The sequence below is a fragment of the Trichosurus vulpecula genome, chromosome 3 (genome assembly GCF_011100635.1).
Source record: "Trichosurus vulpecula isolate mTriVul1 chromosome 3, mTriVul1.pri, whole genome shotgun sequence".
Classification (NCBI taxonomy): Eukaryota; Metazoa; Chordata; class Mammalia; order Diprotodontia; family Phalangeridae; genus Trichosurus; species Trichosurus vulpecula.
This window is the reverse complement of record NC_050575.1, coordinates 435,887,456-435,949,690: the sequence shown is the minus strand read 5'-3', so window position 1 is coordinate 435,949,690 and position 62,235 is coordinate 435,887,456. Positions and strand designations below refer to the sequence as shown.

The 62,235-nt window shown below is 52.0% G+C and overlaps 2 protein-coding genes across 3 annotated transcripts; one reads left to right on the top strand and one right to left on the bottom strand.

Moving 5' to 3' along the window:
- Nucleotides 1–4,872: 4,872 nt before the first annotated feature.
- On the top strand, nt 4,873–15,974 carry C3H20orf27 (chromosome 3 C20orf27 homolog; the record flags this gene model as incomplete). The annotated part of the gene is given in 3 exon segments (XM_036749750.1): nt 4,873–5,011; nt 13,306–13,428; nt 14,929–15,974. Coding segments are annotated over 3 exon segments (363 nt in total), but the record flags the coding sequence as incomplete, so codon positions are not given.
- Nucleotides 15,975–16,903: 929 nt separating this feature from the next.
- On the bottom strand, nt 16,904–59,560 carry HSPA12B (heat shock protein family A (Hsp70) member 12B). 2 transcript variants are annotated; one of them, XM_036753135.1, is made up of 13 exons: nt 54,172–54,302; nt 53,412–53,473; nt 43,796–43,893; nt 42,867–42,991; nt 38,148–38,334; nt 37,769–37,873; nt 36,399–36,515; nt 30,557–30,731; nt 26,402–26,488; nt 23,675–23,779; nt 22,201–22,459; nt 21,545–21,648; nt 16,904–20,007 (listed from the first exon to the last, which is right to left on the bottom strand). In XM_036753135.1, exons 2-13 carry the CDS (start codon nt 53,452–53,454, stop codon nt 19,367–19,369), a joined length of 2,046 nt encoding a protein of 681 aa, XP_036609030.1. In that variant the 5' UTR covers nt 53,455–53,473; nt 54,172–54,302; the 3' UTR covers nt 16,904–19,366. The 2 variants fall into 2 exon arrangements, with proteins under 2 accessions (XP_036609030.1, XP_036609031.1); XM_036753136.1 differs by lacking the exon at nt 54,172–54,302 and adding an exon at nt 59,393–59,560 and having other exon boundaries at nt 16,906–20,007.
- Nucleotides 59,561–62,235: the final 2,675 nt, after the last annotated feature.

Below are 62,235 nucleotides of genomic sequence, written 5' to 3'. Positions count from 1 at the left end.
ATCTGTCTCGTCCCTCTCTCTCTCTCTCTCTCTCTCTCTCTCTCTCTCTCTCTCTGTCTCTCCCTCTCTCTCTCTCTGTCTGTCTGTCTCTCTCTCTCTCTCTCTCTGTCTCTCTCTCTGTCTGTCTCTCTCTCTCTCTCTCTCTCTCTCCCTCTCTCTCTGTCTCTCTCTCTCTCTCTGTCTGTCTCTCTCTCTCTCTTTCTGGCACAGTGTCAGCATTTGGGAAAGTGGTTGCATTTTTCTCACGATTAGATGTTAAATTGTTTTCCTTCTGAGAAATTTTCCCAGAAGAGCAGCTTGGGACGCAGTGGGTATTGGGCTGTGGTGTGTGTGTGTACACGTGCATCTCCCCACATGTGTCTCTGGTGGCTGTGACTGACCCATGACCCGGTGACAAAGCCCCTGGCTAGGCCTCGGTTCTTCTCACGCTAACAGCAGCTCCCGGCTCACGTGGCGTTACCGTTTCACAACAGGCATGTCCGGCTTTGCTGTCCCCTTTCACCGATGAGGAAGCTGAGGCCTGGCTGGGTGAAGGAGACCTGCGCAGGCCACACCTTGACCAGGAGGAGGATCTGGGCCTTGAAGCCTGTGATTTCTGGCTCCTGACGTTCTTTCCCTTGAGCTCCTCATCTGGGCTGGGAGCAGGCCTCGTAGTGGCAGAGGAATCGGGGAACGCCCTGTGGCCTTGGCCTTGGGGGCTGGGTTCTGGTCCTCCCTCAGACGCTTTGTAGCCAATGTTTGATTCTGAGTGAGTCATGTCAGGCCTTGCCTGTTCAACGGTGTTTGGACTTAGTGGCCTCGAAGGACCTGCCAGCCCAGCGTCTGTGATCTGTGAGACTGTGTGGACCTTCTGCCTGAGCCCGGGACCTCACGGCCTGGCCCAGAGCTCTGACCGCCAGCTGCCTGGTCTCAGTATTGGTGAAGGTCTTGGTCGTGTTGGGTGCTCAGGGAGGCCTTCCGAGGGTGACCCGGGGCTTGAGGCAGGAGTGGTAGGAGGCTTCCTGGGGCTGAGCGGTCAGGAGCCTGGGTCTGCAGCCGGAAGGCTTTGGGCAGGGGAGAGGTTTCTCGGGGCTCAGGGTGGCTCCTGGGGAAGGTGATAGGAGCATGGTGGGGTGGGGTGGTAGGTAGTGAAGTGACTGAGGAGTCTTCCAGTGCCTGGGGGTGGGGTGGGTGGAATAATGAGAACCTGGATGGGGCTGCCTTCTCCAGCTCTTCCTCCTCGCACTTCAAGTTGAGAGGGGGTTGGCTGGGAGAGGTTTAGAGCTAGCTGCCTGATTTCAGTTTAATGTAACAATCATTATTAAACACCTACCGTGTGCACCAGATCAATAAACAAGCACTTATTAAGTGCCTGCTGTGTGTGAGACACTAGGAATTCAAAGGCATGTATGGGCATAAGCGCCTCCCTTTACCAATGCAGATTGGCACCTTCTCTGCAATTTACAGTCCCAGAGAGTCATCTAGAGCATTGACTAGCCCAGGGTCACACAGCCAGGATGTGCCCAAGGTGGGTCTTAAAGCCAGGCTAGTGACTAGCCCAGGGTGACATGGCCAGGATGCCTTCTTGGATTTGATGCCAGCTCTCTAGCCACAAAATGATAATAGCCCCTGGCCCTCAAGGTGTGTGCTTCCTTCTCCGACTTTCCCTCCTGAAACAGGCCGGTGTGTTTGGTGTGTGTGTTTGTGTGCCATTCATGTGTGTGCGGATGCATCCAAGGGTGTCACCATCCTTCCTCCTCACCAGCTGGCCTTCAGAAGCGGCTGGGCTCTGGGACCCGAGGATCCAACCCTTCTCCCCTCCCTGGTGGGTGGGTGTATCCCCTCCTGCATCCTCACCCGACACCCCCTGGCAGCATCAACATTTCTCCTTTTCCTAAAATGAGCCCTTTGGGGAAGACACATGGCGGCCTCGGGGTACACGCTGGCCGGGCTTGAGTCGGGCCCTGGACTTTAATGCCCGTAGATGCCGGATTTGTACCCCTGGAAGTCTTGGGGAGTTTGGTCCCAACCTTCAATTTCAGTGTTGGGAGGAATCTAGCTCCACTGACGATCTGCATGTCTTGTTTCAGTGAGTCGTAGCCGGGGGCCGGGGCACTGTTCCAGTAGCCGGGCTGGCCCGTGCTGGGCTAAGAACTTTACAGTGGGGGCCGTTATCACATGACCCCATGGCATAGAATCTCCATGTGTCCCATCTTGCTATCACTTTATTCTGTCTGTCTGTCTGTCTGCTCCACTGACCTGCCTCCTGGCACAGCTGGGGGCATGGAGTGCTGGACCTGGAGTCGGGAAGACCTGAGTTCAGACCCCACATGCTTGCCTGCCTCAGTTTCCTCATTTGTGAAACAAGGAGGACAGTAGCACCTATCTCAAATGAGACGACATTCTGTAACCCTTAAGACGCTGTGTAAATGCCGGCCGTTAGAGTTACTGGCTAGCTGTCCACCTCTCTGCTGCTGTTATGCAATCTTACATTTTACAGTTGAGGAAACTGAGGCACACGGGTTAAGTGGCTGGCCTAGAGTCACACCAGGGTCACATTCGCGCTCAGGTCTTCTTGAGTCCAGGTCTGGTGCTTTAGGCATTGCGGCCTCACCTGTCTGCCTGCCGTCCTTTATAAAGAAGAGTCTAGAAGGGAGGGAACAAAAGCAGAACCAGCCAGCCTTTTAACCCTGTCTGACAGCATATGCAGTATTCTCTGTCCGTCACCCCCCACCTCTGCCAAGAAGGGAGGGTTTTTGCCCCCCGCTTTCCTTCCTTCCAGCTTCCCCAGGAGGTGTCTTGGACGAGTTCTTGTTCTCTCGGTCAGACAGATGAGGACCCTGCAGTTCAGGTCACTGATGGCCTGGCCCCCAGTCTCCTAGTTAGCAAGGCATCCTGACCTTGAACTCTGAGCTTCTTGGACCCAGCCCCCCTGACTGCAGGCTATGGAATGTGGAAGTGTTTCTTCTGGGGCCTGGAACAGCAGGGGGCAGGGGGTTCAGGGAATGCCCTTGGTGCCCTGCCACCTCCCTGCCTCAGTGCAGCCCTCTCACCTTTCCTGGGCTTTGCATGAGTGGAAAGAGGGGGTGAAGTGAAGTGAAGGCGATGCCAGGACTGAAGGAGGGGGTGCCACAGGGGGCCGCGCTGGGCATGCAGGGAATGGAGGAAGGCTGCAGGGTGGGAGAAAGGGGGGCAGGAGGTTGTTTGGGTTCCTAGGAGTCCGAAGGGAAGGGGTGTGGATAAGGGGGCGCCTGGCATCAGGGCTGGGGCATGAGGGGGTGCCTGGATGGGTGGATGGACTCAGGTTCTGGCAATAGCAGAGAGGCAGGTGACATGGTTAGTCCTGGTTCTGAGGAGTCGCCCTGCATCACACCTATGACTGCCTATGTGAGGTGTCCTGCATGGGGGCTGGAGCTGAGATGAGGTGGCCGGCTGATCTGGGCACTGGGGCCCTTGCTTGTCTTCAGAGGCATTGGATTTAATCCAGAGGCCCTGGGTTTGAATCATGGCTCCTCCACTCACCACCTGGATCCCTTCCAGCTCCAGATCTGTGGATATGTGAATCCCATTCTGTTTGATTCACTAAGCATTCATTAAATATCCCCGCTGGAGATCAGAGAGAAGTGTGCCCTCCCTCAGGGAGCTTCGTTACCTGGCAGCGCCCATCCCCAGGCCTTTCCTTAGAGGAGCCCACACTCATGGAGAGAGAAAAGCACACTGAGGCCCTGCCCTGGGGCCTTCCTCATTGCTGTGACAGGCCAGGGTCCTAGGCCCAGCTCTGCTGCTCTGGGGGACGTCCTTTCTGCTGCCTTGGTTTCCTCCTCTGTACGGTGGGTGCAGAAATCCCAGCCCTGCTTGCTGCCCAAAGAAGGGTGCTTGCGAAGGTCAGTGGACATGCTCTCTGTGCTTTGGGGGAGGTGGAAGAGCCAGCCCCTGCCCTCAGGGGGTGCATCGTTTAGCTAGGGAGAGAAGGCTGATGGACGGATAGAGCCCCCATTTCTTGAGGAAACTAAGGCTGGCCTTGTTCACAAGAACCCCGTGACATAATCTGCAAGAACAGAGCAAGTAACATGGCCCCCATTTCACAGAATGGGAAACTGAGGCTCCAGAGAGGGTGAGGAGCCTGGCCGTGCCCTCCAAGCTGTCAATGACTAAGCCAGGCCCAGGCTTTGGTCACCGTGCCCTGCTGCCTCTCTCAGAAGAGGGAAAGACCAGAGCACCGCGGCAGGAGGATTGTTCTGGAAACCGCTTGGGGCTGGGCAGGGCTAGGTCTGCAGCAGTCCAGGTGGATGGCAGTGAGGGCGTGTGCTGGTCCTCGGGCAGCTAGGGCAGAGGCAGGGATGGGGGGGTGAGGGTGGGGGCAGGACTGTGGATGACTGAGGTGGAGAGCAGGCATCGTGTGGCCCAGCCGATGGGCTTGGCAGGAGCAGTCCAGGGACGCTTCCAGAGGCGGTCTAGTTAGGGAGACTGAGCATGTGTGTTGGCCAAACAGGAAACCAGCCAACTGACTGAGTGATGGTAGTGTGTGCGCGTGTGTGCATGTGCGTGTGCTCCTGTGTCTATGTGTGCATGTGCATGTGTGCCTGCGTGTGTGCCTGTGTGTGTGCATGTGTGTGCCTGTGCGTGTGCCTGTGTGTGTGCATGTGTGTGCCTGTGTGTGTGTGCCTGTGTGTGCGCACGTGCATGTGTGTGCACCTGTGTGTTTTCCTGTGTCTTTGTGTTCCTGTGTCTACGTGTGTCTGTGTGTGTGCATGTGCGTGCACACGTGTTCCTGCCAGCCCGTCTGCCCGCCGAGGTACAGTGAGTAACAGGAGCCGAAGCCCCCGGGCCCTGCCTGCCTCCCCTCTCTGCTCAGGTCCCCTCCTCACCGCTCCGTCCTCTCCTCTCCTACAGATCGGTTTCCTGAAGATCATGCACAAGTATGAGATCACGTTCACGCTTCCTCCACTGCCCAGACTGGGGAGGGACGTGTGCGCCGTCCCCATCCCCAACCTGCACCTCAAAGTCCTGAGTATGACTCCTGTTTCTGAAGGTGAGTCCTGCCTGGGGCCCGGGAGGAACAAAGCACCTCGCCTTGGGCCTGGTCCTGTGTCTGATGAGGGGAGGTGGCTGCCGTGGGAGCCCCTGGGCCCCAGTGAGTCCAGCCCTCAGGGAACCCCTGGTTTGATGGGACACTGAGTTCCTATGCCTGGGAGCCGGTACCTGGTCTGATGGGCCTATGGCCCCGTGCCTCCGGAGGCCGTGTTCTGGGTGACCCCTGCCCCTGACCTCAGGGAACGTCCCAGGTACACTTCTCTATGGTAGTGCTCTGCCTAAAGATTCAGGGTGCCCCCCTTCCCCGCCAGTGGTACCGCATTCACCCGCCGGTCTCCTTCAGTCCCAAGAGGTCACCCCGACACCCAGGGGATGTCTCACTGGGGGGGCCTGCTCTCCTCATCACAAACTGCATCCTGCTTTCCTGCCCCCAAGGGGCTCTCCTCTTTGTGTGGGGCCTTCAGAAAGGTCAGAAAGACCCAGGTCATACCCTGCTTCCGACACCAGCAGTGACCTTAGGGGGTCACTTCACATCTCTGATTGTCATAGAGAGAATGAGGGACTGAACTCAGGAAGCTAAGGGCCCTGCTTCCAGCCCAGAAATTTAGGTCTTGAGACGATTTGTCCCAGATAACCCAAAGGTAGGACTCGAACCCAAGTCCTCTAGACCCCAAATCCAGTGCTGTTTGTACTGAATGCAGGAGACCCCCACTCATTTCCAGCCCCTCAGAATCTCACGGTCAGATGGCATGGGGGGAGAGGAGTACGTGGAGGGTGGGCCCCATGTTGTTTGGGTGAGGCAGGCTCTCGGAATGGGGGCCGGCCAACGCCTTTGCCCTCCTCCACGGCCTTTCTGCCCGCCTCCAGGCAGGTGACATTAAACTTGGGGCGGCGGAGGTATGAGTAACTCTGGAAGGAACCTCACCCCGCCAGCCACCTTGGGGCTCGTGGGCTCACACTCTGCGGGAGACTTTGATGAGAAGCTGCCCCTGTGGGCATGAGGGACCTCTCACCCCTTGGCTGTGCCAGCAGGCTCTGCCACTGGCCCACAGGCCTGATGAAACACCCATCCCCCCGCCATGGAAACCAACAAGTCCTAGCCTGGGCTTCCAGCCTCCTCTGGGCCCCTGACAGCCTGCCCCTGTCCCTGCCTCCGGCTCACCAGGCCAAGTCTTCTTTCCAGGACTCCCTTGGAATCCAGCTGTCTCCCCAAGGCTGATTGCTCCCAGTTTTCTACCTTCCTCCTGGGGTGCTGGGATTCTGACCCTGAAGGGCCCTCCCTTAGGATCCTCTGCACAGCCGGGTGGCCCCGCGGGTAAATGTCGGATCTGAGTGCGAATGCTCTGTTTGTAACGTCAGCCTCAGTCCCCTTAGCACCTGCTTCCTTCATAGGCTCATCGTGAGGATCAGGTGGGCTCATTCATCTGAGCGCCTTGCCGACCTCAGAGGGTCAGCTCTGCGCCTCAGTGCTTTCTTGGCCTCGAGGTGATCCGGCCTCCCCTGGAGGTGGACACGGAGGCAGAGCCTCTGGGGTCCGAGAGCATCTGGTAGCTGTGGAATCTCGGTGCCCGGGGCCTTGTCTGGGAAATGAAGGCATTGCCCCTCCACGTCATTTCATGAGGGCGATGCCCGGTGGACCAGGAGCGAGGAGGGCGTTCTATCTGGGGTCAGAGGACCTGCGTTCAAATCTTGGCCTCGCCATTTATTTGCTTGTGTGACCTTGGGTCAGTCACCTCACTGGATTACAGACTCAGCCCCAGGACCTCATATGGTGTGTAATCCAACCTCCTGATTTCACTGGTGAGGTGAACTGAGGCACAGAGCACAGCGAGATCTTGCCCACGGGCCTCAGCCAGGATTAGAACCCGGGGTCTCCAGACTCCCTTTCTTTCCATGGCCCAGGCCTTCTCTTCCCCTCCATCTGTGGATCTCAGTTTCCTCATCTGTAGAGGAGAGGGGGTGGGGGTCCCGTGTTTTCCAGCTCTCGATCTCTGCTGGAGGATGGGTGGAGGTGGAGCCTCTGTGTGTGGAGGGGCCTCTCCACCCCTGGAGCACGGGAGCGTTGGTGCCCTGATGGATGAGCCCTTGGCAGAGAGGCTGGCAAGCTCGTGTCTGCCGCTGTTGCCTGTGGAGGGGCCGCGTGGCAGAGGAGCCCTGGCCACTTCCAGCAGACCCTCCCCGCCCTTTGTGGCTAGAGCTGCGGCTGAGGTTGGTCGCCCCTGCCTCCTCTACTTCCGCATCCTCTTTGTGACTGGGCCTTGGGGCTCCCTTTGGGCAGGAGCTGTGTCCCCATCTGATCGGGGACAGCTCCAGGACAGTCGGGCCAGGGGACGCCTAAGGGCAGCATCTGTGTCTCACCATCAGAGCAGGGGCTTGCATGCCTGTGCCCCTAGGGATGCTCAGGTCAGGGGGAGGCAGCAGGAGGGGGCCGATGGAGCTGGTTGTGAAAAAGCATCATTGGGTTTGAAGATGACAGTGGTGGCTGAGCCTCAGGCTGAGCTGTGGGAGCAGGGAGGGAGGCTGGAGGAGGAGAGAGATGTTCCTTGTACCCTGGCCAAGAATCTGCACTCATCACTGGAATGGATTTCATCCCCTCATCGCTTCGGTGCCCCTGTGAAGTCATCCAGCCTGGGGCTGTAACTGAAGCTTACATCTCTCATCTATGGTGTCTCGGGGCAGCTGAGCCCCTCTGCCTAATGGCATTGTGTGGCATTGGGGGCATGGGAGCAGAAGGGCTGCTTTTCCCCACCCCCTCTCCCAGCCATAAGTCAGGGTCTGGAGTGCAAAGCTCAGAGGAAGGGGCTGGTCTGGAGCACTGCCCAGTCACATTCTAGCCAGGTGAGCTGCCGGGCTCCTGTGGTGGCCTGGGGCAGGGACCTTAGGGAGCTCTTGTCTTGATGTGGGAAAAGCGCCAGGTGCCAGGTCCCTTGGCCTGATGGGAGAGACAAGGCTCTTGCCCTCCCAATGCTGCCCTGGCAAGATCATATTTATATGAGACCTCCAACGTTTTCCCATCACATGCCCACCCTGGCGTGGAGCCCCCCTCCGCGACGTCGCCCACCCCAGTGTGGAGCCCCCCTCCGCGATGTCGCCTGCCCAGCGTGGAGCCCCCCTCCATGACATCTCTGTCTGGGCATCCAGCCTCTGCTTGAACACTTAGTTGTTGGGGAGCTCGCTATCACCCAGGACAGTCTGTTCTAGTTTTAGACAGCTCCAACTGTTTTTTTCCTTTGATTTTTGTTGATATCTTTTAAAAATCTATCATTTTCATTTCCCTACAGTTCCTCTCTTTTCTCCTCCAGAGAGCCATTGCCTGTAATAGAAAAGAGAGAAGGTAAAAAGAAAAATCAGTTCAGCAAAGCTGAGCCGGGCCATCCCTGCTGGTTCCACGCCCAGAGCCCCAGCCCTGCGGAGAGGGGAAGGTGTCTTCCTCCCGTCTTGTTCCCGGCTCCACGCTGCCCTGTGGTGGCTGGCCTGTGCTTGTCCAAGGGCGTTCCCTGGGCCGGGGCAGGGGAGGGGCAGCTCGTTTCCAGGTTCTGCTGACTCCTCCTGCATCCCTGCATCCGTTCAGACAGGTCTTCCTGCGCTTCTCTGTTGTGTGCATTTGTCTTTTCCTCCACGTTGTGTTTGCGTTAATATTCCGGGGCAGCTCCGCGGACTCAAGGCTCTTCGGGATTGGGTTCAGATCTGCCTCCTTCATCGTTGACCAGGCTCTGGCCTTCGGAGCCGGGCAGAGCACACAAGTGTAATCCTTGAAGCAGATGCCCGGCACTCTAGACCTGCTGTACCCGCTGTGCTCCAGGACTGGTTTGGAATCATAAAAGAGCTGGGTGCAAATCTCACTTCTGCTGTGTGACCCTGGGCAAGTCACTTCACCCTGTTTGCCTCAGTTTCCCCATCTGTCAAATGAGCTGGAGAAGGAAATGGCAAACCCCACTGGTATTTTTGCCAAGAAAGCCCCAAATGGGAGGCAGGGACCAGAGCCAGGATTAGAACCCAGGGTCTCTGGACTGTCTTTCTTTTCATGGCCTGGCCCTTCTCTCTCCCTCAATCTGTCTGGACCTCAGTAAAGTCACTTGACAACACTGAGTCACCATTTGCTCATCTGTAAAATGGGGGTGACCCTCTCAGCCCCATCATAGCATGGCTGCGAGATGCTTGTAAAGCAGTTCACAAAGCATTTTATGTATTAGCTGCTATGGCTGTTTTTATGACTTATGCCAATGAAATCCCAGGTCCAGGCCCTAAGCCGTATAAAATAAAAGCATTTGCAGTCTTAGAGTGCCTGGAGCAGAAAGGAGGATCCCTGCCAGCCGCGTGCGACTTAGAAAACCACCAACGCACATTTTGGGCGCTCTGTTGTACTTTGATTTATCTTGTTAAACATTTCCCAGTTACATCGTAATCTGGTTCGGGAGTTTTGCTGGCCTAGATCATGCAGCTAGAAGGTGTCAGAGGAGTGATTCGAACACAGGTTTGCGGCCCCAAGGCTGCTGCTCTGTTTGGTCTCTTGTGGTTGTCGTCTTAGTGGGGCCAGTAGGGTCTTGTTGGGGCGAGTGCCTGGGGCAGATCTTGGTGCGCCCCCCCCCCCGCCCCCCATCCTGTACAGCTCTTCTCATCAACATTTCCCAGCCTCCTAGCCGCTACCCGTGTGGCTGACCCAGCCCCTTTTCTGAGCGGGCCTTTCCTGGAAGTCCCCGAGGCCGCTTTTTGTGCCCCACGGGCTGTGGAAAGGATGCCCACCTTCTGTGCCTCCACAGCTGCTTGTTTCAGAGACCCGGGGGAGGTAATGGTACCATCTTCCTAGGATGTGGCTTTTGGTTCAGACCCTGTTTTCACCAACGCCCAGTGTGGAGAGCATCCCTCCATGTCTCCCAGCTCTGGCAGGAGTCAAGGCCACAAGCACATTTGGGGAATGGGAAGGAAGTCTAGTGACTGGGCCAGGGTCATGTGGCCAGGATTTGTCAGAGGTGGACCTAGAACCCAGATCTTTCAGAGACCGAGGCTGGTGGTCTTCTATTACCCCAGTGATTCTTAAACTTTTGGTCTCAGGACCCCTTTACACTCCTGACAATGACTGAGGACCCCAAAGAGCTTTTGTGTATGTGGGTTCTGTCAGCATTTTTTTGTTTTTCAGTCATTCTTGTCACGTCCAACTCTTCATGGCTGCATTTGGGGTTTCCTTGGCAAAGATACTGGAATGGTTTGCCATTTCCTTCTCCAGCTTGTTTTAACAGATGAGGAAACTGAGGCAGAGAGGTGAAGTGACTTGCCTAGGGTCACACAACTAGTAAGTGTCTGAGGCAGGATTTGAACTCAGGAAGAGAAGTCTCCCTGACTCCAGACCTGGCACTCTATCCACTGTGCTCATCAGCGTTTACCGTGTTAGAAATTAAAACTGGTAAACCTTGACACTCATTCATTAAAAATAGCAACATATTTTTGTGAAAAGTAACTATCTTCCAAAACAAAAATTCAGGAGAGTGGCATCGTCTTAGAAATTTTTGCAAATCCCCTTTCCTGCGTGGCTTAACAGAAGAAGTTGGGGTCTCCTGTCTGCTCCTGCATTGTCCATTCTGATGTGATTGGTTGCTTTGGTTGAAGTGTATCAGGAAAATCTGGCCTCATATAGACGTATGTTTTAGTAGGCAGATGATGAGTTAGTATTATTAGGAAAATTGTTTTGGCCTCACAGATCCCCTGACAGGGTGTTAGGGACCTCCAGAGGTCCTTGAACCCCACTTGCAGAACTGCTGGCCCGAACTGCTGTGCTGCCCCTCCGTCGGGAGAATATCGAGGTTAAAGATTAAAGAGCTGGTTGGTGTCGGGTTGGCTGGAGAATCGCTGAAAGCCCAACTCGTCCTTTTCCCCCGAAACTTTCCAGCCTGCTTCCTTCCAGTCTGAGCCTGACTCATTGTTCCCCTGTGGTACCTGCCTTAACTGGAACCCTACTAGAGCCCCCGATAACTCTGTCAAAACATGGAATGAGCTAGTTTGCCTGGCTTCTTAGTGAACCCACGTTGGGTCTGGTTGATCGCCATTTTGCTTAGGTCTAGCAGATCCCCTGTTTAGGCATATATCTTGAATTTGGATGGGGAGAGATACTGTGCCCATTGGGAGGCAGGTTCCAGAATCCCTTACTTTTTTCCTTTTGGAAATATGGCCTTCAGCTTTGGGGAGACTCTGGTCTTATGGGGAGATATCCCCTTGTCTTGGGAAGTCCTTAGTCTAGTGGGGAGATATTCTGTGTTCCTGAGAAGCCCTTGGTCTGCTAGACAGACATCCTCTGTTGTTGGGAAACCCCTAGTCTGATGGGGGAGACACCTCTTGTTTTTGGGGTGTCTCTGTGGTCCAATGAGAAGACATCTCCTGCCCTTGGGGCACCTTTGGTCTGGGTAGGAGATATCTCCTATTCTTGGGGAGCCCCTGGTCTAATGGGGAGACCCTCCATGGTCTCATTGAGGGTTGTACAAGGCAGATGAGCCTGTGCTGGAGGGCGGCTCCCTCCAGTGGTCTTCTGCAGCCCCTTTTCCTCGCCTTCCAGATCACACAGCAGAGCTGGACTGGCTCTGAAATATTCATTGCTCATGGAGCCTGTGGTCTGAGATCTGCCTTTTCTCCTCTCTGGTCATGCCTGCTGCAAACTGAGCTGTTTACTGATAGGTCTCCAGAGCCCCCAGGGCCATTATCTCATTCACCCTTCCCCTCCCAACCCAAGTGAGGTGAGACTGGGGCCTAAGGACAGGAGAAGCAGTCTTGTTCTCTTGGCTGTCTGCCGCACTCTGGGTGTGTAGCATGTCAGCATGTCCTCTTCCCCAACCCAGTCCTTAATGGGAATTGGAATAAGAGGGGCCTTACGGGTCTTACAGATCACCTGATCCATATCCCTCACTGTATAGAGGGTGACACTGAGCTCCCAGAGAGGGGGAGGGATTTTTTACCCAAGTTCACACCGCTGGGATTCAAACCCGGGTCCTCGGATCACCAGTGCTGAGGTGTCCTGTGCAGGAAGTCCAGTCTCCCTGGCTCCCACTGAGCAGTCCCAGGTGGGCCCCCCTGCTTCCGAGCTCCTCATGACTTTGGTCCTCCCTTTGCTAACATCTCCACTGGCGTTTTCTTCCTGTCTCCTTGGACCCCAGGCTCCAGGCACTAAGAGCATTGTCGGGCCTTTAAAACACTTTTTTATCATGACCTTAATCCTCACCAAGCACAGATATGCCAGTATGAGAATGGAAAGGATCATACATGAGACCAGCATGCCATTACATGCAGTTTATTATTATAAAGGTATATTGAATTTAACGTTGTGCTCACAAAATGACCGTTTTTGCCCCCTTAAACTTCATTTTGCTTTCTTCTCTGGGTTTTTTGGTGTGATTTAAATTGTGTTTCCTTCCTTCCTTCCTTCCTTCCTTCCTTCCTTCCTTCCTTCCTTCCTTCCTTCCTTCCTTCCTTCCTTCTTTCCTGAGAATGTACAAACCAGACTAAGTGGTGGGTGATGCTTTTTCAAGACCAGCAGGTTCCTTTCCCGGGTGCTCTGAATTCTCCAATTTCTTCCAGACTCCTCCAGTCCTTTTTTGTCTGGCTGTCCCAGTTCTTCCTCCCATAACGACCCCAGGCTTAAACGTGGCCTTTTCTCCTGAATGCATCCAATCACGTATGGGCCGTTCTCTCCCTGCTCCTTCCCCTCCTTTGGGATATCCTCTCAAGCTCCCGCTGGGTGATGCCTTAGCTGATTCCGTATCTTAAGGCCCTGGGCTTCAGTCCCAGTAGATGGTGCTCCTCACTAGCTGTGTGAGCCTGGGCAAATCTCTGACTTCCCCGGGCCCCAGTTTCTGTATGTGTAAAATGAAAGGAACTGGTTTTGGTGTTCAAGGTCTCCTTCGGTTTTGAATCCTATCTCCCTCCACTCTGGGCCAACTAAAAAATATAAACAGATAGGCTCATGGAATCCTAGATATGCAACTGGAAAGGGCCTGAGACGTCTTTGAGCCCAAAGCCCCCCATTTTACAGTTGGGCAAACTGAGTCCAGAGAAGCTGAGGTTGCAGCTTGCCCAGGGTCACGGAGAATAAGGATTTGAACCTGGTTCTTCTAGTTCCCATCAACACTCGATGACATTTAAAGGCTCTAAATGTATGGTCTGTGAGCTCGTGACCCCCAAATCAGAGCTCACCTGAGCACTTGGGTGCCTCCCCAGAGTTTGAAACATTTTCCAGTTCTTTACATAGGGTACTGATGGAAGCTCATGCCCCCCCGGGGACCCCTTGGGGCCTCTGTCTCTTTTCCATAGGCTTCTGCGTGAAGTGTGAATACATCGCCCACAAGGAAGGTGTCCTCAAGGAAGAGCTGGTGCTAGCCTCTGAGACCAGTGACAATACCACCATTCGAGTGGTGCTTCAGGCCAGAGTCATGGGTGAGGAAGGGGTCGTCCAGCACCACGGACAGAGCCCCTGCTGGGAGTGGGAGGAGTCCTGAGAAGCGGCTCCCTTCTGTCAAGCTCCAGGCTCTGTCTTTAGAAGGGCCCCTTGGTTGGAAGAGATCGCTCCTGCCCTCCAGGAGCCTCTGGTCTAATAGGAGAGAGGGTGGCCCACTACGAAGCCCTTACAGAATCTGGAGCTGACCCCAGGAGAGGGTGTTTGGAGGGGGGTGTTTAGAGGTGGCGCCTTGTCTGAGAGGGGGGCCAGACCGAGGTTCAGAAGGGGTGCAGAGCTGGGTGGGGCAGCTTGGGGAGGGCGCTGGGAGGATCCTGAGTCCCACCAGAGAAGAGCCATTCAGAGTGGGGTCAGAGACAGCCTGCCTCTCCAGGGAAACCATTAAACTGAGGCACCTGAAAACACACCGACTTTGGGTCAGGACTGTCATGCCTCAGTTTTTTTACTGCTGTACGAGACCTTGGCAAGCAGACGGTTCGCTCTCCCACCAGCCTCAGTTTCTTTGTCACTAAAAGGAAGGGACTTGATTATAGCGAAGGCTAGAGCAAATCAAGCGGCTTCCCCTCTGAGGGGCTCCCGGCTGTGAGCTGTGGGCTGTGGGCTGCTTGCTCTCTGCCTTTGTACCAACTCCCCTGCACCCTCTGCCGGCTGCCGCGGGTAGTGACTGCTAGTCATCAGCAGCTCCTGGGTTGGAGGGGATTTTTCTATTCCCAGAAAGCTTGGAGGAGGAGGGGCTGGGGGGGGGGTGGGTTGTTTCCCCAGCTTCATCTCTCTCCATCCATCCTTCCCTTCCCCTTCATTTCCTGTTGAGCTGTGTGGGGGTGGGGTGGCCTCTGGGAAATCACATTATCTCCCCCTGGGGCAGTGAAGAGAAGGCTGGGTTTGAGGTGACCTAGAGCAGCCTCTCTGGCCTGGCCCAGGTGGCCCTGAGGGTCCCTTGTCGCCTCTGACCCGGGCTTTGCTTTAGAGAGATCCTGACAGATGGTGGTGACTGAGGATTAACCAGGAGCACCAATTACAGGAGGATTTTAGGGAAGGTGTCGGGGCCTTGGAGAATAGGCTGGGCACAAACCCCTGTACTTCTGTGTAAGGCCTGGGGGTCCACAGCTGGCGGAGACCTCAGGGCAGGCGTGAGAAGTGGCACAGCTGAGATTTGAACCCAGGGCCTCAGACCCCAAATCTAGCTTGCTTCCTTCCAGAGTTGGTTGAATAGATGGCCTGGCCTTCTGTGCAGGATGAAAACATAGAGATGATTAAAGCTGGACCGAGACTTAGGAAGGGGCAGAGGCAAAGTGTGGACAGTGTAAAGGGTAGAATAGTTCAGAGTCAGGAGGTATGGGTGCCTTTCTCAGCTCATGGGGATGTTGCTTAATCTCCGAGCCCCTCCTCCATTTGCTTATCTGTAAAAGGGGTGCTGATTGCCAGTTCCTCTAGCACAGCTGGGCAGAGGCTGGAACTAACCTCTGTCCTCTTGTTTTCAGACCGGCACCATGGCACCCCAATGCTCTTGGATGGTGTGCGCTGCGTGGGCGCGGAGCTAGAATACGACTCGGAACAGAGCGACTGGCGTGGCTTTGACTAAGGACCCCCATCCTGCCTCCCTCTGCTCCTCAGCTCTTCCCCTGTCCCCACCTTCCCCGATGGAGCAGCTGCTTGGGGGGATCTCCTTTCTGCCCCTGGACTGGATGATTTGCTACTTGGAAGGGGGAGAGAGGACCAGGAAGGACCTGGGGCCCAGGTGGAGAGGAACCTCTGGTGTCTCCCTTCCCTGAGCCAGGAGGGTCCTGGGGTAGGGGCCCCCCCATCCCTTCAGCCTTAAATTCCAGCCAGATTTGTCTCAGTCTGTGTTGCCTGCTGCCCCTTGCAGGGCCCAGTGTCTGGGGTGGGTGGGTGGATGGATGGGCGGCGGCGCTGGGGGTAGGGTCTTTTATCTGGGCTGCCTCCCTCCATCTTGTATCGGCACCCCCTGCTTTCTCCCTTCTGTTCTGATTCAGTGACTGGATGGAATCCTGCCTCCAGAAGGTGGGTCTAGCTTTTTTATACAGGGAGGCCTTAGTTGAGGGGAGAAGGGCAAGAGAGGCCTCTTCTGTGTGCCTCAGTCTCCCTGACCTTTATGGTGTGGGGAAAGGAAGGGATTTTGGGGTAGGCAGGGTCTAGTGTGTCAGGGAAGACTAGGGTGCCTCTGTCCTCCTAGCTGAGGGTTTCTCCCCCTGTGCAGTCAGCCTTTCCCATGGCCCCGATTCCTAAGCCATAGAGCAGGAGAGATGCCCACCTTCCAGGCTTGCACCCGTCTTTGTTGTTGCTGTTGCCGTAGTCTGCTGCTTTAGCCGTTCAACCCGCCCCCCAAAACTGGCCAGGGTGGGGGTGGGGTTGCGGAAGGAGGCTGGGCACCGGAGGGAGGGGCCTGCTCCAACCCCCTGCGTGCCCACGTGCGTGCCTGTCCTGTGTTTGTTGGTTTGATTTTTTAAGTGATGTTGGGATGAAGGCCCAAAGAAATTAAAAGAGAAAAAACAAGTTTCTGTGGCAACCAGACTGAATACCTGGCTTTTGTTTGAGGGGAAGAGATGGGGCAGAGGTCCTGACTCCTAGTGAGTGACCCCAGGAATCATGTGACCTCTATGGGTCTGAGTAAGAATCCACTTCTGCTTTTAGACCTCTGGAGACAGGTGGCAGGCCATTCGAGGCGCTTTGAGATGGCATGAACCAAAAATTCCACCAGAATTGGATTGTGGGGGAGAGCTGGAGGTGGCCGCTGGGCCCTGGGTTCCAATCCTCACTCCCACTGAGTTTGGGCAGATCCCACAAACTGCTTATCTGCAAATGGAGAGTTTGGGCCATAGCGTAAGCATGGTGTCATGAAGTCTGCTTCAAACCCTAGATGTAGGACTCTGCCTCAGTTTATCCACCCATCAGAAAGTGGCAGGGCAGACCTGATGGTGGCCTTGGCTCCCTTCTGGCTGTGGATCCATGATTCTGGGACCCCTGTGTGCCTAAGACAGCTCTGATTCTGCGGTTGGCACTGATGGCTGGAGGGGTTCACTTTTCTGTCTCCTCCTTCTAACTTTTGTCTGAAATCCTTGGTCCCTAGAGTTAAGAGTCTGTCTCTAGCGTATCCTCGCAGCTGGCTCTCAGGCCACGTCCCCCATCCCCTTCTCATTGCGCTCTCCACAAAACCATCTTGCGATTAGGGTCACCTTCCCAGGGGATTTCAGCCACCTTGCTGCTGGTGTGAGGTAGAGGTTTGTGGGAATGGTTGTCTGAGGTAGCAGGATGGAAGAAGCTTGGATGACCTAACCATCCCACCAGCAGCTGTCTCCTTATCCCCAAGGAAGCCCCATTATCCTCCCCAGGATGCCCCCTCCCCCATAATCCTAGGCCAGGGCTTCTGCCTGTGGAGCTCAATCCCAGGGCTCGTCCAGCCCCCCATGCTCCCCTCATCTCCCTGCCAGGCCATGACCTTGGGCATAAATGCTTTATTGAGAACGTGGCTTTCTGACAGCAACCCCAGAGCCCCCTCCCCAGTTAGTGAACCACCCAGCCCTGCCCGGTGCTGGGGGTGGGTCTTCATTCCTCTTGGAGAGGGGCGAGGAATCTGCTTAGACCCTAGAAGAGGTTCCTCGTGAACTTTTCACTGCAGAGAAATGACCAATTTCCCTGAGGCCTGCTAGAGTGACCTGAGCTACCGGAGAGATGAACCCCAGGGTCCATTACCCTGCTGACAGTGACCCTAGTAACACTACCCCAGACAGTAACATATTGACTGGTCACAATACTCCGCCAAGCTGCTGTTAGTAACCTTGCCCGTCTAGTAACATGACCCTACGACGGCCTCTTCCCTGCCACTAAACGTCTCCAGCTAATACTTGACTCCTGAGAATTACTCGGCCTAGCAACATCCGTCCCTGCTCGGCGGAGCCCTGATCCCATCGCTGCGGCTCACATCCATCCTCGCCATAGGTCGGCCAAAGGTCCACCCAACATGCGGGAGGCACCGCTTCTCCTTCCCATAGGCTCCGTGACTGCCCCATCATACACCCCCTTCACAAACGTCCCCAGTTCCTTGCCGGAGGTCGTCCAGGAGGTCATCGTTGCAAACACGGCACACCCCCCACTCCCCACCCCCTCCATCACCGGAAGCACGCGTCTGTCAGAAAGTTGGGTCTCAGCGCGGATTGTGGAAAGCACCGGGCAGCGTCCGAAACAATGTGGTGTGTTGTTTTCCTCCGGTTCCATGTGTTGTCCATCCTCCGTGATGTGCTAACGTCCCGAATCGCAGACTGGCTGTACAACTACGTGTCATAGTCTGGACAACATACATGTTTCATCCATTTGGTTTTCCCCATATAGATTGTTAGACTAACCTCTTGAGGAATCATTGTTCTTACTAAGGGATTGCTGTCATATCCAGGGGTCAGAAATATTACCCCTCAGTATCTCACCCTGCTAGTAACTCTCCCCCTTAGTTAGATGCCTGCCAGTAACCTGATTACCTTAGTAAAATACTTTTGACTAGTAATATGACCCTGTTAGTGAGAACTGAATGTAGTACCCCAGTCTTCACTTGTCAAGTGCTGCCATTTTATAATATTTCCAGCCCCTACCCTGTGAGAGCACCACGCAGGGGCTTTATTGATCTCAGCCCCTTTCTGTGTCATTGGCCTGCGTCCATCGGTCCCCTGTAAGCCGGGCTTCTGTCGTCCCCCCTGGGGTGGCAGGACCCCCTTGGAGTCGGTGAGGTCTCCATTCCAGCCTCAGCAGGGGGTGCTGCCTGGTAACTCAGAGAAGTCAGTAAGACAGGTGCTGTGTGGAGTTCTTTGTTCCCCAGGTCCTTGTGGGTCCAGGGACACAGGGCTTAGCCATCCCCCCAGAGCTAGGCTCATCGACTCTCCCTTTGTTCCATTTTCCTCTCTCAGCTGTCATCCATGGCAGGATAGGGTCCGGACTGGTTTAAATATAAAAATAGAATCTGCACCTGCGCCTCTTCGTCCAGTAAGACAAAGCAAAGCATACAGAGCTATATAAGAAGGGGCCCCTCGGGGAGCAGAGCAGGGTTTGAATCTCATCTCTATCCCTCGCTTACTGGGTGACCCACAGGCATGTAGCTTAACCTTGCTAGGCCTCAGTCCTCTGTGGTTCAGATGGGCTAGATGGTCTCCGAAGACCCTTCTAGCGCCAGCATTCTGTGAGTCTGTGGACAGGGTGGGGCATTGGGATGCTGGGGACCTCCCCCTCCCATTCAGTTCTTCCATGGGCAGCAAGGTTGACTCTTGACAGCTTGGCCTACCCAGGTGTGAATTCCAGGGTTCCTGGCCTGATTCTGGGGAGGACCTTCACCCACCAAACAAATCCTTGCCTCCTCCTTCGCTGGGCACCCTCCAGCACACAGTGAGGTACGTTAGTACATCACTAGGCAGTAGGCCTGTCAGCAGGACTGCCTGCGCAAACTCCCTGGGGTGGGGTGGTGGGGAGAGCGGTCTCAGCCCATCAGGAGGTGAGTGAGGACCTCAAGTTGGCCAGTAGCTCTCTAGCTTGGTCTTGGGTCCTTGTACTGTACTTCAGTAAGTCTTTCAAGGTCCCCCTTTCCATCCCCAGCCCCAGCACAGTGCAGTGGAATGAAGGTAGAAATTGGGGCAATAGAAGGGATTTTGGAAAGGAGTGGAGTCCAAGCCTAAAGAAGGGAATGGAAGGACGTAGGCTGGACAGGAGGTGAGTGAAATGAGCAGGTGGGGAGAGAAAGGAGGAAGAGGAGAGGAGAGAAGGTGGAAATCTGGAGGATGGGGCTGAGAAACAAGACTGGAGAAGGGATGGGGATTGTTGGAGGGCATGTGGGGGACAGGGCAGAGGTCTGGGCGGGAGGGGGAGCAGAGGGAAGCAGGAGCTGGAGAACGGGCCCACATCGGGGTCTCCAGGCCCCTGCCCTCAATTGGAGAGGAAGTCGATAGTGGCTCGCACAGTCCGGGAGGTGCTGACGTCCACAGCAGTGACCTTGATCTCCGTGTCCCCAAACTGCATGGAAGCCCGGATCTCCCGGCGCGTGGGAGTCGCCCCTGGAGGGGCAGGGGCCAGCTCGAGGCTGATGGCCCCACACTTGCGCACTCCGGGGTCGGTGATGTACTGTACGTCCTCGGCAGCGCTGCAGTAGATGTTAATGAGGATGCGGTGCTGGCCTGGCCTGGCGGGGCAGTAGCTGCGCTGAACCACCTCTCCCAGGGCCACAGACTGGTCGGCTGCCACAAAACGCTCAAAGACGTCAGTGCACCAGCTCTTGCCATCCTTGACCAGCAGCTTCTCGGGGGGGTGGCGGCCAGCCACGAACTTGTTCAGGACCCCAACGCCGTAGGTGAGCGGGGAGCGGCGAACTCGGACCACGCCAGGGTCCAGGCCGAAGAGCACGGCGCCCTTCAGGATGGTCAAGCCCACGTCCTGAGGGATGATGACCCGCAGGCCTCGGCCACTGAAGGCCTCCTGCACTGCGTGTTGGAGCACGGCTGATTCGGCAAAGCCCCCCACAAGGAACAAAAACTTCACCCCCTGCACCTCTGGGCGGGCCAGTAGCTCATCTGGGGGGAGAAGGAAAGCTCAGACCCTGAGCTCCGGCCCTTCCCCCACCTTTCCTCCCGCTTTGGCCAGGCAGCACAAAGCAGCTGCTGGCCTTCCAGAGCCTGGGCTTGGCGGCTTGGGGATCACCCTCTGCTTTGCACTGTTTGGACACTTTGGGAAAAGTTAGCCCTGGGTTCTAGATTCTCCAGGCCTCCTTCCGCTGGTGTGGGCTCAAACAGAGGTGACTCCTTAGTTGGTCAAGGCAAAGACACTTCGAAAAAGGCTAAGGCAGAATGTGGAATGGTAGTAAAGGAGTAAGGTAGAATGTCAGAGTTGGGTGGGAGGGCCTTAGAACAGGGAATGTCACAGCTGGGAGGACCCTTAGAATAGGGAATGCCAGAGTTGGGAGGGAGCTTAGAACAAGGAATGTCAGAGCTGGGAGGGGCCTTAGAACAAGGAATGTCAGAGCTGGGAGGGGCCTTAGAACAGGGAATGTCAGAGCTGGGAGGGAGCTTAGAACAGGGGATGTCAGGGCTAGGAGGGAGCTTAGAACAGGGAATGTCAGAGCTGGGAGGGAGCTTAGAACAAGGAATGTCAGAGCTGGGAGGGAGCTTAGAACAGGGGATGTCAGAGCTGGGAGGGAGCTTAGAACAGGGGATGTCAGGGCTGGGAGGGGCCTTAGAACAGGGAATGTCAGAGCTGGGAGGGGCCTTAGAACAGGGAATGTCAGGGCTAGGAGGGAGCTGAGAACAGGAAATGTCAGAGCTGGGAGGGAGCTTAGAACAGGGGATGTCAGGGCTGGGAGGGGCCTTAGAACAGGGGACGTCAGGGCTGGGAGGGAGCTTAGAACAGGGAATGTCAGGGCTAGGAGGGAGCTGAGAACAGGGAATGTCAGAGCTGGGAGGGAGCTTAGAACAGGGGATGTCAGAGCTGGGAGGGAGCTTAGGACAGGGGATGTCAGAGCTGGGAGGGAGCTTAGGACAAAAAATGTCAGACTTTAGAAGATGCTTTAAAATATAGCAGCTCTGAGCTGAAAGGAGCATTAGAACATAGAATCTTAGGACACCGAAGGACCACACCTGGATTGTGAGCTCCTTGAGAGCAAGGGCTGTTTTTGCCTTTCTTTAGTGCTCAGCACACAGTAGGTGCTTAATAAATGCTAGCTGAGAACCGACTTAGGTCATAGAATGTATGATCAGGAAAGAACCTTAGACTATAAAAGGTCAGCTCTGGCAGGGGCCTTAGAACACAGCATGTTAAAGCTGGAAGGACCTTAGTGCACAGAATGCACAAAACATCTGAGAACATAAAGAAGAGACCTTGGTCTCAGTTACGCCCATCTAGTCCAGCCTTGGCCATTTTACTAATCTGAAAACTGTCCCAGAGAGCAGGCAAGGGACTTAGCCAAGGTCACCCAGCTCTGGGAGCCAGGTTTCCGCATTTCTAAGCTAGTACTATTTTTCACACCACAGTTTTCTTTTGTTTGAGGCCAGAAAAAACAAACAAGCCAATCCCCCTCTGGTTCAAGGTTGTGAGGCCCCTGTCCCCCCTCCTCACCAATGTGCTTGATGATCTGGCTGACAGTGGGCTGGAAGAGCTCGTTCATGGCTTCGCAGGACATTCTCAGCATCCCCTGGGAGGACCACTTCACAAAGTTCACGCTGCAGGGAAAGGATGATGCCAGGGTGAGGTGGGGTAGGGCCATTCCCAGTCTGAGCAATTCCAGGAGACAGAGGGAGAGCCCTTCCAGAGCCTGACCTCTGGACACCCAAGACAGATGTCACTGAGCTGCCCCTCCCTCTGCTGCTGAAGCAGATGACTTTTAGGGGAGTGTGATGGGGGAGCGTGCATGGGGAGAGAATCAATTCCCAGACCAGCGAGCCCAGTCTCCCTCAGTCTGCCTGCCTGTCATTTAGGATCACAGAAGCAGAGGTCTGGAGCTGACTGGGAGCGTAGAGGCCATCTAGCCCAACTTCGTCTTACAGAAATATAAACTGAGGCTCCCAGAGATTATGTGATTTACCCAAGGTCACAGGTGGCAGACCTGGTATTTGAACCCAGTTCCTGATTAAATCCAATGTCCAACCTGGTACTCCTTCCCTCTTCTCTCTCTACCTTCTTCCCAAGATTCCTGAGCTCCTCTCCAGCTCTTCCTCCTGTCCCCTGCCTTCAGCTGTGCCCAGGGTGAGGAAGTAAATGGACCCCCGCCCCACCTGCTCTTGCGCAAGGCCGTCTCCACGTTGTGACCCCTCTGCTTGCGGTAGAAGTCGATGAAGGAGAAGGGCAGGGAGATGTTGAGAGGACTGGCACGGTGGGGCCCGGCCGTGCGCTTGCGGGCCTCAAAGGCGATGGTCAGGTCCACCCATGCTGCCGGACGCTTGGTTTTGAAGGTGGTGATGAAGTCATCACTGAAGATCCTGCCCAGCAGCTGTTCGAAAGCCAGGTCCACCCCAACTGCCCCATAGGGACCCCCTGAGGAGGAAAGAATTGGGGGAGACTCGATTCCAGGGGCCCCAGGGAAAGGGAGACTGAGGCACTGTGTACAGGAGCCTGTGGTCAGAGAAGGAGGCACAGCCCCTACCTCATGCCTCTTCCCAAGAACCCTTCCCTAAGCTCAGGTCTGATGGTGCCGTTCCCCTACTCAGCACTCCACCGGGTGCCTAACCCCTTTGTGCGGCCAGCTCCGACGCCTGGGATGCCCTTCTCTTTACCCTGCAGACTCCTTTGAGACCTAGCTCAGACGCCTTCTCCGTACAACTCTTCCTGATCCCCCAGACGCTTGTGTACTGCCTCCCTAAATGGTGTCGTATGTGTATGTGCGCGTGCAGATGTGCGTATACGTGCACAGGGGGAGGGGCTGGATCCGTGATTTCATCGGTAGAGGTGTCCCTCTTTTTGTTGTGCTTCAGTGGTGTCTGACTCTTCTTGGCAGAGATACTGGAGTCTTTGCCATTTCCTTCTCCAGCTCATTTTACAGATGAAGAAACTGAGGCAAACAGGGTTAAGTGACCTACCCAGGGTCACACGGCTAGGAAGTCTGAGACCAGATCTGAACTCGGAAAGATGAGACCCCCGATTCCAAGCCCAGAGCTCTGTGCTTTATGGCACCCCTAGCTGCCTCATTCCTCACTCCTGCCTGTCTGTGCGCGCGCGCACACACACACACAGACGCACACACACGCACACACGCATATACAATGCAACACCATTTGGGAAGGCAGGACACTAGCACATACGAATATATAATATACAATTTAAATACACTGATTATGTTAGCATATGATATCTAATAACAGTCGCTACCCTGGATAGAATGTCAGCGCCCCGAGCGCAGGGACTGCTCCGCTTTTGTCTTTGTGCTGCCAGCTTCTAGCCCAATGCCTGGGAGGCAGTAGGGGCTTAACAAAGGCCAGCTGACTGACCTCGTTTGATCTATGGGAAGAGACATACATAGACCCCATCCTGAAGGAGTTCCTGGTCTTATCGGGTAAACAAACGCTCAGGGATGGGGGAATCACCGGGGCAGGCAGGGAGGGCGGGGGATTTGGGTGGGGTGGCAACATCTGGTCTGTTTGCTGAGGACGCAGTTGCAGTACATAGTTTGGCCACGAGAGGGCAGTGTGACCAAAGTACCCGGTAATGCTAGGGAGACTGTGGATGAGTGAGGAGGGGGTGTCTGGCTCTAACCTGAAGCTTTGTAGAGTTCCTTGAGGGTTCCCAAGGGCTGCTCTATCTGGTGCACAGTCAGGTCCACGGTACCGCCCCCGCAATCGGCCACAATGTAGCGGTCACCTGCAGGAAAGGCGTGTCAGAACAGGATGGATGCGAGCACACACGTGCGCTGGCACCCCAGAACCCGCACCTGTGTACAGGCCTTGCTAGAGACACATGCATGTGTATTCACACACAAACATCGGCACCATGTTACTTCTCTGCTCACCCTGATCCCCCCTACCAAATGAAACCAAATCATAGCAATCAACCCTAGGTCAGACCTGGGAGGGACCTTTTAGAGTCTAGAATAATGGAGCTAAGAGGAACCTTAGAATACAGAATGTCAGAGCTGGGAGGGGGGACCTTTTAGAGCCTAGAATGATGGAGCTAAGAGGAACTTTAGAACACAGAATGTCAGAGCTGGGGGGTACCTTTTAGAGCCTAGAATGATGGAGCTAAGAGGAACCTTAGAACACAGAATGTCAGACCTGGGAGGGGGGACCTTTTAGAGCCTAGAATGATGGAGCTAAGAGGAACTTTAGAACACAGAATGTCAGAGCTGGGGGGGACCTTTTAGAGCCTAGAATGATGGAGCTAAGAGGAACCTTAGAACACAGAATGTCAGACCTGGGAGGGGGGACCTTTTAGAGCCTAGAATGATGGAGCTAAGAGGAACCTTAGAACACAGAATGTCAGACCTGGGAGGGGGGACCTTTTGGAGTCTAGAATGATAGAGCTAAGAGGAACCTTAGAACACAGAATGTCAGACCTGGGAGGGGGGACCTTTTAGAGCCTAGAATGATGGAGCTAAGAGGAACCTTAGAACACAGAATGTCAGAGCTGGGGGGGACCTTTTAGAGCCTAGAATGATGGAGCTAAGAGGAACCTTAGAACACAGAATGTCAGACCTGGGAGGGACCTAGCAGAGGTTCCCTTTTTTGGTCTACCACCTCCTTTAAAAAATTCCTCAGCGTCACCCTGGAAATCTACTTTCTTTAACCCTTTAACAGTTTTTTTTTTTAAATTCATGTTATTTCAAAAAGATATAAAGTATACATTTTTAAAAGTGACACATCTTAAATTTAGCAATTTATTGTAAATTTCTGTTTTTTTTCCTGCATTGAAATTTTGATGATGCAATATTGCGTCATGTAACTGGATAGTATCATATTGTAAACAAGTCATTACATGCACATATTCCAGCCAATATGTAACACGCGCTCCTGCCAACGCTTGCTTGTTAAGACCTGTTGGCGAACTTGACCACTGAGCAGTTATAACTTGCATTTCGTATGTTTACTTGGAAAATAACGTAATAACCACAATTTTAAGTCGATTAGACAGCATGTACGAATGGTTTTCCGAAATTTTCTTCTCTTCTTTCCTTATGGTTCACTGCCCCCCCAAATGCGCCCAGGGCTAGTACTGCCCCTCCGGATCATCCCATCATCCCCCAGGGAGCGGTACTGCCCGCTTTGGGAACCTGTGCCTTAGAATGAAAGAGCTAAGAGGGACAGAATTAGGGAAACTGGCAGAGCTGGGAGGGACCTTGGAGATAAGAATAACAGCTAACATTTACATGGTGGTTTCCTGTTTTCAAGATGACAGAGGTACACAGGGACACAACCCTCCTTCATCCCACCCCTGCCCCATGTACAGGCCCATACAATTAGAGACAGTGTCTGGTTCTCACTCTCTTGTCCCCACTTCCTTCCCTCATCGCAACCATATTCATCAATGGGGGTCCCTCTGAGATGCTGGTCTCTATCTCTGTTCCCTAGAGTCTCCCCCGGTTCTTTACCTACCCCCTCTTCTAAGACCCCCACTCCCATCCTAAAACAGGGTTCTGCAATATAAACATCTCTCCTGCCTCCCCCTCCTCATCCTCGGTTCCCTCCTGTCCTGCCTGGGTCCAAGTTCTGGTCCTTCTGACCTGTGGAAAGGTACAGTGCCCTCCCCCCATCCCATCTATGTCTTGGGATCCCAGGTCTCTGGGTTCTCCTATCTCCGTGGTGGTTGAGCCTGTGAATTCTGAGATCTTCTAGGATCTGAATTCTGAGTGAATCCTGCCTCTTCCTCCCACAGAATGGATGCAGATGTATGGTCCTAGCTGTTCCTTTCTGAGTGTTCTTGGTCCCTAGGGCAGGTGACCCCCAGTGAGCTAGGGGTAGGGGGTTGTTCAGTGAGGGATAGGGAAGATGGGGATGGAAGTTTTCTTAGAGACGGATGAAAGGGACGTAAGGGAGGAGATGAAGGTGTGAGGGTGAGGGTTCCTTTGGGGAGGGTATATCCATCTGTATATTTTCCTCACGTGGTCAGTACTTTGGATAAATGTTTGCAGAACTATACTGAACTAAAAAGCTAGTGTCTATTATAGCCAACAGTCTGTGCCCACATACCAGGGTGTGTTTGCCTGTGTTTTTGACAGGCCTACCGGCAGCTTTCTAAAGGCAGGGTGTGAGGTGAGGACTGAGCCCCATGGTGCCTGGCGCTCTGGCCCTGTGTGTGTATGGGGGGTAGAGTAGTTGATACAGAACAGAAATGCCCTCCACACTTGGTGTCCCCCTCCTGCTTCCATTCACATCTGCCCAGAGCAGACCAGCCCTTGTCCTTCACCCACTGGGACCTCCTCGCCCTCCCTTGAGCCCTGTGGCCTGTCTGTCCCTCCCACGGACCATTCCCCACCCGGCCGCCTCCTACCTGCTTGCATCTCTGCCCAGAGATCTCCAACACCTGACTCCACCAGGAAGGTGCGGCTGTGGCGTGATCTTCGGAGCTGTTCCCTGGCTGGCATGAAGAGAGGACAAAGTGAAAGGGGAGCCCTAGGGGCCAGGCCTGGCTTCATCCCACTCCCAGATCCCATCCTTGAGAGACCAGGTCATTTATTTCAGCAAAATCTGTGAGTGTCCTTGTCCATATGGCTTAGGGAGCAATTGTCTCCCTCCTTCTGTGGGAACTGGCATTTTCCAAAGACAGGCTGACAAGACCAATGTTTAAGTTAAAAGAATGACACACCAGTGGTGGAATTTTGGACTCTGGGGACATGCGGCTCACTGACCTAGAGCTTGATGGGTCCTCAGAGTCAGTGCGTCATTTCACAGATGAGGAAACTGAGGCCCAGAGACACTCAGTGATTTGCCCATAGTCATGTGATCTATAGGAAGAGATTCTGAGGGGCAGGGGCCCTTCCTGGTGCCCACCTATCTGATCTTTGTGTTTTCTGATCTCATGGGCTTGGTTCAAAATCTCGTCACTAAATGCTGCTTCCCCACCCTGCCCCCTCCACCTCCTCTCCTCCCGGCCCAGCCCTATCTCTTTGGAGTGTCCATTCCTGCAGCCCCCAGGGACACGAAGGACTGTAACACAAAGGGCTTGGATCTGATGGCCTGCAAACTCCCTCCCAGCTCCGAGTCTATGACCCTCTTTCTCTCCTGGCTCCCAGCCTGGGCTTCCTCTCAGGTGAATGAACTCCCCATGCTTCCTCCTCGGAGGGGAAGGAGGAAGCCTGTGAAGACAGCCACCTTCCAGCTCCACAGATGCTGCTGGCCCTAGTGTCTGGTAAGCAGCAAGAGTCCAGTGGCCCCCTTTCTATTCCTGAGATATTTCTCTGGCCTGGATGGGGACACGGTTAATGCCCCAAAGTCGCCATCTGCCCTAGCGGCCCAACTTTAGAGCTGCTCTAAGGAAAGTGCTCTATAAAGATGAATTTTATATGATACGTACATATGTGTATATATGTGTATGTATGTAAGCAAATAGGTGGATGGATGGATGGGGGGTAGCTAGGTGGTACAGTGGACAGAATGCCAGCCTGGAGTCAGGAAGACTCATCTTCCTGAGGTCAAATCTGGCCTCAGACAACTCCTTAGCTGTGTGACCCTGAGCAAGTCACTTAACCCTGTTTGCCTCAGTTTCCTCATTTGTAAATTGAACTGGAAAAGGGAATGGCAAACCACATCAAGCATCTTTGCCAAGAGCACCCCGAATGGGATCAGGAAGAGTCAGACAGAACTGAAGAAGACTGAACAACAGCAAGATGGAGAACTTGCTAGACAGATTGTCTGGACCCGTGACTTTGTCGGTCCAGGGAGCGCCCATTCAGGAAACTCCCCAAACAAACAAGATGTATACGGGACAAACTGGATGTCATCAACAGAGGGAAAGCACCCTCACTGAGAAGGGCTCAGCAAAGACTTCTGGGAGAAAGTCCGTCTGGGGTCGAGACTTGAAGGCAGCCAAGGAAGGGAGGAGGCAGAGATGAAGAGGGAGAGCATTCCGGGCACGAGGGATGGCCAGCGTCGGGAGATGGGTGTCTTGTTGGAGGAACATCCAAGAGTTGGTGTCCCTGGCTTATCAAGCATGGTGGGGTGGGAGGTATAGGAACAAGGTCGGATGGTTGAGGGCTTTGTTAGCATGAAATAAAACATGCGGGAAACCAAAGGGCTGTGAAAAGAATAACGTCCTCTTTGTCCAGGTTCCCACACCCCCGAAACCTACCTACGGATCCTAGTGAAGAACCCTCGCTCTAGCGTTGCCTGGGGCCCTGAGAGATTAAGGTCACACAAGTCAGTCTGGGTTAGAATTTGGATCTGAACTCAGGTCTCCTTGACTTGAAGGCTGGTTCTCTAGTCACCATTCCACGATGCCTCGGCTCATAGTTTTATGAATAAACCATCAACTGGGTGGTCAGTGCCCAGTATGGCCAGCAGGTGGGGCAGGGGAGCCGAGCACACCAGAACAATTCCAGCATCTCAGGGCTTAGACCCCAAAAGTTTAGGGTAAGGACTTTGGAGATTCTCTCCAAGTCTTTTGATTTTATAGAAAAGGAGCTGGAGTCCATGGAGGTGGAATAATTTGCCTGGGTCCTACAGGTTGTTGGGGAGCAGAGGCGGGACCTGAAACCAGTTATCCAGACCTTCGCCCCCATCATGCCTGAGCTGGGCATCATGGGAAAGGGTTAAAAAACCAAACTAAACACGTCTGATTAGGATCTCTGGTGGGGAAGCTTTGCTCAGACAGTTTTAGATACCTCCGGAAATGGTCCCTGCCCTCTCCTCCCTGGGGAGATCTGGGCCCCACACCCAGAATCCAAACAGGTGTTCCTGCTATCGATGGAGTTGGGATGAGTGAGGATCCTCCGCCTCCCCTTCTCTCAGTCAGCTCAGTCCAGCCCCAGGAGGCCAGCCCATTTGGCTGCTCCAGGAAAAGGGTCAACAGGGTGAGGTTCCTCAGTCCCCCTTCCCCACTTGAGTTCTCCATGACACAAACTCTGATGGCCTGAGTCATCTGCTAGGGAAGAGAGCGCTAGCCTTGGGGTCAAGCCTGGCTTCCCAGCCCAGCCACCCACTGGCTCTGGGCCCACTGAGACTACTCGATAACGTCAGTGATAACAGCTAGCATGGGTATAGAGCTTTAAGGGTTCCAGAGCCCTTTGTATAGACTCCCTGGAGCCTTACCACAACCCTCTGAGGCAGGTGCTAGAGACGTCACCCCATTTAACAGATGAGGAAACCGAGGCTCAGAGAGATCGGGGGGCTTGCCTGGTAGCACTCATTGCATCTCCGTGTCCCCTGCTGCTAAGTGAGGATAGTAATAACCTGGTTCCCTACCTCCCAAAGTTCTGAGGGGGCAGAGAACATTCATAAAGAGCTGTTGTGGTTCAGTTGTTTCAGACTCTCTGTGACTGGCCCCATTTGGGATTTTCTTGGCAAAGAGACTGAAATGGTTTGGCTTTTCCTTCTCCAGCTCGTTTTACTGATGATGGAACTGAGGCAAGCAGGGTTACGTGACTTGCCCAGGGTCACACAGTTAGTAAGTTTCTGAGGCAGGATTTGAACTCGAGAAGATGAGTCTGACTCCAGGCCCAGCACTCTGTACCCACTGTACCCCCTAGCTGCTCCTTTATACAGAGACGTGGGATCACAAATAGTTCTGGATGCGGAGTCAGAGAATCTGGGTTCAAATCCTGGTTCTGTCCCCCTGGGCAACTCACCTTGCTTCCCGTTTTCTGCATTAACTGAGCTTCAGTTTCTGCAGACTAGATGACTCGTAAGGCATCTTTGGTTCTGTGATGATGCTCTAGAAATGGCCATTGCCAAGCCTAAGGAAGCCTCCCTCATGCTAGGCTTTACCCTTGAAATCATCTTATCCTTAGTCACCAAATTCTGTATTCAGACTTCTCCACACGAAATCCCCTTTTCCTCCTCTGCCACCCAGTCCAGTCCATGTGATGAGGGCTTGGTCCCCTTCTCTCTAGAGGATGTGGCAGTTGGTGATATGAACCCCCTGACTCTGGGCTCTCCCGGCTCCAATCCAAGTGACTACCTTTGCACACTCGCCTCCGATCAAAAACCTTCAAGCGTTTGGGAATTCTATCACCCATGGAGTGTCCTAATGCTTAGAGAACTATGTGCAACCTTCTTACCATCCTGATCCTGGCATTCTAGGCCTTAAACAATTAGGCCCCAAACCATCAAAACTGGAATGAAGGTATGAAGGATAGGTTCATGGAAGGGCGGCCCAGCTTTGTCCCAGAATCCTTTCATAACTAACACCCACCCCCATGATGCTCCAGGCGCTGTCATCATGACCAATTTTATATTATCTCCAATTTATATTATCCGGTTTGATGTTGGGATTGTGTTTTCCCAGGATTGCAGAATCTCAGTGTTGGAAGGGTCCTTAGAAGCCGTCAAGTCCAACCACCTCATTTCACAGACAAGGAAACAAACAAACCAGCGCTTTTTATCCCAGTCATTGGTACCCGGCTGAGGACAGATCCCCAGCATCAGAACCTTTGTTTTTCCCCTGGTCACTCTTTCTGGCCCGACCTATCAGGGCCTGTCCCCTCCCTACCTTGGCGGAAGCTGGAGTCAATGGACCGCCGCTCGCCCAGGAAGCCATTGGACACCGGCCGGCAGCTCAGGTCGATGAGTTGGTGGAGACGGAGTTTTCGACAGTAGATGGAAGCGGCTTCGGGCTCTAGGGCTATGAGGAGCTGCTCAGGATCCTCTGGGGACACCAAGCCCGCCTGGAAGAAGCATTAAAATTGATTAGGCCCGACAACCTACAAAAGCCAGCAGCGGCAGTCAGGGTACCAGGTCAAAACAGAGATAGCTAAGGAGGGAGGCCGCATGATGCTTAAGGACGCTGTTAATAGGGAACCAGTAGCCATCCCCATTTAAGACCTAGCAGTTAAGGTTGGCAAAATGCTTCGTATATGTTATCTTGTTTGATCTCTCCTCTCTCTGAGCCAAAGGATAAAGCTAGAACCATAGAGAAAATGAGATAGGAAAACAGTTATCATTGGCCAAGCATTAACTCCTAGGACCTCCTGATCCCTGCCCCCAGGGCATGGCTTGGGCAAGATGGCATTCAAGCCCTGGTTCATCTTTCTTTAAATTGTTCTTATTGCTATCTTTTATTCATATATTACCTTTATTTCTGAATCTATCCTTGCCCCCTCACCTAGGCAGAGGCCATCCATTGTAACAACGAAGAAAAAAAAAACAAAATAAAAATATAGTTCAGTGAGACCAACCCACTGATCCGTAGAGTCTGACAATACTCGATACCTAGATGTTCTCCCCTGGGGTAGGAAGGGAAGTACTAGCCCCCCTTTTCCAATGAGCACACTCTCCCTATACCTAGCACCTGCCTTCCCACACTGCTCTGCTCTGGAGATGTTTGATAATCTAGAGAGGAGAAAGAATCTTAGAATGTCAGAGCTGGTAAGGGACCTTTGAGATGCTCTGCTTCAACCTCCTGGGTTCAAATCCAGCCTCAGACACTTACTAGCTGTATGACCCTGGGCAAGTCACTTCACCCCATTCGCCTCAGTTTCCTCATCTGTAAAATGAGCCGGAGAAGGAAATGACAAACCAGTATCCTTGCCAAGAAAACCCCAAATGGGATTGTAAGAGTCAGACGTGACTGAAAATTGACTGAGGCCAACTCTTCATTTTACAGAGGAAGCTAGGCCCCGGAGAGAGAAAGAGATTGACCAAGGTCATACCGACAGTGATTCTGACCTAGGTCTCCAGACGCCTGGAGCAGGACTCTTGCATCAGACTGAGCACGATTACACAAGCTAATTAAGAGCCAGAGTTGGAACGTTTTTGGGTTGGGGCTGGGGTCTCTCAAGGCTGATGTTGGTGCTGAGAGGTTGTCTTGTCTTCTCCATCAGGGTAAAGTCCCCTTCTTCTCCGTCATATGGAGGGTTTCCTGAGGGCAGGGGCGTATCACCATCATTAGGCCAGGGGCTGTCCTCCTGGATGACTATGGGCCATTTTTTTGCCTCTGCTCAGAGGGACAAATCCCTTCTCCCTTCTTCCCACCAGTGACTTGTTCTCCACCCCTGGATCTCTTGGCTCTGAGGGGCAAGCTTTCGCTTTCTCTTTGACCAGGCCTCCAAATCACTTCCTGGTAAGGTGCTCCACTCCCTGCCATCACACTGCCCCCCCCCACCTCCACCCCGCCCCCCCCCCCCAGCTTTCCAGCTCCCTTTACAGCTTCCCTACTAGAAGAGAAGCTTTTTGAGGGGAGGGACTGTCTTGTTTGCTTATATTTGTATCCCCTTCACTATGCCTGGCACATATTGCTGTCTGTCTAGCATCTATCATAATTCTATTTGTCTGTCATCTATCATCTGTCTCTGTTTTCTTCTTTTTTAAATTCAGAGGCTGTCTCCACCCCCACACCCCAAGCAGGGCAGGGGCTGCATTTTCTTCTCAGAACAGGGAGTCTGATAGCAGAGACTGTCTCTTCCATCCAAAGGAAAAGTCCCTGAAGACAGGAGCACTATCTCTGCCAACAAATTGGGGGCCTTCCAGAGGCAAGGTCAGAGGCAGAGGGATGGCTGCAAAGGCCTCCTCTGGTCCTTCCAGCAGGAGGATCTCTGACTTTCTTTGGAATTCACAACTTCTGATGCTTCTGGGAAAGTTCTCCACTCTGAGGGATCCCCTGAGTGCCTTTTGAGGCGGGGAGAGTGTGTGTGGGGGTGGAGGGCGGCTCACTCTGATTAGATCTTCAGCAGAGACTTTCCTCCTGCGGTCCTGGCCCCTTCCGAGCTGAGGCTTCCTTGGAACAATGTGGGAGGAAAAGCCACCAAGGGGCTGAGTCTGCGAGTGTCGGGGGCTGGGAGGCGGGGGTGTTTGTTCTGGCCTGGCTACAGGCGATGTTCTCATCCCTTGGATGGACCCGATGCAGAAGCTCTGGGGGAGTACTGAGCCGGAGGCCCTGGGGCTGCGCCTCCCCTCTGGCAGAAGCCTTAACCCTTTCTGGCTCCCAGCGCTTTCCCCTTACTTCAGTATCAATCAGACATGACCCTGCTCCTGGCAGTTAGGGCCTTTTAGTTCAGACAGATTAATGGGGGTAGAGGGGGTGGGGGGGAGAGGGGTGGGCAGTCACCGCAGTACTAGCCCTGCAGGGCCTGACTGGTGCTCACACCTCTAGTGTCCTGAGCCCCCCATTCCACCTCTCACCTCCTCATTCAGGTACAGGCTATTTCCCTGGCCTAGAATGCCTCTGCCTCTTGGAATAACTTGTTGGAATGCTTGATGGTTATGTAGTAAAAAGCATATTGGCTCTAGAACCAAGACTTGGGTTGAAATCTCACTCGAGATGCTCACCACCTGTGCATCACTGGGTAAGTCACTAAAACTTATTTGAACCTCAGTTTCTCCATTTGGAGAATGAGAATGTTGGACTCGATGGTCCCTGAGGTCCCTCCCAGCTGTAGAGCTATGGACCTCTGGATGACGGACTGAAGGACCCATCCTCCAGGGACTTCTCCAAACCCTTCCTGACCTTGCTTCTCTCCTTAGTCTGGGCCCCCATTGGGTCCCTATGGTTATTCCACTCTGATGACGGCAGATGACCCGAGGTCTGGCCTCCCATGGGCTAGCCCCCCAGGATCTCTTTGTCCCAGAGTTTGGGGCATGGGCCACAAAGCCCTCTGCTGTCTCTCTGTCCTTTTTCTGTGTCTCCCTGCCCATGTGTGCATCTCTCGGAGATCACCCTTCATTTATTCTTTACACATTCAGTATGTTCGGAGTTGTTTGTGTGCTGTCTCCCTGACCAGATTGTGAGTTCCTGGAGGGCAAGGCCTGTTTTCTGCCTTTCTCTGTGTCCCCAGTGCTCAGCACATTGCCTAGCACCTAGTAGGTGCTTAATAAATGCCTGTGGACTAGGAATGACCAGCTGACTACTTTTCTCCCAGAGGAGTCTGTAGATTTTAATTTGGCTCCTCATCCTGCATCCTCCTAATCAGAATGGCACAATGTTAACACGGTTCTGGCCCCGGGGTCTGGGTTCCAATCTTGACTTGCTAGCTTGCTTACCCTGGGAAAATCATTTTTCTTCTTGTCTTCAGTTACCTCCTTTGTTAAATGAAGGTTCTAGAGTTTTAGACTCTCTAAGGTCTGTTCCAGCCCTAATTCCTAGTCATTCACTCAGTCTCAATAAACATTTATTATTGGGGATACAAAAAGAGGCAAGAAACAGCCTACTCTTAAGTAGTTTACAATCTAATTCACCCATCTATCCATCCATCCATCCATCCATGTTTTCATTCGGTAAGCATTTATTAAGTGCTGACTGTGTACAATGGGTGTTTTGGGATAGCACCCTCCATTCTTAATGCTCTTCTCTGGACCTTCTCTACCCCATTAGGTGTCCCCTATGAACATATTGATCACACCTGTAGCAAGCTTCTTACAGCCTGCTCAAGACAGGAAGTGAGAGCAAGAGAGAAGGGAGCTCCCCTTACCTGTTTGGGGAAGGTAAAACTGGGAAATGGTAGCAGTTTGTTTCGGGAGACCTGTACCTTGACCCATGCCTTCCCTCTGAGGTGACATCCCCTACCCCTCCAAATGCTGCTTTCCTCTAGACCTCGGTTTTTGCTAACCATCACCCTCCTGGCTGGCCATCACCATCTTTGACGGCCATCACCATCTCTGCTGGCCATCACCATTTTTGATGGCCATCACCATTTCTACTGGCCATCACCATCTTGGCCAGCCATCACCATCCTGGCCAGTCATCACCCTCTTGGCTGGTCATCACTCTCTCAGTCAGCCATCACCATCTTTGATGGTCATTACCATTTTGGCTAGCTATCACCATTTTTGATGGCCATCACAATCTCTATTGGCCATCACCATCTCTGCCAGCCATCACCATCTTGGCCAGCCATCACCATCCTGGCCAGTCATCACCCTCTTGGCTGGTCATCACTCTCTCAATCAGCCATCACCATCTTTGATGGTCATTACCATCTTGGCTAGCCATCACCATTTTTGATGGCCATCACAATCTCTATTGGCCATCACCATCTCTGCCAGCCATCACCATCTTGGCCAGCCATCACCATCCTGGCCAGCCATCACTCTCTTGGTTGGCCATCACCCTCTCGGTCAGCCATCACCATCTTTGATGATCATTACCATCTTGGCTGGCCATCATCATTTTTGATGTCCACTGCCATCTCTGCCGGCCATCATTATCTCAGCCCATCGTAACCATCTCTGCCGGCCATCATCATCTTTGATGGCCATCACCCTCTCAGTCAGCCATCACCATCTTCGATGGTCATTACCATCTTGGCCAGCCATCACCATTTTTGATGGCCATCGCCATCTCTGCCGGCCACCACCATCTCAACTGGCCATCATCATCTCAGCCAGCCATCACCATCTTTGATGGCCATTACCATCTTGGCCAGCCATCACCATCTTGGCTGGCTATCACCATCTCTGCCGGCCATCATCATCTCTGCCGGCCATCACCGTCTCGGCTGGCTGTTACCTTTTGGCTGGCCATTACCTTCTCAGCCAGTCATCACCATCTTTGCCAAGGACTTAGCTGGTTAGAATCACAGAATGAGAGGATGCTGGAATGTCTGAGCTGGACAGGTCATCCAGTTCAACCACTTCAGAGGCTGAGCTAGAGGCTGTGCAGTACCCAGGCCTCATTTGCTCCAGGAAGTGATGGCCCCGGGTCATACAGGAGAGCTGAGATTCAAACCCAGGTCTTCTCATTCCCAATCCAGCTCTTTCTACTGTGCCTTATTGCATAGGGGGAAGGACCTGAGGCCCAGAGGGAGTGACTCACCCAAGGTCTTACAGCTAATAGAATTGTAGAGTATGATTTCTTCCTCTAGTTACAGACCAAAAAGCCTATGAGACCCAAGGCAATCCTAGAGATCACCCAACTCCTTCATTTTACAAATGAGGAAACTGAGGCCTGTGATTTGGCCCCAGTCAGACAAGGAGAACAGAGCCAGCATTTGAACTGAGGTCTTGTCTTCAAATCCAGACCTCTTCCCATGCTAGTACAATCTCACAGGGATTTCAGACACTCTGATGGGCAGGAGGGGAGAGGGGGATGATTCCTGCCCTCCTTCATATCTTGTATAGGCTGCTGCCTCTGATAGCTAGCGTTTGCAAAGTGACTTACAAATGTGACCATAGTATCGTCACAACAGTCCTAGGAGGTAGGTGCTGTCATTATCCCCAATTTACAAATGGGAAACTGAGGCAGGCAGAGGTTAAGTGATTGATCCAGGGTCATACAACTAGTGAATGAGGCAGGATTAGCAATCAAGTCTTCCCAACTCTGCTTGGTCTCCAGATAGGGCGGGCCCTCTGGGCCCTCTGTCTGTGTGGACTGGCTCTCCACTCCCTGCTCCGTCACTCACCAGGTATGCAGCTTCCCTCATGAACTGCTTGGCTGGCTGCTTCCAGATGGCAGGAACGGTGAGTACCCAGCGGATGGCATTCCTTTCCGGCAGGGATGGGCACTGTTCCCTGAGCTCCTAGATTTCAGCCAGGGGGGTTGGGGGAGGGATGGAAAGGAAGGAAATTAGAATCATTGCATGTAGAGCAGAGGTCAAGCTTAGCCTCTCCATTGTGAGGGGAGGGGAGGGGGAAGGGACTGCTTAAGGGTGTGCTGGTAGTGAGAGGCAGAGCTAGGGTTCAAATCCAGGCCCTGGGAGGCTGTGCCCAGCATGCCTTCCATGTCCCTCCTGCCCCAGTGCCTGCTTTAGAGCCGAAGAACCAAGCTCACATTCCCTTGGAGAGGGAGGGCCCCGGCCGCCCAGACTGTGGCAGCCAGACTCCAGGAAGGACTTTCCGAGCTTGGTCAAGAGACGTGCAACAATAGGGCAGATTCTGAGCTCTCAGGCTCCTGTGCAGGTCCTAGGCATGTTTTGGACAGCGTCGATCCATCTGTGTGCATCTATGTGTGCTCACCTGCATAAACCTTCAGCCTGCATTTGTGTGTGTATAAGTGTGTGCATGTGTATATAAGTGTGCGCGTGTGTATAGGTGTGTGTATGTGTGCACGCACATGTGTGTGTGTGCGTGCGTGTGTGTGTGTGTGTGTGTGTGTGTGTGTGTGTGTGTAGAACTGCCCATCTCTGGTGAAAATGAAGAGCCCTGGATTCATGGGACCTTCCACTTCGTACCTGTGTGAGTGACCCTGGCCGAGTCACTTATCTTTTCCTTGCCTTGTCTGTAAAATGGGCACGATATTGGGGCTCCCACCTCCCCGGGTTGTAACACGTGTGAAGCACCTGGTAAAACTTAGAGCATGAATTATATTGTCTTGTTTGAGCCTCACACCAAACCTGTGAGACAGTGGCTATTATCATCTATCCCCACTTTACAGATGGGTGGACTGAGGTTAAGTGACTTGTCCAGGGTTACTGAGGACAATGCTCCTAAACATGGGAGTCAGGGGATCTGATCAATTCTCTTACTGAGGAACACCTGGAGTCCTCCCAACGTCAGGAGCCAGGATTTGAACCCATGTCTGCGGACTCTGAATTCTGGCCTGCTTCCAAAGCCCCTTCAAGGCATTCCCCATATTCGTTCAGTCCCACCTCCCCACACATCCATCTCTGTTTGGGCTGATGCCTGGAGGCAGGGGAATGGACGAGATGACCTCTGGAGGCCCGTCCACCTGAGGGGTCTGTGTTAAGGCATCACAGGGCTCCCTGGTCTTGATCTTGGTCTTGGTCTTGGAAGGGGGTGGGGAGTGGAGAAGGGGAAGGCGGGGAAGGGTCACCTGCACTGCATGTTTCTTAAAGAAGCGCAGCGCATGGGCGAACACCTCCAGGGCAGGCATCTTCTTCCCATTCACAGCCTCTAACTCCGTTTTCATGGTGAGGTCCTGGGGGTAGGCGACGAAACAAGGTGAGGGAAGGAGATGGAAGTGGGTAGGACCCCAATCCCTGCCCTAGCTCCGCAGAGCACCCCCACCCCCCCACCTCACCCCCACCCAATTCCCTCATTTCTCAGATTCTTTCCACAGCCTCCTTTTGGTCCCTCTCCTCACTCCTCAGCCCTCCATGCTCTCTAGTCCTCCCTAACTAGCCTTCCTCTCATGCTTCAGCCCCTCCCCTTCTCCCTCCCCCTCCCTCTCCCGCCCTGTCTTCCCGCCTCACGCTGGCACTGTGTATTTTCATCTTGAACTTCTCAAAGTACAGCCAGTCTCGAGCCTCCTCAGGGTCAAGGTCATGGTAGTAGTCCCTGGCTGTGTAGCCAAAACTATGGAAGGCGCCCTCTGGGGTCAGCAACAGGCTGGTGGGTGTCTTCTGGTGGGCCACACCTGGGTCCCCACCCTCCCACTTCCTGGGGAGGGATGGAGCCGGTCAGGCTTGTCCAGCTCTGGCTCGGAAGCCATCTGTCCCAGCCCCTGGTTCTGTTTCTGTTGGCCTCCTCTCCCCAGGCCTCTCCCCATCTCTGTCTCTCCCTGTCTGCTATGTTAACTGTGCTTTTTCTGTTTCTCTGTCTTAACTAGAGATGAATGTACCTGGGTCAAATGGGGCAGGAGATGGGTCAGGGTGTGGACAGAGAGATCAGCACAAGTTGGGTGGAGCCGTTCTGAGAAAGGGAGGGACCTGTCATCAGGGAATCCATCATTGGCACCCACAGGACTGAGAAGACTGGGGGCTGGCCTCAAGACAGAGTTCTAAGGTTGTTCATCTTTGAGGGAGGAAGGGAGCCTTACTGGTGGGGAAGCAAGGCCTCCTCAAGTGTCAGTGCCCTGGACAGAAGCCCTGGTGCACCCCAGCTCTGGGTAGACCTCTTTCTTTCCATCAGTTCCACCATTTCTTTCAGGCTCTCTCCCCGCTCCTTCCCAGATATTTTGTTTTCTCTTCATGAGGCTCCTTCCATAGATCCGTGATACTGTGACACCCACCTTTGACTGTCCTACTTTTGTCTCCCTTTTGGGCCCAGTCACTTGGCCCCTCTGGCACAACTCAAATAAATCATGTGCACAACAGAATCCATCTGGCCCTTCCTTTAGAAGCTTCCCTTGACATCAGGATCTTTAGGACGGGGCTGTGGGCACAGTTGGAGGAATGAATTTGGAGTCAGAAAGACCTAGGTTCAAGACCTCCTCAGAAGGGTTCTGAGATTTGCCCATGGTCCTACAGCTGGTAAATGTTGGAGCTGGGATCCAAACCTTTGTAAGTCTAGGACGCTTTCCAGACTCCTAAATCTAGAACCATTTCCAGTGTACCATTGTGGCTTCTAAGGCATCATATATAATTAGCGTGCATGCGTGCGTGCGTGCGTGCGTGCGTGCGTGCGTGTGTGTGTGTGTGTGTGTGTAGACAGACTTTCCTTATATTTTGTGGGTCTTGGAGAATTGAGGAGAAGACAGGAGTAGGAGTATGTGAGTCAGACTTGAGCTAACAAGGTCTCAGTGTCTCGGGGAGATGGTGAGTTTGGGCTAGGGGAGGGAGCTGGAATCTAGACTATGTTCTCCGGGCCTCAGCCTCATGTCAGCATTGAATGTTACCATTCACCCCATTGGCCAGTCTAACCTGACTCCTGGCCTTGGCCTCTTATGACATTGTCTAGTCTAGGTACTCCCCAGGACATGAGCCTAATTGTCCCTTCTACTGTCTCCATCTAGACCAGGGTCTACTATCACACAAACTCCATTCCATCCACCAAGCATTTATTAAGGACCTACTATGCACAAGCACTGTGCTAGACTCACACATAGGTCAAGCTCATTTTGTCCTCAACTCAGGCTGGTGTCGTTCCCCCCGCCCCCACCATGCTGCTCCACCTCTTTCTCTCTGTTTTCCCAAAGCTCTCCAACCCAAGTGATGGCGAAATGAGGCTCCTCTCGAGGAAGCCTGCCTTCACTGCTCCAGGCCACACTGACCCGTCATTCCTCAGTTCTTACCCTCCCTCCTCCGGACTCATCCTTCTCCTCCACTGCTGCCTTGCCACCCTGGAGACACCTGAAGCCCTGTTCTCCTGACTGGGAATTCCCTCCCAGGGCAGGCCCACCATTTTGGGAAGCAGCCGGTCTATGCTTCACCTCACTGAGGCCTTGACTCTCTCTAGGCTCCTCCCACTTCTCTTCCCCTGCTGCCTTGTCCCCATCTTCCTCCTCTTCTTCTAGCTCCCCTATTTATTACATTAGAATGTAAGCTCCTGGAGGGCAAGGATGACCTTATTTGCCAGTATTTGCATCCCAAGTGCTTAGTACAATGCCTACCATATAGCAAGTGCCTGGTAAAGTCAGTCTCTCTCTCCCCTTCTCTCTCTCTCTCTCTCTCTCTCTGTGTCTCTGTCTGTCTCTCTATCTCTGTCTTTGATGGTCTCTGTCTCTCTCTCTCTCCTCTCTGTCTCTGTCTTTGTCTTTCTCTCTCTTTGTCTTTGTCTCTCTCTCTCTCTCTCTCTCTCTCTCTCTGTGTCTCTGTCTGTCTCTCTATCTCTGTCTTTGATGGTCTCTGTCTCTCTCTCTCTCCTCTCTGTCTCTGTCTTTGTCTCTCTCTCTCTCTCTCTCTCTCTCTCTCTCTCTCTCTCTGTCTCTCTGATTTTCTCTCTCTGTCTCTCTCTCTCTCCATAATACGTATTGATCACTCTACCTATCCATCGATCCATGCATCTCTCTCCCCTCCTCTCCACACACCTGTTGATTCATCTACCTATGCATCCATCCATCTGTCCATCTGTTTCTTTCTTACTCTCCTTGTCCCTTCCTTTCCTCCTCCCTTCCCTCTTCTGTCTCTCTTCCCATACACTTCTAGATCAGCCTACATATCCACATATCCATCAGCCTCTCCATCTCTCTCTCCCTCCCTATGATACCCATCGATCCTTCTATCTGCCCACCCTATTTTACTATCCCTTCATCTATCTGTGTTTTTCTCTGATTCTATCTCTCTCTCTGTCTCTCTGTCTTTTTCCTTCTTTCTCCCACTCCATCCTTCTCAAATAGAACTACTAGATCTTAGGCCAAAATACAGGCCAAGATGTAATGATCCCTCCTGGCTGTGTGACCCTAGCACTTGACTTCTCAGTGCCCCAGCCAGCTCCCTAAGAGCCTAAATTGCAGAGGGGTTTTGTGGACGAGGACATTTCCTCACCAGGAGCTCTGGATAGCACTAACAGGCTCTTTCCAGAATACATATTAACAGCTACTTTTTCTATAGTGCTGTAAGGCTGGCTAAGCGCTTTCTACACATTGTCTTATTAGCTTCTCACAGTAATGTTGGGAGATGGACACCACGATTCTTCCCATTTTACAGATGAGACAGCTGAGGCTGAGTGAAATCAGACAACTTTCTTAGGGTCATACATCTGGCTACTGTTGGAGACAGGATTCAAACTCAGGTCTTCCTAACTCCAACAGCAGCCCTAAAACCACTTGAACATCTGACTGACCTCATAGATAGTGAACTGGACAGCACAGCCTCGGTGTCCTCGTCTGTAGAATGGGAATTCTAATGATCTCTGTAGTATTTCCCTATGCACATGCTAGTGTCCTGGGATCACAGGGACCGGAAAGGGCACCCTCATTTTAAAGATGAAGAAATTGGTGCACAACATTAAGTGGCTTGCCCTGGGTCATGCAGGTAGTAACTGTCCAAGGTGGGATTTGAACCCTGGTCTTTCTGACCCATTCACCATGCCAATATGTCTTGCCCACAGTGCCTGGGCACATGGTAGGGACTTAGAGAGTGCTTGAGGCTTAAAAGGGGGGTGGGGATCACCAGGCAGAAACAGCTCCCTCCAGCTGTGAGGTGGGAGGAGCCAAAGGGAGAGACAATGAGAGATGGCTGAGCCAACATCTGGATCTGAGGCAGCAGGGGAGAGGAAGGAAATGGGACAGGGAAGTGACCCCAGTTTGGGGTCAGTGTGTATGTGAGTGAGTGCTGGGGGGTGGGGTGAGGTTAGGAACAATGGGAGCGAGGGGGGGGTCTTTGGGGTCCCTGAGTGGGGTTTGTGTGGGGGCTGGGGGATGGAAGAGGAGGAAATATAAACTCTAAAGTTCCAGGTTACCAAATCTCCCCTTGGCATCTGGAGGGTACAGACTAAGTGGAGATTGTGCAGGGCAAGACTCATCTAAACAGCTTAAAAACTTGGGTTATTCAGCCAATGGCCCGGGGCCCTCAAGCTCAGGGTCACTGGCCTCAACTCTCAGCTCTCCTTTGACTCTTCTGTGTGGTCAGAAAGTGCCCCCCTCCCCCCAGGGGTCCCCTGCCTCCCTCTTCCACCTCACCTAGCTGTTCACATTATCAGAGCACCAAGTCAGAGGCCATCTGGTCTGACTGCCTCACTTGACAGATGCGGAAACTGAGTCTGGGGCGGGGGTCAGGAAAGTGACCCTCAGAGGCAGGATTTATGCTTGGGTCCTCTGATTCCAAAGCCATGACTTTTCCCACTGTTCCACCAACAGAGGGATAAATATTTATCTGATATTATCATCTATTATAAGGGCTCTTTTTTTTTTAAAAAAAATTTATTTTATTCTGAACTTAAATAAAACAAGCATTTCCATAACACAGTAAAATAGAAAAAAGACAATTGTACGTGAAACTGTAAATCTGTCATGTACAACTTGCTATTCCTTTTAAATCTATATTAAAGTTATCATGCAACTTTTTTCTCCTTCCCCCCAATCCCACCCCCTGCCCTTGAGCAGCACCAGATCTTCCACTATATTCTACAGCCTCTTCCCAGCTCTTAGTCCTAATGTTCCCCTACCTCCCCTTCGCCTCACCACCTTAAGAGTTTATGGTTGATTTTAGGTCCCCATGCCTATGATCCGTCCAGGCTACACAAATATCAACTCCCTTCTCTGTGCCATCTGAGTCATCCCTCCCTCACCCCTGCCCCTGGTTGCCTCTCACCTCATCATGTGAATGGACTCAGGGTCATTGGTGAAACTGAAGGCATAGCCACTAGAGGTTGTGCCAAAATCGATGGCCACCACCACGGAGAATGGAGCAGGGCGAGGAGCTCGGGCCTCGCTTCTCTGAAAGGACAGAATTAGTCAGAATGGGGCAGATACAAAGAGAATTTCTACTTCCCATACCCGAACTCCTCCTGCCCCCTTTCCTCTTCAATGAACCAATCCTGGGGGTCCATCCATCCATCCATCCATCCATCCATCCATACATCCATCCATTCATCCTCTCTCTGATGGCAGGTGCTACATCTCCCCATCAGACCGGGGGCTCTCTCAAGTCAGATACCATCAGGGAGGGTATTACATCTTGGAGTATTTCATTGGCTTCTCCATCCAGACAAACTCTATTTTAAGATTAGAGGGAATTCTAACCTAAGTCTCACATCTCGTCTTCCTTTTTCAAAGTCTCATCCCAGTCTCTGCTCTATGGTAGTGCTTTCAAGCCCCTGGATCCGGGCTCTTTTCCAGGTAGCCTGACCGCTCATTCCTGAAAATCCTGAGTGCCTCCCTCCACCCCCCAGACACACACACACACACACACACACACACACACACACACACTGCAGTTGGTCAATTGACAAACATTTACTAAGGCACCTATTATGTGCTAAGTACTAAGCATATAGACAAAGGCAAAAATAGTTCCTGCCCTCGAGAAGCTCACATTCTGATGGGGAAGACATCATGAAAACATTGTTGGTCCAAGATACATTCAGCCAAACGGAAGGCAATCTCAGGGGAGACTCTGGCCCTGAAGGATGGGTTGGCCGGCCATGGCCTCTTACAGAAAGGGGGCTTTGAGCCGAGAGGCCCCACCCTGGGGGGTTACCCACTCTCTCTTCCCACTCTCAGCTATCCACGGGCACTTACCGGGGACTGAGAAGGGGTGAGTGGAGCAATGCTGCAGCTGTCCTGCATCCTCGGAGAGCTTGGAGGGGTGAGCAAAGGGGACTGTTCCCCATTGGTACCTGGAACAAGAGAAAACGGCAGTTATATCTCGTCCCAGGTTCATCCACATTAAGTCATGAGCATCGGAGGAGGAGGGATGAGACAAGTTCAGGAATCACTCCTCTGATGAAGGATGAGCCTACAGTAAAGAACTAAACAAGCATTTATTAATTGCTTACTGTATACCAGCCACTCTGCTAAGGGGTGGAGATGCAAAAAAAAGGTGAAGAACACACCCGTCCTCACTGGGCTCAGGAGGAGACAGTATAAAGACTACAAGACACATACCATTAAATGGGAGGTGATCTGTCTCCAAGGGGAGGTGATAGCACTGAGGAAGACCAGGAAAGGCTTCTCAGGGAAGTCAGGAGGCAGAGATGGGGAGGAAGAGGCTTCTAGGAATGGGAGACAGCCGTTGAAAAGGAGTCCAGAACTATTAGATCCCAGAAAATATGGAGGGAAGGAAGATATAAAACCAGAAAGGCCGGAAAGGGCTGGGTTATGATGAGGTTTAAAAGTCAAATGGAAAACTTCCTATTTGATCCAGGAGGTGATTGGGAGCCACTGGAATTTGTTGAGCAGGGGAGTGACTGGGTCAGATGTGCATTTTAGGAAGGTCACTTCAGCAGCTAAGTAGAGAGCAGCCTGGAGTGGGCAGAGACTTGAGGCGGGCAGACCTGCCAGCAGCTATTACAATAAACCAGGCGTGAGGTGATGAGGGCACAGACCAGGGTGGCAGCTAGGAGAGAATGGGGCATATGCAAGAGATTTTACAAAGGTAGAAATACCAGAACTCGGCGACAGATTAGATATGGGGGTGGGAGGAGGAGAGATGGCAAGGAGTCCAAGGGGGCTCTTCATTTCATGGCAAGACACAGACCCCGCCCTCCAGGCCTCTGAATCTGCCAGAAGGGACCCAAAGAGACCCACCCATTTCGAGGCAAGAGTATACATTGGTAACTACTAAGGATTCTTCTATACTTATCCCCTAAAGTCCTGAACAAAACAATACTTGGACTTGGCGCTCAGACCACTGAATGGTTACAGTTTGCACAGATGAGGCATCATTGAAAGAATCCTGGCTGGGGGGTCCATAGACCTGGGTTCTAGGTTACTCATGGAGTGGCCTTGGACAAGTCACCCACCTGCTTTCTGACTCTTTTCCTTATCTATTAAATGAGGGGCCAACCTTCCTACGGCTGACGTGGAGGGCCGGGGGCCTAACTCAGAGCCAAGTAGATAGGGGTGAGTCAGAAAGACTTCTTGAGGGAACCCAACTTCGAATGTGTCTTTCAAGGCTGGGAACAAAGAGAAGAGGGAAGTGTGTCTCTCTTACAAATTCAAATGGAAAAAGCACCGACTGGAGTCAGAGGACCTGGGTTCAAATCCCAGCACGCCTGTGTGACTTTGGCAAACTCCTGGACCACCCTGGGCCTTAGTTTCCTCATTTGTAAAATTTGAGGGCTGGCTTAGATGGACTTTGAGGCACCTTTCAACACTAATCTCGTCCTGTGGTCCTGAATCACTCCGCCACTTTGGGCCGAAGTTTCTTCATCTGCGAATTACTGGGGTCAGATAGGTGGTGGAGTGGATAAGAGCTCTGGGCCTGGAGTGAGTAGGACCTGAGTTCAAATCCAGCCTCAGACACTTGCTAGCTGTGTGACCCTGGGCGAATCGCTTCGCCCTGTTTGCCTCAGTTTCCTCGTCTGTCAAATGAGCTGGAGAAGGAAATTGTAAACCATTCCAGTATCTCTGCCAAGAAGAGCCAGATGCCATCAAATAATAGTTAACATTTTATAGCATCTGCTGTGTGCCCAGCACTGTGCCAAGTGCCTTCCGGATATTCTCCCATGGGAGGTAACTTCTGTAATTACGTCCATTTTATAAGGAGGAAACCGAGGCAGAGATCGAGTGATTGGCCTGGGGTCACACAGCTGAATGCCTGAGTGAGGCTGGATTGGAACTCAGCGTTTTTGTTGTTTGTGGTTTTTGACTCTGGGCTAGGGGGCTCTATCCGTTGGTCTCTGAGGTTCCTTCCAGCTCTAGATCTGAGTATCAGAGCTATAAGATCGTCCTATCCCACCCCCGTCCCCCCCATGCTGCCCCTTCCCTCCAATTTCAGAGGAAACTGAAGCCCCGATTGGGAACATACTTTTCCAGGCTCCCAGACCCTGGAGGGCGGAGCTAAGACTCTAACCTTAGGTCTCTTACCTCTTAGCCCCCTGCTCCCTCTGTCCCATCTCACAGCCCTTCTACAAGGCCAAGTCACCACTCAAGGTGCAGATGGGACAGGATCTGTGATTACATTGGCATAGGGAATTCCTGGGTGGGGAAACGTTCTCCAGCCAGGCAGGGTGCCATCTTCTCCACAAATTATAGTCTTAGGAAACAGCCTAGAGCCCAGAGAGTTAAGAGCTGGCCTAGGGTCACACGCCAGTAGATGTCACAGCTAGGACAAAACCAGGTCTCTCCGGCTTCAAGACCGGTTCCCTATGCATTACACTCGAGGGGCTGAGATGCAGCGTTGTGTATAAGGAATAGTAACAGGGCTGGTTTAGCTGGAGGGGAGCAGGTTGGGCAGTTATGTTTGGGCCAAACAGAACGTGCCAAACAGAATTTTTAAAAATTGGTTCTAGAAGTAATAGGGAGCCATTGGAGTTTACTGAATAAGGGAATACACAGTCAGACTTGGCAGCTAAATGGAGCCTAAATAGGAGGCGGCTGAGACTTGAGGCAGAGACTGCTCAGTAAGTGATCATAATCGTGCAGACCAGAGGTGATAAGGGTCCAGCTGCCTGAGTGGGGAGAAGGGAAAGGGTGGGAGAGAATTTGGATCTCACTTTTGTTTCTAGCATTCTTTGTACAATACTACAGCTGCCTCTCCTTGCATGACCCTGAAGGTCCTTCCCAGTTCTAACACGCTGTGATCTAACTCCCTAGACAGGCCCTCCAGCCTAGGAGACAGAGCCAGAATGGGGTGGGACAATAGACATGTGGGATGGAGGAAGCGGGCCTTCCCAGACTTTACCTCTGGCTCTCTTGGCTTTTTATTATAAAATCAAAACCTCTCTCTGGGAAAAAGAGGTAAATGAGGAGGTGCTTGGTTTCTAGACCACACTGTGAGGAGGCTCCCACTCACCCTGGGGTTCAGGGACGATAAGGAAGAGAACAGAGAGGGAGAAGATTAAGGAATGGAGATAGGACAGAAGGGGAGGGGTTCAGGTGTGGGGAAATGAGACCCACTGATTTGTCTTCTCACACTCACAGAATCACAGCAATTAAGAGTTGGAAGGGACCCCAGTGGACATCCAATCCTATCCATGCCTGAAAAACAGTGCCCTCCTCTCCATACCTGCCAAGCTGCTCCATCAAGGGGAGCTCCCTGCTCTCTGGGCAGGCCCGCTTCACTTTTGGACAGCTCCACTTGTTAAGGCATTTCCCCTCAATGTGCTGCCATTGCCCATCGCTCCTAGCTCACCCCTTTGGTAGAAATCGCCCTTTGGGAGTCCTTGGCTGGCCCCTGCTCATCCCTCTTTTCTTCTAGACCTGAGGTTCCGAACCCTCTTTGTGTCATGGATCTCCCTGGCAGCTGGATGAAGTCCATGGACCCCTTTCCCCAGGAATGTTTTTAAGTACACCAAACACATAGGATTATGAAGATCTATGGAAATGAAGAGGTATTTTCCCCCTCTTAGTTCATGGACCCTCTGAAAACTATCCACAGACAAATGAAGAATCCCTACTCTAGTGCCTGGAATACAATTAGTGCTTCATAAGGGCTGATGGATTGCTTGGTTTCTTTCTTACGGGGTTCCAGTGGCACCCTACCTGCTTTTTTTCTTTTTTAAGGAGACTGAGTCTTCGTAACTCTGCTAGACTGGAAGTGTGGTAACCACTCGTGGGCCTGGTCCTCCTACTGACCAGCTTCCTTCCCAGCTCACTCCTCCTCAGGTGGCTCTGCACTCCTGAGGGCTCGTCAGACTGGTGCCAGACTTAGAGAAGACGCCCGATGGAACTCTAGCTCAGAACTCCTGAGCTCCAGCAATCCACCAACCTCAGCCTCCGCGGTAGCAGGGGACTGGATCACAGGGGTGTGGGCTACTCCACTGGACTCCTTGTTTTCAATTCAATTCAGTTCCATCAGGCATCTGCTATATGCCCTGTACTAGATGTTGAAGCTGAAAAAATATCTAATTAACTCCAGTCACTAACCTGATAGAATTTATAGTCTAGTGGTATCCTAGGAAGTAGCAAGAGACGCAGGAAGGGAGAGTTTTGCCTGATCTGGATTCACGTCCTGGCTTGATCCTGGCTGTGTGACCTTGGGTAAGTCACCTAGACTGTCTGTGTCCCCAGATAACTCCCTTAAGACTGTAATTTGCAGCACAGAGGCCAATCTGCAGTGACTTTCTCACTGGGAGCTCCCTCCATCACAAACACAAACAAAAAACCCCACAAAGGTCTGATTATAGAGTCCAGTTCTCTCATTTTGCAGATGTGGAAACCAAGGCAGAGATTAAGTGACTTGCCCTGGGTCACACAGCTAGTGAGTATCTGATGAGGGTTTCAAACCCAGATTTTCCGGGCTTGAGGTCCAGAGTTCTAGTAGGTGGTACAGGTAGAGCACCAGGCCTAGAGTCAGGAAGCCCTGGGTTCAAATTTGGCCTTAGCACTTGTTAGCTTGGCCAAGTCACTTAACTTTTTAAAAAATTATTTTATTTTAGTTTTTGCTTTTCTTTTTGCTTTTTGGCAGGGCAGTTTGGGTTAAGTGACTTGCCCAAGGTCACACAGCTAGTACATGTGTCAAGTGTCTGAGGCCTGATTTGAACTCAGGTTCTCCTGACTCCAGGGCCGGTGCTCTATTCACTGCACCACCTAACTGCCCCCTAAGTCACTCGACTTTTGTTTGCCTTAGTTTCCTCAACTGTAAAACGGGATACTGATAGCGACACGTACCTCCCATCCTCTGTGGTGAGGCTCAGATGAGATAGTATTTATAAGGCACCGTAGGTATGTAAATTCTTGTTTCCTTCCTTCCAATCCACTGCACGAGTTCTCCTCTTAGTCTTGATAAAAAAGAAGAACCCGCCCACCCAGGGATCAAAGATTCAGAGGTAGGAGGCAGTTAGAGATTCCCTTCTTTTATAGACAAGCCAACCAGAGAGGCTAAGAAGCAGTCGGGATTTGAACCCTGGTCCTCTGTGGTCTGACTCTGAATTCATTTTTCTGCCCAGTGCCACCAGTGCCATGCTGTCAATTTGAGTGGTTTGTGTGTATGGGGGTTGAGATTCCAACACAGATGATTCCCTCCCTTCCCCACCCCAATCCCCTCTAACCTCTAACCTTGGGTCTCTGATGCTACCAGGGAGGGCATTAGACAAAGGCCCAGTTCAGGTCTCTTTAGGATCCTGTGGAGGGAGGGCCTTCCTCGTCAAGGGAGGCCCCAGGAAGGCAGTGAAATTTGAGTGGGCCTTTAAAGCCCGTCGGTGGAGATGGTGAAGGGCTGAGACAAAGACATGGGGGCATGTTTGGGGGATATCAAACAGCCTGGCTTGGCTGGACTGGAAACAAGGTGATAGCAAACTGGGAGGCCTTGAATGCTGGGCAATGAGAAAGCCTGCCAGGGAGCTAGTGAAGACTCTTGAGCAGAGGAGTGGTGAGAGCAGATGGCTTCTGCTGCCACCAGCTGCTTCTCTACTCGGGTTTCTTCCTCCTTCTTTGACGGGGTGAGGAGCCAGGGAAGGGTGGGCATGGAGAGGGAGGAGGAAGACACAAGAAATCCGGAGTCAGGAGACGCACAGAATGATAGCGTGGGACCAAGACCTTTGAGCTTCAGAACTGGCTACCCCACTAACTCCCTGTGTGGGCTCTGGCAAATCCCTCTCCCTGTCAGAGACTCAGTTTCCCCAGCTGTAGAAGGAGTGAGCTGGGCTAATTCAGGGGTGCGGTAGAGCCCCTGGGCAGTCTGGTGAGGCCTACAGAGGCTTTCTCCTATAAATGTTTTTAAATGTATAACATAAAAACAAGGAATTAAACTAATTATGCTTAAATACAGTTATCAAAACACACACACAGAGTTTACAGACCTCAGATTAAGAAACTCTGTCCTAAATGATTTCTAAAGTTTCTTCCAAATCGAACATTCTGAGAGTCTATGACAGAGAGGGGGATGGGCAAGTAGCTGTTAGGAGGGGAGGTGCTGAGTCTGGGGGAGAGGAAGGAAGGAAGAAAGAAAGGACCGAGGGAAAGATGCAGAAACAAACAGTAAGACAGGAGAGGGGGAGAGGGGGAGGAGGGGATGGAGTGGGGAGTTTCAGATCAGGGGAATGACTGGTTTAATGGACTGGGAGCCTTTCCCCCTCTCCCTCCCCCCCACACCCACCCACATGGTTCCAATTAGGTCCTGAATTAATCATCCCACCCAGCCATGGGGGACAGACTGGCCCCAGCTGGCAGCCTGGAGGAAGGAGATGGAGGAGGGGGAGGGGAACGCAGTTGGAGTCTTAGTTTGGTGGGCTCAATATTCCCCTAGTTTCTTCTCATCTCCCCATAAGTCACCAGGTGTTGAATGAGGGAGTCCAGGTAGGGCACCCCACAAAGTACGAGAGCTTGTGTCTTTTGCCCCTCCCCCTCTCCTCTCCCTGAGGAGCTTCTCTGAGCCTCCTCCCCCATATCGTTAGCACTTTCTCTTTTCAAATAACCTTGTATTTACTTCAGAATCAGAATCACAGGGACCCCAGCGGCCATCTAAGTACAATGAAACACCAAAGGAATCCTCTCTAACATACTGACAGGTGGTCATCCAGTCTCTGCTGGAAGACCCCCTCCCCCACAGTCCCCTCATTCCACTTTGGGACCACTGTGTTGTGGGGAAGTCTTAGTTGTTCTCATATCTGTGCCCATGTTTATCCTGCTCCCATCCCCTGTCCCTCAGTAGAATGGAATCTCCTGAAGGTAAGAAGAGCTTCATAGTACCCAGCGCATAACGGAGCCTTAGCATATCGATGAATTCACAAATATATTGAGGGGTCAAGGGCTGGATGGATTTATTCCTTGTGGAGGGCTGGCTACCAAAATCTCAGTTCTGGTATTAAGAGATGTATGACCTTGGTCATCACCTTTGAAATGAAGGGCAGGGGCACTAGATGGCCTCCAGGGCGCTTACAGATCTAAATTTATGACACAATGTCATTGTTCCCCTCCTCCCCAAAAGGAGTCGGGGTTCAATGCTGAAATCAAAGGGAAGGAGGGTAAATGGCAGGATTTCAAGCAACTATATTGAAGGTCGGCAGATCAGGAGGGTAGAGCGGGGAAATCTCTGGGCTGCAGAGAGAACACTGAACTTGGTGTCAGAAGACCCAGATTATGACGCCAGCAGCAACACTCACTAACGGGGTGACCCTGGCCCAGTCACTGGACCTCCGCTATTTCCTCATCTGTAAAATCATATTGGCCATATTTGCTATGCTGAGTTGTTTCAGTCATGTCTAACTCTTGGTGACCCCACCGGGGTTTTCTTGGAGTGGTTTGTCATTTCCTTCTGCAGTTCATTTTACAGATGAAGAAACTGAGGCAAGCAGGGTTAAGTGACTTGCCCAGGGTCATGCAGCTAGTAAGTGTGTCAGGCCGGATTTGAACTTGGGAAGAGGAGTTTTCCTGCCTCCAGGCCCAGAGCTCTGTGCACTGTGCCGTATTACCTACTTCACATTGTCATTATGAGAAAACTGCTTTGCAAAACTTCAAGTTACACAAATGTCCCATAGGTGGGTGGGCAGCTACCATCATCTCATCTTTGGAGAGTGTCCTTTCCTCTGTGCTCCTCAGTGGCTTTGGAGGTGGCCAGGTGATGAATACAGCAGGGACGAGGGGCATCAGGGACCCTCACACTGCAGTGTGGGGGCAGACTGAGGGGCCTTGGGAGGCTCTGCTCAGCCCCTTCCTTCCTGCTCCATCATGGGGCTGCCTGGCCTCACCTTCCTGGAGGAGAATGACTACCCTTTGAGTCATCAGGTGGGGAGTGGGAGGGGATCTCTGGAAAGCCCCTAAGAAAATGGACATGGATTGTTTGGGAAAGTCCTGGGGGATGCTGAGGTCTTGGGCACATAGACGGACTCAGGACTCCGAGGGGCCTTAGAGGTCACCTAATTCAACCTTCCCATTTTACAGAAGAAGAAGCTGAGGCCCAGAGGGAAGTGACTTGGCCAGGGACTTGCCAGGAACAGGACTAAGAGGAAGGACTAGGATTGGAACCCAGGTTCTCTGACCATATATTTTCTTTGTACCATCCATCATCTCAATGTTGTGTGTGGTGTGTGTGTGTGTGTGTGTGTGTGTGTGTGTGTGCATGTGTGTGTACATGTGTGTGTGGGTGTGTGTGTTGGAGGTGGTATCCGTAACTGCCAAGGAGGCACGATTGAGAAGAATACTGGAATCAGCCAGAATACCTGGGTTCAAATCCCACGTGTAGACGTGTACTGGCTGTATAACACCAACCAAGTCCCTTCACATCATTTTTTCCTGGTCTGTAAAATGTGGGGCATAGACTTCTCCCCCTCTAAGGTCCCTGGAGAGGCAGGGACTAGCCAAGTGGGTCAGACGCCGAAGATGGCAGGGATGTAAAGGGGTGAAGGAGGAATGGGTTTGGTTACTGCCCTAGAGCTGGGGCTGAGCAGGGCTGGGCCGGAGGCTGGAGAGGCCCCGAGTGCAGAGGGGGAGGGGGAAGAAGGGCAGGAAGGAAGGGCCGGCCGGGTCTTTGTGCGAGGACTTCCTGGGGAGGGCGCCCCACCCCAGCTGATGGGGACAGAAGAGGAGGGCTGGAGGCACACACACACACACACACACACACACACACACACACACACACACTGCACATACAGCACGGTACCTACCAAATGGTTGGTGCTTAATAAATGTTTAATACATACTCCCTCTGCTTCCTGGTGGCCCTCTGGATACCACCTCCATACATACACATTCACACACCACATACGTGCTCATGCACACCCGTAATTGTGTACACAAACTCATGAACACACTTGTTCACTTTCTCACACCCACACCTGACATCCACTTGTCTACACATTCAAAACCATTTGTACGGACATTCCAACAGCATGCATTACATCCTCCTCCCCCCCCCCCCCGTCCCCCCCCCCCCCCCCCCCCCCGTCCCCCACCAACAAACCACACTTGGGCGCACACATTTAACATCTATGGCCAACCTCACAACTGGCTGCTCCTCTGGGCATTTGGCAGAATTTTTTGTATACATTTGGCATTTAATAAATGTTTCTTGGATTGAATTGTTTTATACTTTTGTGTTTGTGCGTGGGCCTATGTGTGTGTGTGAGAGTGTGTGTATCTGTGCACTGGAGCACTTGGTGTTTGGTTAGTGCTTGGTACAGTTTCAGTGTAGGCTTGGGGGGAAGAGAGGAGGAGGAAGAAGAAGGAGCTGAGAGGAAATCATTTAATGTGGGGGAAGAAGGGAGGGAGGGAGGGCAGAGTTGCAGGGGAAAACGATGGGGGAGTTGGGTCTTACTTATCTGCAGATTGTGCATCCGAGACTCTGGCACGGCCAGCATCTTGGCATCCCCTGGAAGGCTGTGGATAAGAAAGAGGAGGATGTTAGGTCAGGCACCTTGACCAATCACCTAATTACCACCTGGCACCTTTCTTAGGGCCTTCTTTCCAGCTCTCAATCATCATTCAATGCTCTGACCTTTAAAAACACAGATGACACCCTCCACCTCCGCCCAGTAGGAACTGGGCTCTGTCTGCACTGCATTTCCAGCATATCCAGGAAGGGGCTCCATTCAGCCACTCCACTCTCTCAATTATCTGGCTTTCTCCATGGGTTGGGAGCTCACCTACAGGCATATAGACCCTCATACACACACCCTAAGCACAGACACATAAACATACACATATGGCAGCATAAAGCCATGCCAAGACACACACATGGAATCATAGTGTCCCCACTGTAGTCTTGCCCAGCCTCTACCTGACCTCCAGTGGGAGGAACCCCACCTTCTGTGGAGGCTGACCCTTTCACTGCTAGAGAGTTCTGCTGGTTAGGAAGGCATTCCTTGTCAAGGCTAGATGTTCTTTTCAATTTTCACACATGACTCTAGTCCTGCCCTGAAGGACAAGGTAATCTCTCTTTGGGGGAGAGGGACAGAGGGGAAGGTTGAGCTGTGGGAGGCCTTGGTGGGGAGGAATCCTGCAGGCTCTGGCTGTGGATTTCAAGTGACAAATTTGGAGCTTTGGCTTCTTGCCGCCCTGGAATGAGGTGATTTCACCTGGAGCTCAGCTGGCGAAGAAAGGAACAATCCCCAGAATCAGGCCCAGTGGATCGGCTGGGTCCAGGAGAGCCTAGCCGCTTTGTTGGCGTTGAGTCCTGCCAAGCTGGAGAGGCGGCTGAGCTGGATTGTCTCAGGTTGCCCAGTGGTGTGTTCTCCCTGGTAGAAGTATGGAAGGAGAGTAGGGGGCTGGGCATCAAGGTGAAGAGGAGAAAATGCCTTATTCCCTTGGGTGAGGACAGGCGAAGGAGCTCATGGCTGAGATTTGGCACACGTGCACAAACACACACACAGATCATACCACATCAGTGTGCATTTAGGCCATCCACTTAAAATAAAATTTCTTTTAAAGGAAAACCAAAATATAAGTAAGTATACGCTGAAAAATAACATGGATCCGAGGCATCACTCAGACTTTATTCAGGTCAGAAACGGGAGAAGGTAGTCTACGTCCCATATTTCTGTATGGAAAAATTGATAGATAAATGAGAAAAATTTCCAGGGCTGAGTCCAGAAGTAGGAAGCATAGGGGCTGGGCATCAGTCCCTAGAGACCTGTTAGTTTCATGGGGAAGGTGAGGAGGTAATGGACACAGTTCTGTGGAGGACACGGTGACTAGGGCTTTGTCCCAGGGAGGAAAATTTAGAGGGAAACACCCCTTCGCCCCACCTCCACTCCCTGCAAACAAGGCGCAGACGCTGCTAGTTAGAAACGTGTGAATGAGGCCAAGGTCATGTGCTCCATGGCCACCTAAGCCAGCTAGATTTATACAGAGGATACATTGTTCTTCAGACACAGACTGACTCCGAAGCCTTATAGACAGATCCCTAACCTCTGTCCTAGCCTGAGCCTAAACATTGGACAGAGATTGACCTTTATCCCCTTTTAGTCCAACACCCTAATTCCTAAACTTGGCCAAAGCCTGACCCAAACTACCACCTGAGACTGACCCCTAACCCTTCCCATAGAATGCCCCTCACTTTGATGACAGACTGACCTTTCATCCCTGCCACAGGTTGACCCTTAACCTGTAGACTGACCCTTATCCTTTGCCATAGGTTGACCTATAACTCTGACCATAGACTGACCCTTAATCCCAGACCAACTCCTAACTAGATGTACTTACCCTGGAGAAGGGAGGGGGGAAGTCAGTAGGAATATAATAATGGTCATCAAGACCACTAGTTGAGAATGTTATAAAGGAGATTCCTTTTGAGTATGAGTTGGGCTAGATGGCTGCTGAGGTCCCTCTCAGCTTGACCCCATTCACACAGATTGACGGCTAAACTTGGCCCAAAAGGGAGCTGAGGCCTCATGGTTTCATTTCCCTAGGACTCAGTTTCCTCATCTATAGAGTGAGGTTGGACTTGGTGGATCTCTAAGGTTCTTTTCCAGCTCCAGAGCCATGATCCTACCAGCCTTTTCCTAAGTACTGGTCCTGAGAGGCCAGGGCAGGCAGCCCCGCCCCCTGCATATTTTGTTGAAGTCAAATAAAAGGCTTGGGTTAGACGACCTCTGAGGTCCTTTCTAGCTCTAGGACTGTGTGGCTTCACACGGCATTTTGTTTAATCTCTAATGCACACAACATTGTTTGTTAAGATATTTGTGTCTGTGCTCTGGGGGACAGAGCTTTACAGTGAGGCGTCCCTGGGTTTGAAATCTGCATCAGATACGGCCTGCCTGTCTGACTTTGGGAAAGTCACTTCACCTTTCTCAGCCTCAGTTTCTTATCTGTAAAAATGGAGATCATCATAGTACTTACCTCACAGTTATTGTGGGATCAAATGAATTAATGTCCATGAGGCATTTTTGGTCTATAAAATGTCAGCGATTGTCATCCTTCACCCAGTAGGATGTAACTTCCTCGAGGACACATAGTAGGTATTTAATAAATATTTACTAAATTAAATTGAATAGTTGTTACTAAAGTACCATGGCATAAGGGCTAGAAGGCAAGACTTGGTTGGGTCACCTTTTCAGCCTTGGCCACTCACAGCTTCTTGGACTATAAATTGTCTATAAATAGACTGTTTCCTCTCTTCATTGGTAGAAAGGTTTTCCTTACTGGGAGTTTATTATTCTAATGAAATCCCAGAGGCAGTCTAGATTATTCATCTATCCATCCAAAGACATATACACATATACATGAATCAGTCTCTCGTTCTCTCTGTCTCTCTCTTTTTCCTCTCTCTCTTTTTTCTCTCTTTCTCTGTCTGTCTCTGTCTCTCTGTCCCTCTGTCTCTGTCTGTTTCTCTCTGCAAAGATATATACAAGAATCTACCCCTAGCTCTCTGTGTCCGCTTCTGTCTCTATCATCTTTATTTAAATATCTGACCAGATTGGAAGATTTCATTCCCAGATGAGGACACCTCCTATACAATGCAGTGGGGGGACTTGAACCCAATTCTTGTTGACTCTGAGGCCAGCTCTCAATATTAATTAGGGTATGCTGCATACGCATATTGTACCTGTGTAACATAAAATAAAATAAAACTATATATGATAATATGTAATTATGTGTATGTATATATATACCCATCCATCCGCGTATATGTATAAACATATATACATACATACAATTATGTTATCTCCCTACAAGACCATAAGTTTCATAAAGGCATGTTATCTAATTTTCGTGTTGGACTCATATAATAGCAGCTAGCGTTTATTCGTACCTACATCTTTTCTTCAGCATCCCTGTACCAGGCCGTCTTCCCTACATGAAGTTTTTGGAAGGGATATTGGACCAGTGATGTCCTTATGCAGGGAACTTCCATGGAGAAAATTCCTCCACCAATACAGATCAGCAATTGGCCTGCCACTGGTTAGAGAGGCACTGAGAATGTAAATGCTCACTCGAGGGTCGTAGGTTTTACAGGCCTGTGTATTTGTGTTTACCTGCCCCTCAATTCTTTGCAGAACTTACGGGTGAACCACTGGAAGGCCATGGACAGGAGTCATACAGGATGAGCAGATTGTATGGGGATCCATTCAAGTATTGAGGTCACCAATTTGTCTAGGGCTTTATGAGTCCTGATATTTGCCCCATCAGACTGGAGGCTTCCGGAGGGCAGGACTCATTCTCTCCATTATATTGTCAGACAAGGCACTTCATCTCTGCCAAGAAAACCCCATATGGGGTCAGGAAGAGTTGGACAGGACTGAAAAAACTACTGAACAGCTCCATAGGAAAGGCCACAGTGATCTCAGCCCTTGAGGGAGGAGGAGGTCCAGGAGAGGAAGATGAAAAGGTGCTGAGATGTTTCAGAGCTGGGGAAGAGCTCAGGGGACGTGTTCTGAATCCCAAATCAAGTGTTTAGAGATACAACCCGGAGGTGGCATCATCACTAAAAAAATGCCTACAGTGTGTAAAAGTATTCTGATAAGCCATGCGGATGCAAAGACGCTGGAAAAGCAGAGTCTCCTTCTCAACTTGACATTCTCCAGGCTGGCTTCAGGAGGCCTGGGTTGGAGTCGCAGACTCCCAGGGGCCACCCAGGTCAACGCTAGCTCAAGCCTGCTTAGGACAAGGTACAATGCTGGGTGGATCACGGTCTTCGAAGAGCTCACCATTGGGGGCCTGGTACTAGGGACACCTGTGGACGGGCTGAGCCGGAGAAAATCGAGGCTGACCCAGACACACGGACTTGACCCGTACTGCCCCAAACTTGTCTACGTTTACTCTCAGGTTTACTATGACCCGGGATTATTTCTCCAATGGAATGTAAGCACTTTGAGGCCAGGGGCTGTTTCGTTCTGGCCTGGGTTCTCAGAACCTAGCACAATTCCAGGCTGGTATCTCATGGGCACTCAATAAATGCTTGTCAATCAGTTGCCATGTAGACATTCTGACTGACCCATATGTTTTCTCACGGGACTCTGACCGTCAATCATATAGACACTCAAACATCGACAGACATAAAAAATTCACTTAAAATCTCAGTATCATTCAACAGAAGTTCTAACCCCCACCTTCCTCTCATTCCGCTTCAACTGGGGAGCCTGTGTCTGTCCCCCAACGACTCCCGTGCACCAAAAAATGCTTGTATTTTTATTCAGGCTGTCCCCAAAGTCTTAGGGCACAATTGCTTAAAGCTGCACTAAGACTTTTGGGACGCCCTGTGCAATGGCCACTCGCCTTCCTCCACCAGATGGCTTGTCCAGACACAAGGAACACACTGACACAGACTGAAAACTAGAGATACATGCCCAGTGGAGATGCCCACTGACGGAAGCAGGGAGATAACTAGAGATAAACGTAACACAACAGGAGAAACACCACTGGCTCTGGAGTCACAAGAGCAGGGTTAGAATCTTGGCTTTACCTTCACTTATTTATTAAGCTCGTTGGGTCTCAGATTCTTCACCTGTTTTTTGCCTTTCTTTGTATCCCCATCATTTAGCGCAGGGCCTGACACAGTAGGCACTTTATAAATGCTTGTTGACTGACCTCTATAAAATCAGGGGGTTAAGCTAAATAACTTTCCGAGGTTCTGAGTATGGTCTAAATCAACAGTTTTACGATCTATGAACCAGAGATGTAAACACACATTTACTACAACTTCAGGAACTTACCTCCCTATACCCCATTTGCCTCCCTCTCCTTACATTCCACGGACCCAATCTACTTCTCTGGGGGGGTCCTTTGGAGGACCCCTTGGTTACCCTTCCCCCATGGCCTCAGCTCCTCCCAGAGGACCCCGTACTCCCTTCTGTTGGCCAATGTTAGCTTCCCATCCCATCCTGTCCTTTCCACCCTCCCCAAAGCACACCCTTCTGGGCTCTCCCACAGGCACAGAATTCCTCCCAATCCTGACCCCACACGGAGATTGCCTGGGCATCCTCCCTTAGCCCCACTCAGGAATCCCCCTCCCTCCCACATCAGACCTCCCAGCTTCCATAGAGAGGGAATGGATGGGAGCAGTGTGGGGAGGGCTGGAAGTCAGGAGAGTCTGAAATACCCTCCACCCCTAGCCTTGGGTCCTTACGATGGGGATCCCCAAGCATTCAAAAGCAGACTTTTTGACTTGGGGAAAATTGGGGCTTTAGAGCTCCATTTCTCAGGTCCTGTCAGGGGTTATGCACTCTGTGCCTGTGTGTGCCTGGTGTCCAGACCCTGAGCCAACACCTAAGTGCCCATATCCCAGCCTGTCCCCAATCTTCCACCCCCAAAGTCAGGTAGGAAAGCTTGCTCTCTTCCTCCAGTCAGGTACACACTCACCTCCCTTATTCTCTGGTCTCTGTTAAGCACTGGATCACCAAAGCTCCCTTGTTCCAGCTGTATCTGGATGCAGATGTTCCTCGGCCCAGCCAGCCTAAGTCTGGGAGCAGACCAGTCTTGGTTTTTATCACGGTATCGCTCAGTCCTCCTCCACGGTGGGTCCACACCTTCCCCCCTCTCCAGTGCCTTGGAGCAGGCAAGCAGGCGATCCCCAAAGTCCGGGGAATTTCTGGACTATTTCCTCCCACTCCTGTCCCCCACCCCTCCAGCCCCACACCCTGGCCCGGCCCCCTTCCCCTCCTGCTTGCCCGCCCTGAGCGAGAGAGAGAGTGAGTGCCTAGGTTCAGATTGCAATCCCAGACACAGATGTGGGAGGGGCGGGGTCTTCGGACTCCAAGTCTCCGCGGGGAGGGGTGGGCGGGGGAGAGCGAAGCCCAAATGCTCAGCCCAGAACCCCCTACCCCAAATTCATAGAGCAGCCCCTAGATTCTCTGGAGGAGAGGAATTCTATTCCTTGTCACCCGCTTCCCCAATTCTACTATTCTGCTTTGGGAGGGTGTGGAGGGGCCGGGTAACGTAGGCGGCTTGGGAAAGCTTGGTGCTGGCACTATGGTGATTTGGGACCACAGTCCACCTAGCCACACCTCCCACCCCACTGAGGTTACTAAGTGTGCTGGAGAGCCCCTGGATTTCTTGGGAAGCACAGATAGCTCAGTGGCACAGCTCAGGACCTGGAGTGAGGAAGGCCTGAGTTCAAATCAGACTCCAGAACTTACTGTGTGACCTTGGTCAAATCACCTAACCTTTCTGACCCTCATTTTCCCCAACTGTAGTGCCATAGACCTGTAGAGCCATGGAGCTGTTGTCACACACACACACACACACACACACACACGTATTATAATAATTTGGACTGGACTAGTCTCCTGGGGTGTGATTGGGACAGTAGAAGCTCCTATCACGTCCAAGGTTCCCACCCCATTGCCTTCCTGGTCAAGCCCCACCTGATTCTGGGGCCTTGCCCAGGAATGATGTCGAAGGCTTGGATGGACCAGCTGTGGATGAAGCCATAAGAATGTGAGCACCACCCCCTTGTTCTCTCCCTCTGGCCCATGATCCTGCTTCTGCTGGACTGGGGAGGAGGGTTCAAGGAAGGCTTACTCTCCGAGTCAGACCACTCCCTCATCCCCTGCTAAGGAGGGCCCCAACTCAGTGACCGTGAAGAGATCCTCCTTGAGGCATTCCCCCAAATCACTTCCCACTCACCTTAGCGAGAATATTTACTTAGTATCTATTGAAATGCTGTCCAGAGCCGGGAAAGATAGAGACAAAAATGATACCGTCCCTTCCCTCGCCTTCCATTCTGTGGTGAGGAAACAATATGGATCCAGGTAAGAAAATATCAAATTATACAGATTAATCAGCTGACGAGCATTAACCCAGTGCTGACACCGGGCTAGGCACTGGGGATTCAGAGATCAAACTACACAGCCCCTGACCTCAAGGAGCACGCATTCTATAATGCTCAAATGAGAAAATATTTGCAACATGTTCTACAAACCTTAAAGCAGTATATGAATGCTAGCTTTTCTAGCACAGTCTTTGGAGGCAGAGGAACTGGCTTCAAATCCTGCCTTGGAAGAGCATTACCTGTATGACCTTGAGCAAGTCTCTTAATCTCCATAGGTCTGTTTCCCATCTATGAAAGGAGGGGTTGGACTGTGTGGCCTCTAGGATGCCTTCCAGCTCCAGATCTTTGGCCTTATGGGAAGTGGTCATTTAACCTCTCTGCCTCAGTGTCATAGTCTGTAAAATGAGGAGGTCAGAGCAGATGTCTTCTGAGGTCCCTTCTTGTTCTAGATCTGAATGTAAAATATTTAAAAGTCTATGAATCAACTAGCATTCATTGAGCCCCAATTATGTGCCCAGCCTGGTGTTTTATAAAACAAACAAAGCAACGTGAGACGAATGGGTGGTAATAATTGGGGGAGTCTGGAAAAATTCCTTCTTTTCTTAAACAAGTATCTATATTTTAAAATAAGTATATATAATCTTAAAAACAAGTATATATTTTTAAAAAGTATATTCTGAACAAGTATATATTTTTAAATGCAAGTATAAATATTTTAAAACAAGTATATATTTTTAAAAGTATACTTTTAAAAACAAATATATAGATTTTTAAAAACAAGTATATCTATATACATACATATAGCCATACGTATGTTTAAACAAGTAGAAAAATTCCTTCTAGGAGGTGGCCCTGGAGCATTGCTGAAATCCTTCCTCATCCCAAGTTTTCCTGATCCTGGGCCCCTCCAGTGTCTCTGGGTTTGGGTGGAGGAGGCTGGCCTGAGGTTTGGCCTCAGCTGCCTGCCTCTGACTCCTTAGGCTTGGTGTCTGAGGCTTGGGGCAGTCAGCTCTTGTTTCACTCTTGGAGGCTTTCTGAGGCTTGTTGCTCCAATCTTGGCTCTCCCAGCCTTCAGAACCTAGAGCCACCTTCTAGCTGGGCTTGCTGGTAGACCTCACCTTCGTTGTTCTGCTGCGCTGGGTGTCCCTGTCCTTATCAGACTAGGAGCTCCCTGGGAGGGGGAGTCACATCTCCTCCCTCAGTGCCTGGGACCTCTGTGAGATGGCGCCTTTCCCCTCACTCGGTTACTCTACATAGATCTGCAGTAGGCTGATTCTGAGGTGGTGTCCTTGGGGAGGGGGTGCGCCTCAGAATAGAACCGGAGAGACAAATCCTTCGGTTCAATCACCCTGGCTGGATGGAAGGTACCAGAGCTGACACTTCCGAGCCACATGGTCCTGGACAAGTCAAGTCAGCTCTTCAGCCTCAGTCT

Bases quoted from the DNA above. Each gene is read 5' to 3' on its own strand.
- HSPA12B (XM_036753136.1), bottom strand. From the start codon at position 53,454: ATGCTGGCCGTGCCAGAGTCTCGGATGCACAATCTGCAGATAA. The intron at 42,992-43,795 runs GTAAGTGCCCGT...CTGTCCTTTCAG, and splicing joins TCACCCCTTCTCAGTCCCCG to AGAAGCGAGGCCCGAGCTCC. The intron at 36,516-37,768 runs GTGACCCTTCCC...GCTGAAATCTAG, and splicing joins TTAAGAAACATGCAGTGCAG to GAGCTCAGGGAACAGTGCCC.